Genomic DNA, 72,089 nt, shown 5'->3' with positions numbered 1-72,089 from the left:
TCTCTGACAAGGCCGTTGATAGCACGAGGCTGACTTCTTATGCCGGAAATCTTCGACCGCCAATGCTGATTATTAATGAAAATTTAAGCGGTGGTAGGTTTCGAACCCGGGATCGATGACGGTTTGATAACAATCAAAGACGCTACCCCTGGACTCTCTTTCTAGAGCGTTTTAAAACTGAATCTTTAACTATGGATACTCTGTAGATGACAGCACATACTTGTCGGTATACTTTTTATTTGCATTTATTTACATGTAGGACGAGGTATCTATTATGGACCTTATATGTATATACACACATGAATAATTGGAACAACATGCCCTCAAAGAATTATTAAACAAGACCAACTTATAAAGCTCTCCCCCCTCCCCCCCCCCCCCCCCGCACACAGACATATTCACACACACACACACACACACACACACACACACACACACACTCACACACATACACACACGCAAAGCAAAACAATAATAATAACAAACCCTAAAACCTACTGTCACTGAATAATTGGAACAACATGCCCTCAAAGAATTATTAGACAAGACCAACTCATAAAGCTCTCCCCCCTCCCCCCCCCCCTCACACACACACAGACATATTCACACACACACACACACACACACACACACACTCACACACATACACACACGCAAAGCAAAACAATAATAATAACAAACCCTAAAACCTACTGTCACACATTCTCTCTCTCTGTCTCCCTTTTCACGCGTACATACACACACACACACACACACACACACACACACACAAAATCAAAGACGCCTCTGAAATATTCAGAACAACCGTCAGGAACACTTTCAACTATTTCACTGTCAGCCATCTTGTTTTTACACCTTTAACTGTTCCACTGCCCGCCATGTTTGTTTTTACAGCTGCTAAACAGTGAAACAGCGACAGTGACAGTGGCAAATCAATATATAGTGTTTGAGAGTGATGAAGATGAAGAAAAAGAAAATGTAAGTGAAACATTACGTAAATAGACACACACACACACACACACACACACATAGAATTAAATAATTTCAGGCATAGAAATAACAATTTTCAAATCGTAATTTCTGGCTTCAACAATTTATGTACTTTAAGGTATAAGTTCTTGCAGATGACAAACTGTGGAGCAAAACAGTCACTGTAGAAACACAACACCTCAGAAAAGCCACACCATGTGGTAAAAAGGTATGAATTCATAATTTGTGTGTTTTTCAAATATCTGTAATTACGATTTAAAAACTAACAGCTACATTCATACAAACAGTATAGAACAATGTTTATCTTTAACAGATACTGTAACTGCTATGAAACACGTTTGGGTTAAAAAACAAAATTGTGCTTTGCTAAAGGCGGACCCTAACCAAAAAAATTACGCAATATATATTATGTCCAGGGCGCATCAGTTTCGTGTCGGCTCTCGACGACATAGAACTCTCGTGTGTTCCGATTTAGCAGTTTGCCTTGTGAAACACAAGCAAGAAAGTAGTCTGAAAAGCTTGCAGCGAGCACTTTAATGCTGCCTTGGCTCAGGCACTGTTGCATTGATTCGTAAACCACCACACCAACTAATTAGAAATTAAACTAGTGAACTGTGTAATTTATCGTGTACATCTGCTGCTTTCTTTGCATTTCTCTACTACAGCAACTGTTGCAATTGAAATTAAAAAAATATATACTGATTACTAATTGAAAGCTTACATGATGCTATGCCTGTGCTGTGACAGCCGTTAAAAGAAAAATAATCATGTATGCCTGCAGGACTGCCGACCCAATCTCAGTCAATTCCGAAAACTGGCGCAAATAAAATAAACGTTTCTACTTACTGCCATGATAACATAATCTTCAGTTTCCTCTGCTATGGCGGACAACGAGATATCTGAAGTTTCCGGACCAATCAGGAATTTCATTTTGCTTACCATATGCATCGTCCAGTCCACTTCCTGATTTTTCGTTATTTATTTTTTTTCCAGTTCTATGCGGAAATTCGTTCGGAGCGACCTGAATTTCTCTCGGTCTTTGCAGGAACTGCCGTTCATTGCGCAATACCAGCCTTAAAGGCTACGAAATATTGAACAACGTTCTGGGTAAAAAAAAGACCAGTTTTCTTCAGCATATTGCGTAAACCGCCAATAACGTTATCAGAAGGTCAATATCATTACATAATGCTCAGAACAGCTCACTGAATATTGAGCCTGCAAGAGCTCCAATAGTCTGGGCACTGGATCCGCAAATGTGTAGTGGTTGTCACATGGAGAGAGAGAGAGAGAGAGACAGAGAGAGAGAGAGAGAGAGAGAGAGAGAAAAGAAACTTCGTTTTTAAGAAGATTTGTGGAGAAAACTGTGAGCGTTGATGACACAATTTATTCAGCATAGAAAAATTAATTAAATATAAGTTTTGTTACAGATTCCCGGAAAATATGTTCGCTTCATTGGGAACATCTATTATACTGCGTATAATGGGTTTAATTGCAAATAGTTCTATTGGTGACTTGACGGTGGTGTATTGAATAACATTGCATCAGTATTTACGTTAATACCTGACTAATAATTATAGCTATTACAAGTTCTATGCTGTCAGATTGGTTAGTACCTCCAAGTACACTACTGGCCATTAAAATTGCTACACCAAAAAGAAATGCAGATGATCAACGGGTATTCATTGCACAAATATATTATACTAGAACTGAAATGTGATTACATTTTCACGCAATTTGGGTGCATAGATCCTGAGAAATCAGTACCCAGAACAACCACCTCCGGCCGTAATAACGGCCTTGATACGCCTGGGCATTGAGTCAAACAGAGCTTGGATGGCGTGCACAGGTACAGCTGCCCATGCAGCTTCAACACGAGACCATAGTTCATCAAGAGTAGTGACTGGCGTATTGTGACGAGCCAGTTGCTCGGCCACCGTTGACCAGACTTTTTCAGTAGGTGAGACATCTGAAGAATGTGCAGGCTAGGGCAGCAGTCGAACATTTTCTGTATCCAGAAAGGCCCGTACAGGACCTGGAATATGCGGTCGTGCATTATCCTGCTGAAATGTAGGGTTTCATAGGGATCGAATGCAGGGGAGAGCCACGGGTCTTAACACATCTGAAATGTAACGTCCACTGTTCAAAGTGCCGACAATGCGAACAAGAGGAGACCGAGACGTGTAACCAATGACACCCCATACCATCACGCCAGGTGATACGCCCGTATGGCGATGACGAATACACGCTTCCAATGAGCGTTCATCGCGATGACGCCAAACACGGATGCGGCCATCATGATGCTGTAAACAGAACCTGGATTTATCCGAAAAAATGACATTTTGCCATTCGTGCACCCAGGTTCGTCGTTGAGTACAGCATCGCAGGCGCTCCTGTCTGTGATGCAGCGTCAAGGGTAATCGCAGCCATGGTCTCCGAGCTGATAGTCCGTGCTGCTGCAAACGTCGTCGAACGGTTCGTGCAGATGGTTGTTGTCTTGCAAACGTCCCCATCGGTTGACTCAGGGATCGAGACGTGGCTGCACGATTCGTTACAGCCATGCGGATAAGAAGCCTGTCATCTCGACTGCTAGTGATAGGAGGCCGTTGTGATCCAGCACGGCGTTCCGTGTTACCCTCCTGAACCCACCGATTCCATAGTCTGCTAACAGTCATTTGATCTCGACCAACGCGAGCAGCAATGTCGCGATACGATAAACCGCAATCGCTACAATCCGGACTTTATCAAAGTCGGTAACGTGATGGTACACATTTATCCTCATTACACGAGGCATCACAACAACGTTTCACCAGGCAACGCCGGTCAACTGCTGTTTGTGTATGAGTAATCGGTTGGAAACTTTCCTCATGTCAGCACGTTGTAGGTGTCGCCACCGGTGCCAACCTTGTGTGAATGCTCTGAAAAGCTAATCATTTGCATATCACAGCATCTTCTTCCTGTCGGTCAAATTTCGCGTCTGTAGCACGTCATCTGCGTGGCTTAACAATTTCAATGGCCAGTGGTGTATATGTGGCAAGAGCAAGCCATTGATACTTACTTTACCTTGGACAGCTGGTTAGAAGTTGGAAGTGTGCCTGCCTGGACACGGTAAGTCTGTACTGACAGGCATAGTCCACTTAGTGATGCAGTTAACGATCGTGCAGAAAACATCTGGCCGTAAAGATTGTGACGTCGTTGTGGGTGGACTGTTCGACGCAGAGAAAGAACAACCAACACATTGATGTGTGTACATATTAAGCTACCACATGTATATATCTGTCCTAGCACACATTACACCCTGTATATACAGTACAGAACAGCCTGTATATGGGGCAGGTCATCTCAAACTAATTCTAATATATACCATCGTTGTTGTCGGTGACTTTGACTGAGGTAGCGTTTCCTGTTAATTTTTAGTAAAAAGTTTCCTGATTTTTGTAATGTAATTTAACAATATATATATATATATATATATATATATATATATATATATATATATTAGTAATTAATAAAAATAATCAAAATAATATGGTAATAATTATTATTTGAATATTAATAGTAGTAATTCTTTCTTTGCTTGGCTACTAAATGTACGAATTATCAATTAATTATGTGTTGTCTTTGAAATTAGTTTTGTGAACATGCTTTGATAGTTTTTAATAAAGTGACGTCAAAATAAAAGAGTAATAACTCTAATAATATTATGATTACAGTTCTGTTAGATAATTGTGTACTCTGTCTCTCAATGATTAATAACGCAACGCTACTATTAGCCCGACGCTGATCAGCAGTCAGCAAACTAGCTCAGTACTCAGTGTGGTTACGGGATTATAAATAATTAATTGTCTCTCTCTTGCCACATCACAGATATTCCTCGGTGTATACCAAAAGTATAGTTAAAACTCATGTGTTTATAGCACCAAATAATGTTACGTAGGTCAGTTCAACGAGAAGTAATAATTCCCGTAACCCCAGATCGTGGTTTCATCTCGAATGCCAATATTAGATAACAAGCATAATCTTATGCAGGTGAAATCTTATACTAGAACTAGAATCCTGTGACCAGGCCTATCTGCCTGGGACGTTACCCCGCAACTGTGAGAAAATCTGGAAGTGCAATATATTGAATTATTCCTAGCCGCCGCGTAGCTCCTGGAACCTGAAAGAAAGTTTAGTGTCCTAAATGGCGGCACGTCTCGAAGATGAGCTGAAAGAAAATTACTAATTATTTTCTAGTATGGCACCTAACAATGGCCAATGTTCCGTTAAGGCCACGTCTACTCAAGACAAAAATAAAAAATAAAAAAATAAAAATGACTCTGAGCGCTATGGGACTTAACATCTGAAGTCATCAGTCCCCTAGAACTTAGAACTACTTAAACCTAACTAACCTAAGGACAACACACACATCCATGCCCGAGGCAGGATTCGAACCTGCGACCCTAGCAGTCGTGCAGTTCCGGACTGAAGCGCCTACAACAGCTCAGCCACCGTGGCCGGCTAACTGACGATGAAATGATAATCAAATCAATATCCTAAGCTGTCAACAAGAGTTGATATACATCAGCGGAGAGAGTTGAAAATGTGTGCCCCCGACCGGGACTCGAACCCGGGATCTCCTGCTATCATGGCACACGCTCTATCCATCTTTTTTTTAATCTCATTTTTGTTCGCTTTCGTTCGTTGCATCTGCTCGGTGCGGACGTCGTAAGACACCCGTTTAAGTTCGTTGTTGATCGATTAACTCAGATTTTTTTATTACACAGGCCAGCTAACCCTCTGGCCGAACACACTGAGCTACCGTGCTGGCTTCCATCTGAGCCACCGAGGGCACAGAAGATAGTGCGACTGCAGGGATTTATCCCTTGCACGCTCCCCGTGAGACCCACAGCCCCAACTTAATGTCCACACACTACATTCGTAGTGCCCCTGCTCATTACACTCATTACTCGCGGCAGACAATCTTACCGAGTCCCGTAAGAGTTCGGGCAATGCGTGTGCACCCAGCACAGAAGAAGAAGGTCAATGGCCGGATAGCCTTAACTATATGAAGATGATATCTGTTCTTTCGGACATGTCCGAAAGAACAGATACCATCTTCATACAACTGACGATATCGTTGGGTCAAGATGTGAACACGTAGCGGTGGTGTGCTGCGGAGCTCCATTTTCAACGATGTACGGTGAATAGTGTGATTCGAAACACTTGTATGTGCACCAGCTTTGTGCCTTTTCGCAGAGATGCCACAGATAACCATGTGTCATACTTTAGAGAGGAGACAAGCCTGCGAACCCCACGTTCAATGGAAAGTCGTGGGCAGCCAGCTATTTAGTGGCCATCGGTTTAGTTCTACCTCTTTCCGCAGATGCTGAAGACAGTAGCACGTAACATTCAACCAGCTTCGCCGTTTTCGAGACATTCGCTCACAGGCTCTGCGCAATAATAATCTGTCAGAGTCGCTTATATCAACAGATTTCTTCGCTAGGCTGATCCCTCTCCCGTGTCTGCTCCGCTTAGGTACATACTTGTTACTGCGTCACGCGACTGCAACGCCACCAGGCGGCATCCAAATTTGCGGTTGGCGGCGGTCATAATGTTTTGGTTTATTAGTGTATAATACATTCAGTATCAAACATATCTGTAAGATATTTACCCTATCCAAAAACGTTGATGTTTCCTTGCCGCAGTGGTGACACCGGTTCCCGTGAGATCACCGAAGTTAAGCGCTGTCGGGCGTGGTCGGCACTTGGCCGGGTGACCATCCAGGCCGCCATGCGCTGTTGCCATTTTTCGGGGTGCACTCAGCCTCGTGATGCCAATTGAGGAGCTACTCGACCGAATAGTAGCGGCTTCGGTCAAGAACACCATCATAACGACTGGGAGAGCGGGGTTCTGACCCCACGCAACTCCTATCCGCATGCTCCTCTGAGGATGACACGGCGGTCGCATGGTCCCGATGGGCCACTTGTGGCCTGTAGACGGAGTGTTTTTTTAATTTATATACACACTGTATTGGAGAAGTTAAGCGGTATCCTCAATCGATATTTAACCGGCTGATACATAGATAACATGTATATTTTTTGACGATAATATTATATTATGTACATCATCTAATTCATACCAGATAAAACTCACTTTAGTTTGTTTTTAATATTGTTTTTCTGTACTTCTACGTTGCGAAGCTCGTAGAGGAATTTTGATTGTTGTCAAGTGCGTATTTTCGGAATCTCTTCTCACTCGAAAGTAGTGCTGACAAATGTTTGAAATGTAATTCGTTCCAACAAATTAATTTTTGCAAGTTATTGAAAAATCGTTTTGGGGCGGATGATATTTTTCATTTGAATAATCTGCATTTTAAATTATTTCGGTTATATACAGTATTTCATACCGGCACCTGTAGTACGGTTCTTTTTTACAATTTTTTCTAAAATTTGTCGGTTGAATGTAGTATAATGTACAATTAAATTCGGTTTTCCTTACTTTTTTATTAATTTATAAAACCCACATCTCAAAATTTTAAATAACATGGTTCAAATGGCTCTGAGCACTATGGGACTTAACATCTGAGGTCATCAGTCCCCTAGAACTTAGAACTGATTAAACCTAACTAACCTAAGGACATCACACACATCCATGCCCGAGGCAGGATTCGAACCTGCGACTGTAGCGGTCGCGCGGTCCAGACTGAAGTGCCTAGAACCGCTCGGCCACTCCGGCCGGCTAAATAACATGTGCAATCTTAAGTTATTTTGTAATTATTTAACACCAATACATCGAAGTATCGACATTCTATTTTCCGTTAATCATTGGTATCAACATCTCGCAAAGCAATATTCGATTATATTGACTACTTATACTTGTCTTTCGATGTCCTATCTATAGTTCCCTGGAAACACAGGACCTTTACAGCGGCCACTTTATCCCACCATCTCGTACTCTTATTTCAACTTTTCACTGATTCCACCTCGACCAATCTGTCATTTCCAGCAGGAAGTTTCAATCTCACATTTATTTGAAACTCTCATTCATTCGAATATTTTGTAAGGCCCCTTGAAGTTGGAATTGTTGAATGCCGACTGTAATTTAAAAGTCGACTGACGCGCCGTGGTTGCCGGCTACGGCTACACTCTCAACTGGTCGGCGCGGCGAACGACAGCTGAGAAGCGACTGGCGGCCGTGCCGGCTGCAGCGGCGGCGACGGCAGCGCCTCGCAGCGGCCAGGGCCCGGGACAAGTTCAAGGCCGCGACCGAAGTGGGGCAGCGGCCAGCGTGTGCGTGTCGCCGCCTGTGCCCTCGGCGTCGACACGCCAGGCGGTCGTGTTCCGCAGTCGCTGCGCCACGTCACGGGCCGGGCCGCGTGACAGTATCGATCCTTGTCGACTCTAAACATATCGCTGCTGAATCTGGAACAAGCGCACCTGTCCTCGGCTCATCAGCCTCAATAACAGCACTCAGATATCGATGCTGAACGAGGGCCAGGGCCGTATTTAGTATCTGTAGAACTACACAGTTCGATGAATTCGAAAGTAAAGTTCTATGTACTGACTTGGCAGAAAATCCTAAGAAATTTTAGTCTTAGGCCGGTAGTACACTATCAAATTTCTTTGTCAAAGATTTGAACAAAGATGTGATCAAATATTCCGTCAAATATATTTGACAAAGATCTTTGACGTAGCGCTAGAGGGGGTATTACACTGTCATTATATTTTTCGTCAAACTTCAAGATGGCTGACAACAACAACAACTTGATATTATCTGCAGCAGTTGCATGTACCACAATAGCACTGTGTGCATATGCGGATGAGAAGCGGGGGGAAAAAAAGGAAACATACCTGGGTGAAGCTGTGGGTTTTACGACCACACGGTAAAAGCATACAACAAGACTTGTTACGTGAGATTATAGTGGCGGATGTCAAGTCGTACATCAATTATGCAAGGATGGATGAGCATACATTTGTGTATGTGCTCAGTGAAGTGTGTCCTCATATCACAAAGCACAATATTCATTTAAGAACTACTACATTTGCAGAAGACAGGCTCACTGTAAAACTCCGAATCCTTGCTACAGGAGAGGGTTAGGTTAGGTCAGGTTAGGTTAGGTCAGGTCAGGTCTCCAGTCTTCTTAATCTATTTTTGTATTCAGGGTGCCTCACGTCGTTAAGCGCCTCATCAGCTTCATACATCTCTATTAATTTTGTAGTTGTTGGCACACACCAATTATATTCACCAGCAATGTATATAAAAACACTACAGACGACAGAACGCTGCAGCGATGCTAGCGCTCCATGTGGTAACATGTCACATTGCAGTGAACACAAGACAAGCGACTTCTTTGATCAAATCTACAGCGAGGCCCTGGATTTGATGAAATATTGGACGACATTTGACAAAGTTCCCTATTACACCATCAAATATATTTGACAAAGATTTTTGACAAAGATATTTGACACAGAAATTTGATAGTGTAATACCGGCCTTTATAAAGGCACATTTGCATGCCGAGCGTGAGTTTCCGTGGAAACGCGAAATACTAGTTAAATAAATAATCAGTGACAAATAAATAAAGCCTATGGCACACAACTGCAGCGCTGTGTCGCTGATAAAACAAAAGCACAATTACGTTACTCTTATGTTTGATTAAGAAAGAGAGAGCTCTGGTTGAAGTGGTGCGAGAAGCACGTATTTTTATTTTATTGTCTGGCACACCGCCATATTTCATGTTATAGAAGAATACTGCGAGTTGCAACCACACTAGGCACCCGATTCTGTAAAGAATTTATATTTATAAAAGTAAGTAGGATTATGAACTGTAGGCTTATTCATTGAATATATCTGATTTAACTAACTGTGTAACTTTTTTATGTTTAGTAGACAATCACCTCTGTACGACGTATTGGCATGGCTGGCAAATTATTGTAATATTGAGATTTAGATTATGAGTCCGCACCTACCGCAGCAGTCTTTGGAAACGATTTAATTACGAAGTCCGATTATTTCAGTTTTATTTCACGGTCAACTACGAGTAACATTGCCTTTACAAAAAAGCCATTGTCAAGCGTCTGATACTGAATAATTAAACGTCCAAGATCCAGATAAGCAAATACAATTGCAATCACAATCACCATCATACAGATAGAATAATCAATATCAAAATAACAATATATTTTTTATTTATTTATTTTATTTATTTTATATTGGCGACTGCGTGTCGGACTTGTTATTTTGTCATTTGTTACATTGTTCTCTTTGTTTCATGTAAAAAATCAACTTTCTGGACCTGGACGTCAATGTATGAGAGATAACAAAATCTGAAGATATTTTCCAATTCTAAAATTTTGCGGGAAGACGCAATGAAACTTCCAGCAAAATAAGGTAAGACGCAGCATCTTTGCATTAGCAGGCTTGACCAGACGTATAATTCAGTGTATTAGCTTTTCAGTAAATTCTGTAGTGTTTCTTTTCCGCATAACAGTTTCAGTGATAAATTTCATTCTCAGTATTTTTCCCTAAACAATAACGTATGCAACAATACCAATACACGAGTGTACAATATGGCCGACTTCTGTACGATATCATGTAACATGGCTAGCAGCCATTACCAATAATCTCAAATTCAGTTTATATTTTTAAATTAACAGACAGCCATTGTTGCTACGAGCGATTCATGCTCAACTACATTTTATTTTAAAATCAGTGTCAAAAATTTTCTTGAAACATATATCACGTGTGGCATGGTAATAACTAGAAAACAATACGCAAAAATGGAACAGCAAGGACGTACTATTCAGGCGCAATCCGACTCGGACGTGAGACAAGTGTTAGAAAATGACTTTACGACAGCAACCGGTAGTGACGATTCATCAAACATTGACGCAAGTGTTGACGAAAATTTTGACGATAGGCCGTCCACTACAAAAATTTCAAAATCTCAATCAGAGCCCATGTTAATGCATGACGTCACGTCTAATGACGCGGCGGGGGCAGAGACCTTGCAAACGGTAAACATAGCCGACATGTTACAAATACTAATGAAACAAAACGCCGAAAACATGGCAACCTTAAAGGCACAATTAGAGACACAAAATGAACAGTTAAAAACACAAAATGACGAAATCAAATCTGATCTCATAGCAATCAAGATAGGTAATGACACTTTGTGTAAGCGTGTGGAACTTATAGACGCCACACTGACCAAACAGATGACCGAACTCAGTACTAAATTTTCCCAGCTCAATACGAGACAAGAAAAGACTATAACTGACGTAGCACTTTTACAGACACAAGTAAAAAACCTTAATGTCACGTGTGAAGTTCTTACTGAACAAATTCAAACATATCCTTCAGTACATGACAATCTTGAAAAACAAATTACTGACGTACAGAATAAATTTGACAATGTTGAACAACACCTGACTGACATCTTACAATCAGATGCCACAGCTCATTTTCAAAATATTAATAAAGAATTTCATGATTGGGTTGAGAACAAAGACAAACATTTTGATAGATGCTTACGTGAAAATTTACCAACAATTGTGCACGACTCCGTAGCGCAATACATTACTAATAACAAACAGCTGATCAGTGACGCAGTACAATCCGTCACTGCACCCATGAGACAATTCACCGATCAACTACAGTCTGAATATAACGAAAATATCAGTCAAAATGTACAGTTCAGAAACCAATATACATTCGAGTATGATACACACATTCCGCACACGACAAATACACAAGAACAAAACACACCACGACTACAACACATACCACGATGTGGAAACACAAACACAAGCTATTATCATGGTAAACCACAGCAACATTATCGTAATTACTCGCCAGCTGAACATACCAGTAATTACAGTGGAATAAATCCATATCACAATGCGAAGGAAGATGAAAGCTTAATGAAACACAGGCAATTTCAGATTTTTATCCCAGAAAAACGAACCATTCATCCGGTGATTTTTCTTAAATCTTTTAGTAACGCATTTCCACGCACTTGGAGTGACCGGAAAAAGATTTTTCATATATTGTCGGTTACATCCAAGGCGTGTCTGGGCATACAGTCAAGCTGACGTATGTACCACGTACAGTGAGTTTGAGCGTGCTTTTCTGAACAAATTCTGGTCGCAATCCGTCCAGGAGCGACTCAGAAGACAAATTTTAGAACCTGAAACTTTTAACAGTAAAAATGGTAACTTACGCAGATATTTTGAAAAATACTTGAACATGGGACATTTTTTAGACGAACCAGTCGCAACGCGTGATATACTCCGAGCGTTGAAGGCCAAATTGCCTTTCAACATTAAGGAAAAACTTCTACATATCCCGGATGACGATTCAGATTATTTTTTAACAGCTTTAGATTCGGTTGACATGTTACTTGAAGATCAGCGCTTCGCGCGGCAAAACAGCAGCCACAATGTTTACACTAGTGGTATGCAAAACATGCAGGCTTGCCAACACAATTCTGGCGCGCCCACAGTTGGATACGCGGTACAACAAAAACAGCAAACTCACATGCCGTCTCAGTACGGAAATCAAAATCAACACACGTATTCCAATACAAACAATAGTTACAACAGTAATAACATTTCATGCGGCAATCCATACAAAAGGCACCGCGGTAATAACTACAACGGTAACAACGGATACAAAGGTAATAACAAAAACACAAACAGAAATAGAAATAATAATAACTACGAGCCAAGACAGCATCAAGGTTGGACTCGTAACGATCAGTACTTTCATTCAAACTCTGCTTTACCACAGAAGCCACCAGGACAAAATTGGAGCATACCTTACGACCGACAGGTAAGTTATAATGCGCAACAGCAACAACAACCGCAAAAGTTTGGAGATCATAATAGGCAATATCCGAATGTGAATATAATAGAAATGACACCTGATGCACAACCTCAATCTGTGTCAGTACCTAGTACAAATGATAATCCAACAAACTAGAAACAGTCACTACTTTGCCCCAGGTCGTGGCTGAAGAATTCTTGGGGGGCGACTTCAATGTTAATCAGTTATTTGACACCACACTTGAACAACAGAATAATGATATGCCGAGTAATTCTAAACAAAAACTACCTGTTTTATTTATAAGATACAACCACAATAACAATATATCAGATGAACTTTTACAAGACAGTACACAATGTCGTTTAAACACAAATGAAATTGTTTTAGCATCTACTACTGGTGTAGTAGGTGGGATTCCAACTACTATTATCCTAGATACAGGTGCAGCTGTGAGCGTTTTGTCTTTTAATTTCTATAAAAAGATGTGTGAATTGGAACCTGTGCCTGAGTTTCCTGCCCAAAACTGTAAAATAACTACTGCACTAGGTAATAAGTCATGTAGGGTTACGAAGCAAGTTTTTGTAAACGTTAAAATAGGTAATGGAACCGTACAATGGCCATTCCTGGTTGTACAAAACCTTGTGACAAATTGCATATTAGGAATAGATATTATGAGCGAGGAGGACTGCATTATAGACTTCTCCAAAGGTAAATGTATTTTAAATGATAAAGGCAGTGTAATTATTATTGATTTGGACAGGAGAACTCTAAAGCATGACAAACACTGTACAGGGTACAAGGTTCAGTTAGTACTTGACAAAGACATTCAAGACATGCAAACACACTCATCTGACACAGAGCTAATGGACTTGAAAACATTGCTTGATCATAAGATAAGTGAAGCTACAGCTCTCAGTGTACATGAACGTATAAAACTACAGGAAGTGTTATCCAAATATTTACAAGTTTTTACCAAACGATTAGGTGTTATCAACACGTATGTGTACAAGATTGAAGTTAAGCCTCACGAGATCTTCTACCATAAGACATATAACGTACCGTTATCTCAACGACCTGCTGTGTGGCAAGAATTAAAACAAATGTTAGACTGGAAGGTCATTGAACCATCCACCTCACCTTACTGTAGTCCTCTACTTGTTGTCAAAAAATCAAATGGAAGCATTAGGTTAGTGTTAGACGCACGAGCTATTAATGAAATAATTTTACCGGTTCACACAAAACCTGAAAATTTAGAAGAGCAATTACAGAAATTCCTAGATGCAAAATATTTTTCCACAATAGATCTCGCTAATTCGTTTTGGCAGGTGGGTATCACTCCTGATTCTCGGAAATATACTGCATTTATGTTCGGGGGGCGAACCTATCAGTTTTGTGTTCTACCCTTCGGACTGAATGTCAGCTCGGGGGTATTCATTACAGCCCTGGATACCGTGCTTGGCGACGATTTAGTTGAGACAGTCACACACTATGTAGATGATATACTGATAGCTACACAATCTTGGAATGAACACGTTGACACTCTTCAAAGAATTTTAGAAAAATTTGCACAAGCTGGAGTCACAGCCAACCTAAGAAAATCAAAATTTGGTTGCAGTGAGATAAAGTATTTAGGACATATCATTAATTCACAGGGCATACATCCGGATCCCAGTAAATTAGATGCTATCAGAAACTTTCCTAGCCCTCGAACTAAAAAGCAGTTAAAATCATTCCTTGGGCTATGTTCATTTTTCAGACGTTTTTTGCCACAACCACTTTTGAACAGTAAACATCTGCTAAATCTACTCAGAAAGAATCAAGTTTGGATCTGGTCGGAACAGTGCCAGAATGACTTTAATACAATTAAACATGCTTTAGTGAATGCTAACATATTGAGCCATCCAGATTTCAATTTAGATTTTTGTATGACTTGTGACGTTTCACGTACTGGCTTGCGCTGTTGCTTATTTCAAGTTGTAAAGAATAAAGAGGAGGAACAGATAAGAATTATTGGGTTTGCGAGTCGCACTCTAACTGAATGTGAGCGTACATACTCCACTACTGAGTTAGAAACACTTTCCATAGTATGGGCATTCAAGAAATTCAATTATTATTTATTTGGAAAACATACGGTAATTTACACCGATCACCAGGCCCTGACATTTTTGTTAACTTGTAAACTTGTACATCCTAGACTATCACGATGGGCAGTTGCACTTCAGAACTACTCTTTTGAAATTAAGTACATAAGAGGTAAGGACAACACCATTGCAGACACTTTGTCTAGCTTCCACAAGGTATGAATGATACCAACAGTGACTTAGAAAATATAAATGACTACAGGATTCTCTTAATGCAAGACAAGCAGTATCACCAATATTATATTGATATGTGCAGAAACATGGCTGAATTACAAAAATCTGATCCTCACTGGTATAAGATAATAACATTACTGGTAGAAAAACACAATCATCCTTTGACTAAGTATTACAAGTTACACAATGATGTGTTATTTTACCGCCGACATCCAAATGCTACTAACTGGTGTGTATGCATTCCCAAAGAGTCTGAATGTAATCTAATTTGGCACACACACTTAGTTTGGGGTCATTATGGGACGAAAAAGTGTTTGGCAAAGCTCAGCACATACTGTTATTTTAGCAATATGAGAAGAAAAATTTACAGGGAACTAAAACATGTGTCATATGTCAAAAATCAAAACCTCAGAATTTATCCACAAAAACAGATTTACATTCTATTTTACCCAGTAAACCCCTGGAAATTCTGTGTACTGACATCAGTGGACCGCATCCAGCAAGCTCTGGAGGCGTCAAATATATCTTAGCTTTTTACGATATATTTTCTAAACATGTAAAACTTTATGCTTTAAAATCCGCCACTGCAAATGCTATAATACGAAGATTCTCAAGTGATTACCTGACGCACGTGGGAAAACCTAAAGCAATTCTATCAGATAATGCAGCATACTACTCTGGGTACAAATGGAGAAATTTCTTGAAGGACAATAACATCAAAAGTATATTTATTTCGAGGTTTAGTTCACAATGTAACGCGACTGAGAGACTTTTCCGAGAATTAAATCGATTCATGAGGACCTATATTTCATCAAAACATACTAATTGGGTGTCCTACCTAAGTCTTTTCGAAGACGTACACAATAACTTAAATATTTACGATACGAATTACACACCTAACGAGATCATGTTCAATTGCAAACAGAACGATCAGTGGATAGAACCATTACCTAAGTTGTCAGACAAGGAAATCACACCTGAACAGAAAATAAAAGAAGTGTTGACTACATTGACACATCACGCACAAATACGAAACAAACATCACAGAAATATAATAAAAAGAAAACAAAAATTCGAGGTAGGAATGCTTGTACTACTTCGTACTCATCATAAATCTGTAGCACTCAAACGACGCAACGCTAAGTGGCGTCTGCTATATGAAGGACCTTATATAATTGTTAACATACCGCATCCTGGTGCGTATCTGTTACAACATCCTAGAACTAACAAAATTATTGGGCTATACGCACACCGAGATCTTAGAGCATTTCATGCTGAATAATGTCAAGGTCATACCCATCAAAATATTGCTAAGCAACTCGAAAAACTCTGTTGTTACAACACAGATAATAAGTAGTATAGAAATTTTCATTTCAGCGGTTCCAGTGACGCAGTTGAAGACAGAAGAACTCTTCTTTCAGCGCGCGCCTCCACCTGAAAGACGGAATATTAAAGTAAAATTTATGATTACGTAGCAGTGGATGACATATTAATTTTTCACGGAACATTTGTTACTGAAGGTACCACTGACTTGGTGTGACACCTGACGAACTGACAGACGTCATCTGTGAAGCGATCTTTTACTTTGAGAAATAGATTAGACGCACATCTCTCAACACGAAAAGCATCTATCAGTAGTCAAGGCCACACAGACACTCTACACACACGCACAAAACGCGAGGAATCGAACATTTTCTCTCTCTTACTATTTTGAATATTTATTGAGTAGTGAAAACGCCTGGTCTTGCCTACTGATGTAATGAATGTTGTGTCTAACCTATCTTAATTTCAGATGACATCACAAAAAACATCGATAATATCCCAGCAAAACCGCTAAAGAGGATGTAAATATCTGCAATTCATGTAATCAAATGTGACACAATGTAATAACCTATAGCGATGTAATGATGATGTAAACATGTTTATGTGCAACTATATTATGTTTATGCTAAGAAAATATGTGATGTGTGTATGTATAATTACTTATTTTTTTAACTGATGTATAGTGTAACTGTTACTATGTAAAAATTTGAACAAAACGAGTGCCAAAAAGACATTGCATAGTGAACCACTGTTCACGGGCATTAACGAACATTACTAACTCTGCAACTACGCGGAAACCTATGTGAAAGAAACTGTTAATGCCATTCATTATGCAGCGTATCTATGTGAATGTGATGAACGATTTCCTTGATTAATAACTACGAACATTTAGGTGAGCTATATTCACCAAAAAACTGAAAATGTGAAGTGCATAATTCGTGCATCGTCTAGTGACATTACTACAGTGCCCAACTTCAAGATGTTAACTGGATTAAATGGACACAAAGTGCCTGTCCAGGAAACAACACGACGGGTGGAAGAATTTTGGTTGGAACTTCAGGGAATGAAATGTTCTCGAAATGTGACGGACACTCTTACCTGGACTGTCCAAGGATCGACGCCAGCTATGTGCCGTCCGAGATTCTGCAGCCAAGCTTCCACGGAATGTAAAAAACGAACTGCACGTGGACCAATTACTCGACGGGTCACGTCTGATCTGTAATAAGCAATGCTTTTAGTCACAACGAACTGCATCACTACAACTATAATGGAAATGAGAAATGGACACGCTTATGTATTAATCACGTTGTTATACAACGATGTTACTGTGATCAAAAAACTTTACCACGACGATACTAACCTGTAAAAAATTATTGTGCAGCGGATGAATATGAACTGTAATAACGACACGATGTGTATAGGTCAACGCACCTGAAAAATACGGACATTTTTCTTTGAAGTATTTGAAAACAATACTATGTAACTAAGAACATTCAACAATCTAAGTTGTATTGTGTTATAACAAATATTGTAAATTTAAAACTAAGTTACCTGTCATAGAATGTAGTCTTCATATGTAATCTTGGTTGAATATTTTCTTTGTGCAACGACTGAAAAACGCGCGCACACGAACAATATGATCTGCATTACTGTGCCGCGTGATCTAACTGTACGATATAACGGCAGTGCCGCAGTTACACAGACGCTTCTGCGCATGCGCGCACTCTATCTGCCAACATTAGAACTTTTACGGCGCACCCGCGTCATTCAAATTTTGTATATAATGTGTATAATGTGTAATGTAAGTCATGTAAATAGTTGTAGATAACTTAGATTTTCTTGTGCCTTTAGGTGAATTGCTCGCCTGCAGGCGTGTCCTTTCGCCTCGCAATTCAGGGGGCAATATAAAGGCACATTTGCATGCCGAGCGTGAGTTTCCGCGGAAACGCGAAATACTAATTAAATAAATAATCAGTGACAAATAAATAAAGCCTATGGCACACAACTGCAGCGCTGTGTCGCTGATAAAACAAAAGCACAATTACGTTACTCTTATGTTTGATTAAGAAAGAGAGAGCTTTGGTTGAAGTGGTGCGAGAAGCACGTATTTTTATTTTATTGTCTGGCACACCGCCATATTTCATGTTATAGAAGAATACTGCGAGTTGCAACCACACTAGACACTCAATTCTGTAAAGAATTTATATTTATAAAAGTAAGTAGGATTATGAACTGTAGGCTTATTCATTGAATATATCTGATTTAACTAACTGTGTAACTTTTTTATGTTTAGTAGACAATCACCTCTGTACGACGTATTGGCATGGCTGGCAAATTATTGTAATATTGAGATTTAGATTATGAGTCCGCACCTACCGCAGCAGTCTTTGGAAACGATTTAATTACGAAGTCCGATTATTTCAGTTTTATTTCACGGTCAACTACGAGTAACATTGCCTTTACGAAAAAGCCATTGTCAAGCGTCTGATACCGAATAATTAAACGTCCAAGATCCAGATAAGCAAATACAATTGCAATCACAATCACCATCATACAGATAGAATAATCAATATCAAAATAACAATATATTTTTTATTTATTTATTTTATTTATTTTATACCTTATGTCAAAGCAGTAGGTGGATCAAAACAAAATGTCCAGACACTCTGTGACCAAAATGGTACTGAAACAGAGGATGACAGACTCAAGGCCGAAATACTGTCTTTTTCCAAAGCTGTTTCACGGAGGAAGACTGCAGTGTAGTTCCTTCTCTAGATCGTCGCATAGATGACAGAATGGTAGATATCGAAATAGACGACAGAGGGACAAAGAAACAATTAAAATCGCTCAAAAGAGGAAAGGCCGCTGGGCCTGATGGGATACCAGTTCGATTTTACACAGAGTACGCGAAGGAACTTGCCGCCCTTCTTGCAGCGGTGTACCGTAGGTCTCTAGAAGAGCGTAGCGTTCCAAAGAATTGGAAAAGGGCACAGGTCATCCCCGTTTTCAAGAAGGGACGTCGAACAGATGTGCAGAACTACAGACCTATATCTCTAAACGTCGATTAGTTGCAGAATTTTGGAACACGTATTATGTTCGAGTATAATGACTTTTCTGGAGACTAGAAATCTACTCTGTAGGAATCAGCATGGGTTTCGAAAAAGACGATCGTGTGAAACCCAGCTCGCGCTGTTCGTCCACGAGACTCAGAGGGCCATAGACACGGGTTCCCAGGTAGATACCGTGTTTCTTGACTTCCGCAAGGCGTTCGATACAGTTTCCCACAGTCGTTTAACGAACAAAGTAAGAGCATATGGACTATCAGACCAATTGTGTGTTTGGATTGAAGAGTTCCTAGATAACAGAACGCAGCATGTCATTCTCAATGGAGAGAAGTCTTACAAAGTAAGAGTGATTTCAGGTGTGCCGCAGGGGAGTGTCGTAGGACCGTTCCTGTTCACAATATACATTAATGAACTTGTGGATAACATCGGAAGTTCACTGAGGCTTTTTGCGGATGATGCTGTGGTATATCGAGAGGTTGTAACAATGGAAAATTGTACTGAAATGCAGGAGGATCTGCAGCGAATTAACGCATGGTGCAGAGAATGGCAATTGAATCTCAATGTAGATAAGGGTAATGTGCTGCAAACACATAGAAAGAAAGATCCCTTATCATTTAGCTACAATATAGCAGGTCAGCAACTGGAAGCAGTTAGTTCGATAAATTATCTGGGAGTACGCTTTAGGAGTGATTTAAAATGGAATGATCATATAAAGTTGATCGTCGGTAAAGCAGCTGCCAGACTGAGATTCATTGGAAGAATCCTAAGGAAATGCAATCCGAAAACAAAGGAAGTAGGTTACAGTACGCTTGTTCGCCCACTGCTTGAATACTGCTCAGCAGTGTGGGATCCGTACCAGATAGGGTTGATGGAAGAGATAGAAAAGATCCAACGGAGAGCAGCGCGCTTCGTTACAAAAAAAAACAAACAAAAATGGTTCAAAATTCTCGGAGCACTATGGGAGCAACTGCTGAGCTCATTAGTCCCCTAGAAGTTAGAACTAGTTAAACCTAACTAACCTAAGGACATCACAAACAGCCATGCCCGAGGCAGGATTCGAACCTGCGACCTAGCGGTCTTGCGGTTCCAGACTGCAGCGCCTTTAACCGCAAGGCCACTTCGGCCGGCGCTCGTTACAGGATCATTTAGTAATCGCGAAAGCGTTACGGAGATGACAGATAGTCATATATATATATATATATATATATATATATATATATATATATATATATATATATATATATATTAAATTCAATGTCAGACTTACTACCTTTGCTGACATATATTTTGTTGTACTACTGCATAAATAGTGTGTACAATGTCCAAATGTAGACAAATAGTGGCTAATTAGAAAATTGATTAAGTAAAGAAACGAATGAAACTGGAAATGTCCAAATGAAAGACGTGAAGACACCGCGGATAGTACAAATACAAAAAAAACATGCTCCTGTAGCAATGAAATGAAATTCGTGTCGGGGGCGACACCTGCTCACGACCCGACGTTCGATAGAGCAAGAGAGCCATCTATAGACTAGTTCTCCAGACGTTGGTGTAAGACTGGGTCGTCTTCTCGAAATTAACTAAGGGTCCGTAAGTGTTATCGATGTCTATCTCGGCTTCTTCGTCTATCTCATCTCTCACCCGTCACACTCCATCTGGCCGGCGGGTCGGTATATGTAAGTCGCAAGTAATTAGCGAAGTCTTGCCTGTATTTCTTATGCTGTGTCAGATTCGTGTGTCCATCCAGGAGAAAATGCCAAAAATCCATTTTATCCTTTTCCGATTCGTTACAGACGTAGCCCACAACCATTCCCCGTACCCATGTCACTGCATTGGTTTTTTGGACCGGAAAATAAGACTCTTGGGGGAAAAAAAGTGTGCTTGATGAAATTGTGTGATCACTCAGCTATCGGGGATGGACACGATAGAGTGAAGACACACCTCCACTAGCCCTTAACTCACGATGTGTGGTCTCTGACACCTTGCGAGAATTTTCATACACGCTCTCCAAGGTAATTTATAGCGGAGTAATCCCATACTTCATCTAACCTCGTTAAATCGCCAATTCTATGAGATTTTACAGTCGGTTGCCTTATGGCCTTCTCTGTTTGTTGCTAACACGTGTTGTCGATACATTCTGGGATCTCTTAGACCACGCCTCGTGAACTATACCTGTTTTCTTAGTAAGGCACGAAATGTATTCTCAGAAATTTGTCAGTTTTATCGATCCTAAGTTTGATGATGATAGAAGTCAGTGAATAGAGGAACATGTCAGTGATATACAGTATATCAAGAAATAGACGAAAATGACGACGACTTTTCAATAGCCAGTGCCGCAATTCTGCTAGCGAACGAGAGTATCATTGACAGGAAGAACTTCATGACAATGACGTTGGACACCTTCCCTTTTCTTCAATGAAATATTCAATGTACCAGTTAGTCAGACATATTCTGAGCGGTGCTAAAGGGAAATGTAGATCTCAGTAATGAATAACCGTTTTACAGACTTTCTTTTTGTCCAATATTTATGTGCGAATTTAAACCATGAAATTTAGTTTAGTGGCCGTGTGGTTCTAGGCGCTACAGTCTGGAGCCGTGTGACCGCTATGGTCGCAGGTTCGAATCCTGCCTCGGGCATGGATGTGTGTGATGTCCTTAGGTTAGTTAGGTTTAAGTAGTTCTAAGTTCTAGGAGACTGATGACCTTGAAAGGTCTCTGTTGGATTCCTTTCATGTTAATTTCTTAAATCTGTTGTCATTTACGGCATAAATTCCTCTTCTAAATTTACTGTGGCGTTTCTGACTATCTGGGAGGAGACTGAGTAGTGGAACGTGTTACTTTTACACATAAACAAGAACGATCTGTCACACTACAACACTTTAAAACACAGTTTATATGTAGTTCATGTCACACAGTCTCATACGGAACCTACATCCGCTTTCTTTTGTATGCTGCATACGATAAGATACTGTCATCCTCCTTCCCTTCTGTGTGAGAGGATAAATGAGCAAATGTATTTCTAGTTGCATGATGGATGGTAGCAGACAAGCCTGTCTGCTAGAGAACAGTAGGACCAACCTCGGAACAGGTAGCTACGCTTTCTAAAAGCAAAGAGGTTCTTATCCTTAGTATGGTCCTGTCCGTCCCTTGTCATGTTGGTATAGGAAGCTGCCTCTCTGGTCACTTCCGTTTGTATTTGTGAGGCACCCCTCAGGAAGGGACTAGGTCAGTCTGTCCGCGGCGAGCGTCTGAAGTGGTAAGATCTCCGGCTAAGTGCGTGTCTGCTAAGTCCGTAGGACAATGGAGTTCTTAAGTTCAGCGTAACTGAAAATTTAATCACCTTTATTTCAGGTTTAGCTATAAAATATCTAATGTTATCTTACATTTCAACGCAGTGTGATTCGAGTGTACAGTTCAGAATATCTTCCGGTAGTTGCTTTGTCACTACTTTGTGAGTAAAGTGGAACCACATGTTGATCAGTAACTCTAACTAAGATCATCAATCTTAAATGTGAATGTGCGTGAGATTATAACATCTGGTCTTGACAATATTTTTCAATATAGCAACTTTTCTTTATGTTCAACCCACGTGGGGTGTACTTTGTGAGACCAGTACCACGTGCTTATACAATTGTTTGACCCATCAGGTTAATAGTAAGACGATAGTAACCAGTTCGAGGTTTTTCGTTAGTAAATTGATTTTCGATCTAATTTATTTTAATTATAAAAGTTATTGTGGAGTTACACTATTTGTGTAAACGAAGTTGACCACGTGAAGCATGTGGTGTAAGCATCAAAGTAGCCCTCAGCTATTCTTTTCGGGAAGATTTCACAGAGAGTTAGTATGAATTTAGTATACCAGTGCGTGGTAATTACATGACGGACAGGATTGCGCTACGAACGTAACTTCTTTGAGTGAAAAGTGAATCGGTTGGTTGTGGTTAATTTCCTCTTGCATATGTTTCAGCGTTCTTCGTGTGTTATTTTATGAATGCAGTGTTGTATGCAGTCTCCCAATCTTGGCTCCACATTTGATGTGTTCCGTAAGATTACAAACTCACATTTTCACAGTCGTAAATAAGGCACCAGCTTAGTTATGACTCAAGTTTAATATGCTGAAATTTCAATGATCAATGTTAAAATAAATTTCCAAATATAAACTCATTTATTTCTTTTTATTTAAATTCTCTTTTATATATACATATATCACCGGTTGTCGTATGACTATTAAAAGATTATAATTAATGTTAGTCTGGTTGGGAATTTGGTAAGCTAGGCTGGATACCTGGTGAAACGGTTGCTCAGTAATGCAAGGTTAACTTCCCCAGACAACTCACAGCTTTTAACCCGCTTTTATTGTCTATCAGCACCCCTTTCAGAACAAATTAAAGAAACAACATTACAACCTCAGAAGTTAAGTCCCATAGTGCTCAGAGCCATTTGAACCATTTTGAATTTAGTTTTATGTGAAAATTTACTTGCTATGCAAAGGTACTATAATTTTTCAGAATGTAAAATTTAGTTCTCTAACAGTTTATTTATGTGTAATATTTTAAAAAATCGCATAAAAGTCTGTGATTTTGTGTGACAAATACTACAGGCTTTATTTAATGCAATACGGTCAACGTGGAGTATTTAAACAACACTGAAATTATTGTAAAATAAATGTTGTACAACGTAAATGAAAATTTTCAAATGATTTATCCACTGAATCTAAGTCTCAGTTTATCATTCGGGTTCCTGAGACCACGCCTCGTAGTGTACGTTACAGAACAGTCACCTCATGAGTTAAGGGCTAGTGAAGATGAACTATTACTTTACTCGGCTAGGGAAAGTGTGCAGCAGCACGGCCCAATTTTAAGATTGTCCAAGGTAAACCCAGACATACCCAGAGCCAAGGCAGCATACAGCGAGCAAATCAAGACATAGAAAACATGCTCACTACATGGATGCAGGAGCACAACACTTCGGAGTGGAGCCGAACGCTAAGTTTTGTGCAGCTAATGGTTCTAAGCACCATGGGACTTAACATCTGAGGCCATCACTTATAACTACTTGAACCTAATTAATCTAAGGACATCACACACACCCATGCCCGAGGCAGGATTCGAACCTGCGACCGTATCAGCAATGCGGTTTTCGGACTGAAGCGCCTCGGACCGCTCGGCCACAGCGGCCGGCTGTGCAGCTAATGAAGAACAGCGCTGTACATTGTGGAATTAAAAGATAGCCATACGAAGTGATGTTGGTTGCCCTCCTAAACATTGTTTGTCTTCAACAAGTCTACCACCTGAAGCATTGATAAACGTTCACTCTGAGGATGACCTTGAAAATATAATTAAACAAGTGAGTGTTAGCAGTGAGACAGGGACTGAAACGTTACAGGATAATGATCACAGTAAATCTACATTGCAAGAGGGTAACATACCAACAGGAACAGAGTTTGAGAACAGAGGGAAAGAAAGTATTCCTGACAATAATGACTTCTGCCTCACTGGTTTAGGCGAGTCAACTCGTGGTATTAACAAATACAGAACTGAAGCGTACAAGTGCTTAGAAGAACAAGCGCAATGAATGCAGCAGTGTTCAGATCGCTGGTTTCCAACATTGGAAATGGGCTGTACTATGAGAGTTCAAGTTCCCGACGTTGATAGAGGAAGAGGAGATGCTAGGTAGATCTTGGGTGTCGTCCTCGACACGACAGCCGATGGCTTCTACCGAATCGGGATGAGAGATGGTGTGTTGAGACAACTACACGCACGGTAATAAATTGTTTGTTTTTAAATAATTATGGAAGGGACGATATGATATGCCACTGCGGCTACAATAACAACATTTTGCCGGCCGGAGTGGCCGTGTGGTTCTAGACGCTATAGTCAGTAGCCGAGCGACCGCTACGGTCGCAGGTTCGAATCCTGCCTCGGGCATGGATGTGTGTGATGTCCTTAGGTTAATTAGGTTTAATTAGTTCTAGGTTCTAGGCGACAGATGACCTCAGAAGTTAAGTCGCATAGTGCTCAGAGCCATTTGAACCATAACAACATTTTGTTTCAGGTCCCAGTTCAGTACTTGCCCTCTAAGAATAATCTCAGAGGAGGAAGTTCCAGCAGACAAAACTGTTACCCTGACGACAGCTGCGACGTCTCAGTCGTTGGCAAGCGGCCAGGAATTCTTCAAATGCAACTGCCGGCAAAAATGTCAGACTCTGCGATGCTTTTGCTAAAACAGAAATGTGCTGTGTAACTCAAAGCGTCGTGGTGCACGTCCTTGCTGCAATAAATAAATATGACTATGCAATTTTGTCATATGATGACATGATGGAGACCGTGGCTGTTGTTTGAAGACAAATGTTGATGGTGTTAGGACAGCAACCAGCCACAAATTTACCTTTGAATAAAGGTACTGAAAGTAAATTTGTGGCTGGTTTCTGTCCTAACACCATCAAAATATGACTATGTTTTCAAACGACAGGTGATAAATGTAACTTTCGAAGTACGACTGTTTTGTTATTACAGCCATGGTTTACATTCCTTACCCCTTGGCAGTGAATATATACATTCACAAGTGATAGTGAATTATCCCTAGTCATCTGTATCGTTTGACAGAAATGGAATCAGTAGTTCACTTGCGCTATAACATATACATTACAAATATATAAAGTTGATGTCCGCCCCCGGTAGCTGAGTGGTGGCCAGCACGGTAGCTCAGCGTGTTCGGTCAGAGGGTTAGCTGCCCTCTGTAATAAAAAAAGTGAGTAAAAGAATCAACGATCAACTTGAACCTATGTCTTGTGACGCCCGGCCAGACCAAACTCCACGAACAATACCGAAAAAAAAGTGGTCAGCGCGACAGAATGTCAATTCTACGGACCCGGGTTTGATTCCCGGCTGGGTCGGAGATTTTCTCCGCTCAGGGACTGGGTGTTGTGTTGTCCTAATCATCATCCTTTCATCCCCACCGACGCACAAGTCGCCGAAGTGGCGTCAAATGGAAAGGCTTGCACCCGGCGAACGGTTTACCCGACGGGAGGCCCTAGTCACACGACATTTACATTTATTTTATATCAAGTTGATGCCAAGACACTGTTATACTTATTTAAACATACAATAGGACATAAGGTTCTTCTAGCATAACGGTTTCTCACACCAAACATACTAGTTCACAAAAAGAAATCAGATGCTCTGCATATCGAAAATTTTTCGGCGCGTCTAAACAAAAAGGAAGTTAACCCTGTATTTGGCAATGTTGCTCTCAAGCAACATCAAAACTGGACTGTTTTCTGCATAATGTTTGAAGTTCCGCCCTTCTATGGGCTATGGTCTTGCAAGCAACGTTTAAGGTCTCACATACAGCGATGTTCTGTTCTCTGGTGAAAAGGTTCTGAATAGTGCGCACGGATTTCTTAGCATCGGTTACCGGTCTAGCAGTTTCTTTCGATTTTGAGGTGCTGTTATTTATTGTGTAACGAAAAGTGCTTATACGAGGAAAGTGTAACTTGACGAAATAAGTAACTTGTTTCTCGGAGAACTGTCATGAATATCAACTGCGTTCAAAACATTTACCAATAGTTGGAGCACCGAACTGTTTTTGTTGGACGTTAACTGGATGCCTAATGCAAACGACCCTGTACTTTAAAAGCGTTCTTCTTGTACAAGATGAACTACCCTTCGACGCTCCCTAAAGGTAACAACTCTTGGGCGTTCGGAGCTTTTCCATAATTAAATTATATTATATCAAACAACAAAACAAGGACTGTCTACTGTCTCTTGTGACTGATGCTATATGATCCTCCAACAGTATAGGTGATGAAACTTTACACTTGGTTTGTGCAAATGCCTTTGATCACTGGTCACCTACTGTATATTTAATAGGACCACCAGATATGTTTGGTACCAGCACACAGATAGTATTTGTTTCGTGATACATTGGAAGAGGGAGAAACGGTAAAAATATTATTGAGTTCTCCATAGGATGACCTTTGTAGATCTTTTAGAGCTCGTAATTTATCTCCGTTGGCTGGTACAAAATAATGACGATAGAGGCACGCAGATCACCTTCAGACTGCAGTACCTGTATGAAGCTTGGCGATGTATGGCAATGCAGTAGCAAAATCCTCATCCTTCTTCCAGTTCCTGTAACTGTTTGTACTTTCTTTTCTACTACCCAGTGTTGTAGGAGAAAGCTTTGTTTGGCATTGGCCTTGTACACCATTCACAGTTGGTGGAGTTATGGCAAGATGATCCCATGGACAAAGCTGCAAGGAGGGCGGGGCAGAGAATGAGGAACAGCCACAAGGTGCAGAGGGGCAGTCTAAAACCACGTTGGAGATAGGCTCGAAAAAGGTGGCTTGCTTCGAGACTGAGACGGCCATAAATATGATTCACTGCTGGCTGTAATCATTGGAAGACATCTCCATCGGATCCAACACTGGTATGTGGTTGAATGCAAAGAGTTGATTCCAAATCCGAGGCAGCATTTCTACTAGAAAGTGTAACACTATAGATCTGAAAAGCCTGTGTATTGGTCTTGGATTTTGTGCATCTCTTACGACCTCAATCTATGTTCCATTTTTTAAAGTGATTCGTCACATAGCACACTATCTACTGTATGTGATCATTCTCAGCCAACCATCATCCTCTGTCACTTGTAACCCAGTGGATATATCACAGAACTTCTGACATGGCATGGGATTAGATTGTTAGTGTGAGAAATATCTAGAGGCGGCAGGAGGGAGTTGCAAATACTGGCTTGATACCACGTTCCTTAGCCGAATCACTTTCTAAATTCGGCGATTTTATTACGAGTTTACACCGCCAGAGATGTGCGCCCATGCTTTCAGTCTGTTAATACTCACCTCTGAGATTGCTGACTATATTCATTGTTGTGGTATTTGTGTGGGAAACCACTTAGTTTGGAGGCAGAACCATACTCGATTTGTAAAGGTTGTGTATTTTTAAATGTGTATATCATTAGCAATACTTGTGTGCATCAGTAGAACCAAGACAGCTTTTCATGCAGAGTGACAATAACATAGTCGTTGCAATCGTGTTCTTTTTAATAGCCTGTCACTTCTAAGACGGTCATATCTCTCTTCCTAAGACACAGTGGTACTTCTCACAAGAGAAACAAATGAGGCATGTCTATCCATCGCGGATTTTCGCTCAGTTATTGATGAAGTGCTATGCTTAGTATGGGATGTGTGATAGATTCACTGTAATCAGCAGGCTTTAAACTATGTGTTCTATGGTCAGTGTTCTGACATGTACAAAGGAACTAACTACGTCCTAAGTGGAGGGATGGATTTGACGTGGAAAATTGCGATAGCCGTAAGGGGGTGAAATATTTTGTGAGGAAAATCATGTACAATCATAAGGAGGATATAGATATGTATATTTCCAGATCCACAACCATCAGGAGGGGGTATTTCCGATATACTGCTGACTGTCAAAACTCATCAGATTGAGGCTGCAGTCGTAATATTTAATTGTAGTTACAGTGATAAGCATTTCGTCGGTTTCCTAGGACGATTCTGCCTCGGTGCGGGAGTACATGATGGCTGTAGCGTATGGCGGAATGATTGACATTTCCGGTTTATGGCAGCAGTAATCTGAACTGGACAGGGTGGGGTACAACACGCAGCTGACCGAACCGTGTTGTTCTCTAGGCGTCTGAATAGTGAACTAATAGTATGTGTTGGGCAGCCTTCGTTACTGTATGCGTTCGGAGTATTCCCCATTGAAATCTGAGAAGTGTTTTCACTGGACAATTATTCTCTCCCATGTAAATTGTCCGGTTGACTGCTTGTGCAACCATTCTACACGTTTCCCGTCATTATTTGGTTGAAAGAATATCAATTGTGATGTGTGTTGTGTCCATCTAGATGGTGATAAACAGATGGAAGAGACGTTCTGCTGGTTATCTAACCATGGGAAACACATCAGTTGACTTTGTAAAGTAGAAGGATGATTTGGTACCTGTTATATCATTGACATAGATATTTGTTAAAAATACGAGTGGAAATATCAGTTTCCTCTATTTTTTCAAGTTTTAAGGTAAAGATCTTCACAGATGAGGTAAGTTTCTAGTTACTCAGCGGTTTGCAGCACTTCCCGTTCCCACCTTGCTGCACAACGCTAAAGTTTTGGGTTTCTAGAGATATAATTTCCACTCCTTATCGTCGGGATTATACTGAGCAAGCGATCGGTAGCATACTGCTATGTGGCTGATATCGAGTACTATCACGTAAATGGTGTGATATTCCGGCAAACCATGTGAAAACACATACGTTCTTGTAATCACAGAGTCTGGAGATGGTTGTAGAAAGCATGGCAGCAAGTAAGTAAGCAGGTCAGGACTGGAAACAGTAACGCCTTTGTGCTGGGCGACCAGCCCAGCCTTTGTACACCAGTTTGGAGAGTGACTGCTATCTATGGAGAGCGCTCTGATCGCCCATCAAGCCAATACGTGCGGTGGGCAGTTGACTCTTGACCATTGACCATGGTGGATGAGCGACCGATCTTGTGGGAAATATCTAGTGCTGGGATCTGCCTGTCTTCGTGGTATACACGGTTGATAACTATATGCCTGATGCAGAAGTGATTATTTTGTATGGTGCAGAATACGAATTGTTTTTACTACATTTATATGGTAGGGTGGTACAATCGTTTGTGGTGACATAGCCTGGTTGGAGATCGGTTTCACACCAAAAAATTCAAGCTTTCCTCGGCAGTAGCAGAGCAGTGTAATTGAGGATATGTCGTTGGCGATAGGTTCTGTATTTCACGATATCTATACCACTTTTGCAGGGTTTAACTGTCGGTGCAATATGACTGCTCTATGTCTTTTTTTCGATCTGTACAAAATAGATTTACCGCTGAAAGTATCGCAGTTTGTCCATCTGCAGAAAATGGTAGACAGTGATCCCACGCTGGCAGCAGCAGCAGCGGTTTGGCGGATAAATTCAGTAAGAATCAATGAAAATGTTCCACTCACAGTAAGTTCCATGACGTCAGAGAGTCACAAGAGATGCTTGTGTGGGGCGTAGGGGCCTCTACAGACTGGTTTCAACAAGACAGGGGCAAGGTAGCTATGGAAAGTTTTGTGATGTCTGAGAGTCACGTGGTGTGTTCTTTGTTCGAGTGTTCAGAGACAAGTGCAAGCAGACTATCCTCCTCTGGTTCGGCCTGGCGGAGTGCTGTCCTTCATCCGCCACTGTGGCTTTAGAGCATCTCCAGACCAGCAACTGTAGGAAATCGAAAATTCACCAATATTCGTCTATAGGACAGTGGTTCGAATTCTGTTTATGTGATTTTTCTGATTTTGCCGTCTGTGATTAGAAACCAGTGTGTGCTTCGAGAAGTGAGAAAAGTAACGTCCCTGGCTAAATAACCTGAGCCCATTCAGCGTTTTAGAAAGGTGATGAACACCACAGCAGCTATAGGTCTCAGAAATTTCTCTGTCTCTCTCTCTTTGGCAGTGCCTTTAAACAAACAGATAAAACTCGAAAAGTGGTGAGTGTCCTGTTTAGAGTTGCAGAGTTATTTATTTCGACTTCTAAATGTCGTCATTTTGACGTGTGAAATCAGACATTGCATTTGATATCGGTTTTGGGATCTATTTCTCACAAAAGCTTGTGAAGTGTCCCAAGAAGATATCACAAGTGTGCAGCAATTTTTTTAGACTCTGTGTTAAACTGTGACAGTATACATCGCAAAACTGAAGGAAACTACTGTGCCACAATCTTTTTGAAAGTCCACTTAGAAACATATTCAATTGAATTTAGTAACTCCTGAAGCAGCCCATGCTCAAAGATAGGGAAGGCTGTGGTATTTCCCACAAAAGCGCGCTAACTACACTATGTGATCAAAAGTATCCGGACACATGGCTGAAAATGACTCACAAGTTCGTGGTGCCCTCCACCGGTAATGCAGGAATTCAATAGGGTGTTCGCCCACCCTTAGCCTTGATGACAGCTCCACTCTCGCAGCCATACGTTCAATGATGTACTGGAAGGTTTCTTGGGGAATGGCAGCCCATTCTTCACGGAGTGCTGCACTGAGGAGAGGTCTCGACGTCGATCGGTGAGACCTGGAACGAAGTCGGCGTTCCAAAACATCCCAAAGGTGGTCTGTAGCATTCAGGTCAGGACTCTGTGTAGGCCAGTCCATTACAGGGATGTTATTGTCGTGTAACCATTCCACCACAGGCTGTGTATTATGAACAGGTGCTCGATAGTGTTGAAAGATGCAATCGCCATCCCCGAATTGCTCTTCAACAGGCCTACGCTGTGATAGTGCCATGCAGAACAACAAGGCGTGCAAGCCCCCTCCATGAAAAACACGACCACACCATAACACCACCGCCTCCGAATTTTACTGTTGGCACTACACACACTGGCAGATGACGCACACCGCATTCGCCACACCCACACCCTGCCATTGGATCGCCATATTGTGTACCGTGATTCGTCACTCCACACAACGTTTTTCCACTGATCAATCGTCCAATGTTTAGGCTTGTTACACCAAGCGAGGCATCGTTTGGCATTTACTGGCGTGATGTGTCGCTTGTGAGCAGCTGCTCGGCCATGAAATCCAATTTTTCTCACCTCCCGCGTCACTGTCATAGCACTTGCAGTGGATCCTGACGCAGTTTGAAATTTCCGTGTAATGGTCTGGATAGATGTCTGCCTATTACACCCTAATACCCTCTTCAACCATCGGCAGTCTTTGTCAGTCAACGGACGAGGTCGGCCTGGACCCTTTTGTCCTGTACGTGTTCCTTCACGTTTCCACTTCACTATCACAGTGGACCTAGGAATGTTTATGAATGTGCAAATGTCGCATACAGACGTACGACACAAGTGACACCAAATTGTCTGACCATATTCAAAGTCTCTGAGTTCCGCAGAGCGCTCCACTCTGCTCTCTCACGATGTCTAATGACTATTTTGAGAGTCGCTGATATGGAGTACCTGGCCATAGGTGACAGTACAAAGCAAATAATATGAAAATTGTATGTTTCTGGTGGTGTCCGGATACTTTTGATCACATAGTGTATCTCTGGGATGATTTCACAAGTAAGCCGCCCACTTTTCTTTAGAGACCATGTTTGAGTGTGGTGGAGGTATTCCTTGGAATGAAATATGTAATTACCTTGCAAATTTTGCAAATATTCTTGCATCATCTGCGAAGTTCCCTCTCTCTCTCTCTCTTTGTGCAGTAATGGTACATTTGGTTCCTATGATATCTTTAAGTTATTGATTAGACAATATTCTGCGCATTGCTGAAACACCAGTTGTAATAACTCCCAAGGGAGTTCGTGTTCAACAACACGGGGTATCCATGCAGCGAGGATGGGAAGGAGGAAGACTGTGGGTATTTCCAACAGGGAGGCTTAGCGCAGCCGCCGTGCGGTGACCATGTGGTGGGACTATGACCCTGACATCTGGCCTCTTCTAGCACTTGTGAATTCTCTGGGGCAGGGAGCACGTGCACTGGAGTGGGTGAATGTCTTGCCTCTTGAGCTTCGGAAAGCTGACTGGACTTTTATTGAATGATCTACAGTTACAGAATGGTTCAAATGGCTCTGAGCACTATGGGACTTAACATCTGAGGCCATCAATCCCATAGAACTTACAACAACTTAAGCCTAACTAACCTAAGGACATCACACACATCCATACCCGAGGCAGGATTCGAACCTGCGACCATAACGGTCATGCGGTTCCAGACTGAAGCGCCTAGAACCGCTCGGCCACGCTGGCTGGCCTACAGTTACAGCACATGCATTTATCAGCATAAGCTATAAAGTGTAACTTAGTCTCATCTTGCTGCAGCTTCATTATTTGATGAAGCATATTCGTCTTCTTCATACAGTCACCAAATTCCATTGCTTTCCAAGCATTGCGCAGGTGACTAAGGACACAGTGCTCAGCTGCATCATTACAGCTATATATATATTAAACTCCTCCTTCTCCAGCATAAACATCTCAGCCATTGAAAACAGTATGCAATAATGAGTTATGTCAGTCCTTTTAGGAAACTCAGCACAGACTGAACGAATATCCTGCCATTCTTCCCTGGGTCGCCATCTTGCATCATATTAGAGGTAGGGAGGACGGAAGGTCAACAGTGCCCTCTGGTGGCGGCATTGTGAACCAGGTCACTTGGACTCTGGAACCCAAGGTGAACACAGTGGATGGAGCTGCTGTGTATGGCAACTCAAATTGTTTAAATAAAAAATATACTGCAAAACCAAAAGTGACAAGGACTACCTGGAGTTCTAACAGCAAAGATCTTCTACAGCAAAACTCATTAGATCACTAAAAAGACTATTTGAAAAGAGCCAACTTACACAAATGGATAAAGATTTTAAGAGAAACAATAACAGATCCTTTTACATCACATTCAGACAGAAACTACAAAAATATGTAGCACCAAATCTGTGTTTTAAAGATACCAGTGGAAAACTGGCAATGAATAATGAAGAAAATTGTGAAATATTAGCAAAATATTTTGAACAACTCCTCAACTGTCAGGAACCTATTGAAAAATTACCAGCCAACACCCCAAACACAGTAAACAATAATTCTGAACCCCCATGCCTCATAGAAATAAGAGAAATCATTAAAAACCTTAAGAACAATAAAGCACCAGGGGAAGACATGATAGTCGGCCGAAGTGGCCGTGCGGTTAAAGGCGCTGCAGTCTGGAACCGCAAGACCATTACGGTCGCAGGTTCGAATCCTGCCTCGGGCATGGATGTTTGTGATGTCCTTAGGTTAGTTAGATTTAACTAGTTCTAAGTTCTAGGGGACTAAAGACCTCAGCAGTTGAGTCCCATAGTGCTCAGAGCCATTTGATTTGGAAGACATGATAATTGCAGAAATGTGGAAAAGTGTGGATAATACAACTCAAGAAAAACTACTGGGAATAATCAATGAGATTTGGAGAACGGAACGTATACTGGAAGAACGGAAAACTGCATTAATCCACCCCATCTTCAAGAAAGGGGATAAAACCGATGCAAATAACTACAGAGGGATATCTTTACTTCCGGTAACGTATAAAATTCTATCTAAGGCCCTACAAAACAGATTGGAGAAACAACTTGATCAAGAAATTGGTGAATACCAAGCAGGCTTTAGGAAGGGAAGATCTTGTGTGGAGCAAATTTTAAACTTGAAGTTAATTATTAAATATAGACGATTAAGAGGAAAAGACATCTTTATCACGTTTGTTGACTTCAAGAAGGCATACGACTCCGTTGACAGAACAACCTTGGTTAACATCCTTAGTGAGTTTGGAGCAGACAAGAGAACAGTCGCAATCGTCAAAGAAACACTTACGGATACCTATGCAAAAGTAAAGTTCCGTGGTGAGGTATCCAGACCATTCAAAATCAGAACAGGATTAAGACAAGGAGATGGGTTGTCGCCTACCCTATTCAACTGTGTGTTAGAAAAAGTTATTAGAGAGTGGAGGAAGAAAACGACTGAAGAAGGAATACAAAAAATCAGATTAGGAAGAATAAAGGATGGATTAGAAGTAGATTGCCTCGCTTTTGCTGATGACTTAGCGATTCTGGCAGGAAGTTTGGAAGAAGCAGTCAAACAGATCAATATTCTGAATGAAACAGCAGAAAAAGCAGGACTGAAAATCTCCTTTGAAAAGACAGAGTACCTAACCAATGTAAAAGAGGCACCGAACAATATGATTACAAAGTATGGCCAGATAAAGAAGGTTTCTAATTTCAAATATTTAGGGGAAATCATCCAGCCCAATGCTTCAGATAAAGAAGGAAATAAAACAAGAACAAGAAAAATGGAAATGGCATTCCAGCTAACAAAGAATGTGTACAACAAGAAGTCAGTATCAATTAACGCAAAAATAAGGCACTACAACACTGTGATTAAGCCAGAGTGTCTGTATGCATCTGAATGTTTAGCAATGAACACTAACAAGGAAATGGAAGCTATAGCAAAAAAGGAGCGAAAAATCATTAGAAGAGTACTTGGGCCGAGGTTTGAGAATGGGACTTGGAAGCTTAGAAGTAATAGAGAAGTGTATGACAAAATTGAGAAAGTGGGAGATACTATGAGGAAAAGAAGAGTAAGCTTTTACGCCCATTTGAAAAGAATGAATGATGAAAGGCTGACAAAGAAAATATTCATGTTTTTTGACAAGAACCCCAGAACCCAAATTACCTGGTTCAAAGAAGTCAAAGCAGACTTAGAGGAGATGGGTATAGGAGAAGATGATATAACCAACAGAGACTTAATGAGAGACAAAATTCAACATTTTGAAGGATTTGAAGTGAAGAAGAGAAGAACTGGAGGAACAGTGTGGACAGAAGACCGAAGGGAGCAGCACAGAGAGAGGATGAAGACATATTGGCAGAACAGAAAAGAGGAGGAGCGCAATAGGAGAAATGTACATTGAAAAATAGTTGTTTAACGCGGTCCCTAGACGGCCAAAATCGGAAATAAAAAAAAAAAATGCTGCAATGCATACAAAACAAAAACTCATGTCCATCCTATACAGCAGTCCAGCACAGACTAAGTCCTTTTCCCACCAGTTCCCATGTGGGTGAAGGGAGGAGAAAGGGGGTACACGGATTTATGTTAGTGGAGGTAGCCTAATTGACCTATTTTCTCGCCAACGTTTGAATTTCCCACCATTATGTCAGTGCGACATTGCCTCATTTATGGCCACCATCTTGGATCCTCCATCTTGAATAAATTTGGCAACAAGGCAGAGTGGGGCGGCGCCACCTTTGTCCCACTACTACTGTCCAAAATTATGTTGTAGTACAGAAAGCGACGCAGGAGAGAACGAGTAAAACGATTCTTCAATCTGTTTTGTAACAACTGAAATACCCATTTGAGTTTGCTGAAATGTCTGATTTATTAATGAAAGTACTGTCTTTGAACAAGTTTTACTTGGCATTTAGTGACGTTCCGTACGATGAAACTGAGAAAAAAGCTCATGGTCAAAATTGAACAACTACATCGATTTTCTCGGAAATAGGTGCCGTCGCGGCTAACCAGTTATCAGGACATGCCACTCTACAACATACATAAGACTCATAAGAATTAGCGATTAACAGGTCTGAAGGTCCTCTTGTTTGTTCTTTCAAAACTCCTCTTTCTATACTGAGTGCAGCCAAAATGTTGAGTCTGTCTTCTAAGTTAGCAGGGCCGGCCGCGGTGGCCGTGCGGTTCTAGGCGCTGCAGTCCGCAACCGCGGGACTGCTGCGGTCGCAGGTTCGAATCTTGCCTCCGGCATGGATGTGTGTGATGTCCTTAGGTTAGTTAGGTTTAAGTAGTTCTAAGTTCTAGGGGACTGATGACCTACGATGTTAAGTCCCATAGTGCTCAGAGCCATTTAACTTAGCAGGTTCCAAGACTGTTTTCGTCAAATTTAATTTTGGATATGACCTTTATCGCTGCTGCTTGTGACATCTACATCTGTATCTGCATACATACTCAGCAAGCCATGATGTATGTCGGAGCGTACTTTGAATCACTACTTGTGATTTTGTTTTCTGTTCCATTCGTAAATACAGCGAGGGAAAAACGACTATCTACATGCCACCGACCGAGCTCTAGTTTCTCTTATCGTCTCTTCTTGGTCCTTGCCCGAAATTTACGTTGGTGCAGGTAGAATCGATCTGCTGTTGACTGCAAATGCCTGTTCCCTAAAATTTTTTTTAATAGCATTTCGCGAAAAGGACGTCGTCTTCCCTCCAGGGCTTTCCGTTTGTGTTCACGAAGCACCTACGTAACAGTGGCTTGTTGATCGAACCTACCGCTAACAAATCTACGTAGTAGCACGATTCTGAATTGCTTCGATGTCCTGCCTGATCCGATGTAATGGGGGTCCCAAAAACTCGAGCAGTATTCAAGCATTGCTCCCACTATTGTTTTATAGGTGGTCTCCTATTCAGATGAAGCTCACTTTTCTAAAATTCTCCCAGTAAACCAAAGTGGACCATCCTACTACAGTCCGTACGTTCTCTTTCCGTTTCATAACGTTTTTCAACTTTAAGCGGTTTTTTAGAGCAGCACACATTCTAAGAGCTATAACAGAGAACTAACTTTGATATGTTTGTTGTTTTCTCTTCGAGGAGTAGTTTATGGTCGCATGACGTTGCTGTGATGTTATACTGTAGATTCCAGATAAAACTCTTTAACGAATGTTGTTGTTGTTGTGGTCTTCAGTCCTGAGACTGGTTTGATACAGCCCTCCATGCTACTCTATCCTGTGCAAGCTTCTTCATCCCCCAGTACCTACTGCAACCTACATCCTTCTGAATCTGTTTAGTGTATTCATCTCTTGGTCTCCCTCTACGATTTTTACCCTCTACGCTGCACTCCAATGCTAAATTTGTGATCCCTTGATGCCTCAGAACGTGTCCTACCAACCGATCCCTTCTTCTAGTCAAGTTGTGCCACAAACTTCTCTTCTCCCTAATCCTATTCAATACTTCCTCATTAGTTATGTGATCTACCCATCTAATCTTCAGCATTCTTCTGTAACACCACATTTCAAAAGCTTCTATTCTCTTCTTGTCCAAACTATTTATCGTCCATGTTTCACTTCCATACATGGCTACACTCCATACAAATACTTTCAGAAACGACTTCCGGACACTTAAATCTATACTCGATGTAAACAAATTTCTCTTCTTCAGAAACGCTTTCCTTGCCATTGCCAGTCTACATTTTGTATCCTCTCTACTTCGACCATCATCAGTTATTTTGCTCCCCAAATAGCAAAAGTCCTTTACTACTTTAACTGTCTCATTTCCTACTCTAATTCCCTCGGCATCACCCGACTTAATTCGACTACATTCCATTATCCTCGTTTTGCTTTTGTTGATGTTCTTCTTATATCCTCCTTTCAAGACACTGTCCATTCCATTCAACTGCTCTTCCAAGTCCTCTGCTGTCTCTGACAGAATTACAATGTCATCGGCGAACCTCAAAGTTTTTATTTCTTCTCCATGGATTTTAATACCTACTCCGAATTTTTCTTTTGTTTCTTTAACGAATAATGTTATCTAAAAATAGGCTTACCTAACTTCAAGAGCTCGAGTATCAGCGTCTGATGATAGAAAGCAAAAATTTCGACAGATTTTGGTTTGGATTAAATGAGGTATGGAAAAATCAGCTTGTCGCGAAATCGAACTAAGTTCAAACTGCCAAAATTCCGCTCACCGTTCTTTCAAAACTCTTAGCGATTTTGCCAACTAAAGGGCCACGCGTTTGACGTGGTACCACTGATAATTTAATGCGAGAGAGCGCGGGGTTTGAGATGTAAATGCTGAATTAATTAATGCCATCTGTCCACTAATAAACTCAGCCGAATAAGCCAATATAGAACAGTCGCTTCTACATGTCTTACGATTGGAAGGAAGACCGCAGAGCAGTACTGGAACCAAGGCTTCTTAACTTCAAATTTATGTAGCGTGGGGTGCAGAGCATTAACTGGAGTGCTGCTCAGGATGTTTTGTCCACGCTGCATCTTGTTCAGCTCCATGACAGACTAAGTTTAAAGTCGTCCTGATTTACAGCGGGGATCAGGTACTCATATTTTATATTTTAAAAACATTATTTTACTTCGATATAAAATGTGAAGGAAATGTCTAATAAATTTTTGTCTCACTAATTTAAGCGCTAGCTTGCCTTATACGAAAAATAAAGCTTTCCATGGTGAATTAACCTCAGAAATACCTACGCATTTTCCATAATGCTCATTACCAAGGAGGTAATTTATGCCCACCATAAAAAAGTAAAAAAAAATCATTAATTGTTGTTCACTTATACAGTATTAACAACATACTCTTTAAAGAGATACTGATGTGTAAATAGGATCCAGAACCCGAAAACACGTTTTAGGGTATTCTTAGCTAAATCGGTGCATTTTCAGTATCGTGTACTACCTAGCTGGAGTTAAGTTACGACCACAAAAAAAAAAAAAAAAAAAAAAAAAAAAAAAAAAAAAAAAAAAAAAATTGAAGTGCTGATTTCATTAATTGTTGTTGACTTTTACTCACAACATACATTTTAAACTTCCTGGCAGATTAAAACTGTGTGCCCGACCGAGACTCGAAGTCGGAACCTTCGCCTTTTCGCGGGCAAGGGCTCTACCAACTGAGCTACCGAAGCACGACTCAAGCCCGGTACTCACAGCTTTACTTCTACCAGTACCTCGTCTCCTACCTTCCAAACTTTACAGACTACAGCACCGACTGATAAACTAAATGAGCAGGCAGGCAAATACAATCTATAAAGTTGTCACAGTTAACATAAATAGAATGAGCACATCTTTAAAAATTCGAGCCCTCGCAGACTTCCTACGCCATAGAAGAACAGACGTTGCACTATTGCAAGAAGTGGTTACGACTAAAATAAACCAGATACCAGTATATGCGGCAATCACAAATATAGACCCAGAATCCCAATGCGGTACGGCAATAATGGTACGGAAAGGGATCGACTTTGGCGGGACTAAAATGTTGTCAAGCGGCCGGGGATAGCGCTAAGCATAGAAAAGACGCTCTTTATCAACATATACGCACCTTCTGGCACAGACAACAAGCGAGCAAGAAGCACCTTCTATAATGAAGAAGTAGCCGAACTGCTGATGCAGAACAATAACAACATCATCATTGGAGGAGATTTTAACTGTTTCGCCGCAGCTGAAGACCAAATACCTGTAGCAAACATGTGCCCAGAACTGCAAGAACTGATCCGACGACTGAAAATAGAAGATTCGTGGCGCCTTCTCCATCCAACACACACTGAATTTACATACCACCACAAAAATGGTAAAAGCAGACTGGACCGTATATATGTCAGCAGAGCAGCAACTAAAAATGTAGCGCACGTTGAAGTCTATCCTGTCATCTTTTCGGACCACTGCAGCTACGAATGCAGCCTGCATCTCCAAAAAGGAAAGAACGTCAGCAAAAGAAGCACGTGGAAGCTAAATACGGAACACCTGCAGGACGCGGAACTGCGCAAGCAAATAGTGGAAATGTGGCAAGAATGCCTGGCACAGCGCGCACGCTACAGCAGCACGACCGAGTGGTGGCTGGCACGAGCGAAGCCGACAATGCGCAGCCTGTTGATAAGATATAGCGCGGAAAAGTCATTCTGGAGGCGAACCACGGCCGAATTCTACCAGCAGTGCCTGAAAGACGCACTCGACGCACCAGCAGACGACCAGCAATACCTGCCGCGAGTGAGGAGAATCAAGGCAAAACTCCTTCAAATAAAGAAACAGCAAGTAAGAGGCGTCCTCACAAGAAGTAAAACATATGGCGATGTGGATGAAGAGCCACTCACCATGCACCACCTAAATAGGGAAAGGGAGAGAGGCGCAGGAAAGTGCGTAAATGAGCTTCAGGACAAGCAAGGGAAGACGCTCACGACGAAAACGGAGTTAACAAAACACACCGAGGACTATTTCCGAGACATGTTCCGTCGAGAAGCGACAGACGACGCGGCAACTGCTGAAATCCTCCAGCAGACGAGGAGCGTGTTCACAGACGCAGACAGGGCGTTGCTGACAGAACATGTCGACGTGGATGACATCAAAGAAACGATGAGGACCAGCGCAAGAGGAAGAGCACCCGGCGCCGACGGCATCCCGCTCGAGTTCTACCTCGCATATTGGGACGTGCTAGGAGAGCAATTCACGGAAATGGTGAACGAGATACTCGATGGGGCGGAAATTCCACCTGGGCTGACCGAAGGGACCATAACACTCATCCCTAAGAAGAGAGCCGCCCGCCGCATTGAAGAGTTTCGTCCGATTACGCTCCTCAACGCCGACTATAAAATAATAGCGAAATGCATCGCAAACAACCTGAAATCGGCGATGAGGAAAGTCATCAGTCCGTGGCAATCATGTGCGGTACCAGGGAAAAATATATTTGACGCCACATGCACCTACAGGGACATAATAGCACAGGCAGCCACCACCAGAAGCGCAGGTGCCATAATTTCGGTGGACTTCAACAAAGCCTTCGACAGGATCGACCACAAATATCTCGTAGAGACACTAAATAGACTCGGGTTTGGGCAAAAATTCATCGCAATCATCCATAAGATACTAAGTACTGCAAGATCGACAGTAATAATCAATAGTTGGGAAACAAAACTGATAAAACTGGACAGATCCGTGAGGCAAGGCTGTCCATTGTCAATGGCTCTATTCGCTATAGCACTGGACCCACTCCTGCGGAAACTCACAAACGACATCAGAGGCTTCTCCGTAGGAGGCAAAGCAGTACCATGTATAGCCTACGCTGACGACCTAGGCATCTTTATTGAAGACCAGGAAGATATTGGGAGAGTAGAAACCATCATGAATACATTCCAAAAAGCGTCAGGCGCCCAAACCAACCCCAGAAAAACAGTGCTACTGCCGATAGGGAATCAACGACTCAAACCAGACAGCCAATGGTATAAAATAGCAGAAAGCCATAAAGTTCTTGGAATATACATACAGTCTTGTCCACTTAGAATGGCCGCATACAACTGGAGGGACGTGCTACACACCGTAAGAGGTCTCTCCAGACAGCACGCGAACCGGAAGCTAACAATCCACCAGAAAACAGAACTGATAAACACGACGATCCTGTCGAAAGCTTGGTACCTGGCGCAAATCTTAAGCATCCCGACAGAAATTGCGCGAGCACTAACGAGCGCAGTGTACTACCTGTTGTGGCGTCGAAATATATTCAAAGTGGCGCAAGCAACGTGCTCGCTGCCAACAAAAGAAGGGGGACTAGATCTAGTTGATATAAAGACCAAATGTGCAGCCCTTCTACTGAAACGAACGCTCGCCATCCAGGACAAAAACCCTGACAGCGTCACAGCCAAGATAATTGGAAGATACAAGCCCGCATCACAAGAAGCGCCGGTCGACACGAGACACATTCCCTGCAGAATGCGACATGTCAGGCTGCACTACGCCAACAAAAGTTACGTTCTGGACACCGTGGCGAACCCCAGCCACAGAACAGCCAAGAGAATATACTGGGCCCTCAGGGGGAAGCCGAAAAAAAACAAAATTGAACAAAAACTCCTGCAATACAATTGGAAACAAATATGGGGGAACGTCTCAGAAAACGTGTTACCTAAACATACGAAGGAGACATGGTACAAAATAATTAACAGAACGGTACCAACCAACCAAAGACTGGCGAAGATAAAACTCGTCGCAAGTGACAAGTGTGACGTATGTGGCATGACCGACACCCTCGAGCACCGATTCACGTGCGGGAATGCCATCAACATCTGGGAAGCGTGCCAGCAGATGGTGGCCCACATCAACAGAACGGCGCCGGGAAACATCACAGTGGAAGCAATCACCGCCCCAGACTGCAACCCATTTCCACGACCAAAGCGACTGGCGACTCTCTGGATCCTCGCCATGACGGCACACGCCATCGTAGCGCGGAGGCAGACCGACCGGCTGGCCTTCCTGATGGACCTCTGGGAGGAGAACAAGACGGCCCAGCAGCACAGGCGATACCACGAGAACATCAAAAACTTCCTGCAGATTCCACTGCAGACAGCAATCGCCAGAGTCCTTCCCAGCCTGAGACCCGCAGCACCGCCACCAGCCACCTCACCACACTCACCACAAGAATAACGTGTGCAGTGATAGTGAACAAGTGCAACACAAAAGATAAAGAGCTTTCTCTTCTCGCATCAAATAGTGAAGCATAGTAGTATAAAGTGTTTCTTCCTAGTGGAATCAGTGACACAAAGTGCTCCCCAGTGGAAAGTGCCAACTACTCATTATTATTAGATATTTTGATTTCCTTTACTTTGTGCCTATAAAATTCTATTGATTACTCACACTATCCTTTCTGCTTCTCTTATGTAATATGACAAAATTTTCTCTCTTCTTCAATTAGGTAATTCTGTAGTATATGAAAAAAAAAAAAGTTTCTTCCACTTCTGCTCCACCTATCATGGTGACGTTCCTTCATACTGTCCCACTAAACAGTGTAACTAGAGGAAGAGATCAAACCAGAATACACAATGTGCCTGTGTCATCACAAGTGCATCACATACAGAAACATAAACTCAAATCAATGCAACGATGCCAAATATAAACTGTTATGCCTGTCCTGCAATGTCTACCCCCCTCAAAAAAAAAAGACGACAAATGGCCATGTAAAAGGGTTTAAGGAACAAACAATAAGAGAAAAACGAAAACGGAAAATATAAAAACGAAAACATATAAAATGACAATAAATATTAACCATCACTAGGATAATAGATTAATAGAATAAAATGTATTTTTTTTAAATGTATCGTTGTTAAAATATTTAAATAAATATATATGGTTAGAAAAAAAAAAAAGAGTCTCGGTCGGACACAAAGTTTTAATCTGCCAGGAAGTTTCATATCAGCGCACACTCTGCTGCAGAGTGAAAATCTCATTCTGGATACATTTTAAAGATAGAATATTGAATACGACATTCATTGTGGAAAGTGATCTCTGTTATTAAGAAATAAATTTTGAGTTAAGTTCATATGAAAAATTTAAATCAAGTATAGAATGTGGTAGAAGGAATCAGTAAGAACGATAAATATTTTTGTATTCAAAATTTTAAAATATCAAGTAATTGACTAGATTTTCAAAACGTGGGCATTAAGTACCGTCCTCTCCTCTCCCCACCTCTTTGCTGTTACGAAGTTTAAACAACTCTAATTACAAAGACGGTAGATTTTGACAGGTGTGAATATGACTCAGCCACTAGTTTGACAAAAATTATTGACAGTGGAACGAAAATAAAGCTGGTAGAAGCGAACGTCAATGAAGACTGCTTTTGGTTCCAGATAAATGTTGGGACACGCGAGGCAGCATTTGTAGACTTAGAGAAAGCTTTTAACAAGGTCGACTGGACTAGTCTCTTTCAAATTCCGGAAGTATAAGGGACAAAATACAGGGAGCCAAACTTTATTTACCGCTTATACAGAAACCAGACGATAGTAAGATTCGAAGAGCATGAAAGAGAAGCTGTGGTTGAAAAAGGAGTGAGACGAGATTGTAGTGTGTCCTCCATGTTATTCAATTTGTACACTGAACATGCAGTGAAGGAAGCCAAGGAGAAATTTGGGAAGGGAATTGATGTTCAGGGAGAAGAAATAAATATTTTAAGGTTCGCCGACGACATTGTAGAGGCGACAGATGACTTGGAAGGGCATTTGAAAGGAATGTATAGCGTCTTGAAGCGAGACTATAAGGTGAACACTAAGAATAATAAAACAAACGTGATGGGATATAGTCGAACTTAATAAGCCGATGCTGAGGTACTTACATTACATACTGAACCACTAACAGTAGTAGAGAGGTCTTGGTATTTAGGCAGAAAAGCAAGAGACGATGGGCGAAGAGAAGACGACATAAAACTGCAGATTGGTAATACCAAAGAAAGTAGTTCTGAGATAGAGGAAATTGTTTACATTCGATACACGATTAAACGTTAGGGAGTCTTTTCTGAAAATACACTGTCAGTTATCTTAACGTGACCATCGCCTATGTTCGACGTCAACGTGCAATACCCACTCACAGACGGCAGGTAACAGCACCAGCAGTGGACGGCAGGGGCGATTCTAGAAGTTGGTCAAGGGGGGAGGGAGGGTTTGGGGGGGGGGGGGGGTGAAGTCGGGGCTAGGGCAGGAGGAGGTTTCGGGGATGCGAATGTCGGTTAACAAAAGGAGAGTTGAGGTCCTCCACCGACAAACTGGTAAAATTTTGTGTTGAAGGAGGAGGAGGAGGAGATTAGTGTTTAACGTCCCGTCGACAACGAGGTCATTAGAGACGGAGCGCAAGCTCGGGTGAGGGAAGGATGGAGAAGGAAATCGGCAGTGCCCTTTCAAATTTTGTGTTGCTTAAAGCAGTTTTTGGTAACTGTTTTGGAGTTCAGGGTAAAAACGTCTCTACAAAACGTGTGTGCCCGGGAAAATAATATGCTTTGACCCAGATGTCCAGCGACTTCGACGTTTTTTTCTGGGTCAGCAATTTAAGTGTTGGTAGGCATATTTAGCATTCTTAGATTATTGTAAGTGGTACTCGTAAATAAATATACATCCAATGTAGATTAATAAATAATAAGACACCCATTTTAAGTTAAATGATACTTCTGGGTTTAGATAGTTAACTATTTGCCGCTCTTATTCTTTTGTTAAAATGTGTTTGAAATACATTGCCACCTATATTGCTACATAATTGTAAAAAAGTGATCGAATCTGTTGAACTAATATATTCGCTGATTTCTGAAGTCATTTTATCCAGTGTAATATGATACTCCATTAGGGGTGGGGTGGGGGGGACTATAGCCCCCATAGCCGCCCCCCCCCCTTGCCATCGCCCATGGTGGACGGTATATAAAGCCTGTGGTGGGCAGGGGGGGGGGGGGTGTTGATGCGGAAAACAGTGCAGTCGTTGTCGTAATGTGAAAACGGGGCGATTTATTTGAGGAACCATTTCCGAAACGGTTAAGTTTATAAATTGCTAGCGCCAATGCAACTATGGTGCACCACGGGCCGTAGATGACAGTTGTGAACAGTGGGTGCGGAGATGTGTACGGGAGAATAGACGACAACAGTTTAGCGACTGACCATCCAGATGAAGACGGCGACTACCAACAGTGTTTCCTCAACGACCGATCACCCAACGTTGCTGCGTATGGGCCTCTGCAGCAGACGCCTGGTTCTTGCACCCAGGCTGACTGCGACGAATGCTGGAGTTGGCACACCTATACTGCAACTGCACGTCCACTGAGGGGCGACAGGTGGACTTTTCAGATGAATCACGTTTTACTGTTAAATTGTCAGAAGCGATCAGTCCAGAGGAGGCAACGTCATGCTCTTGGGAATGTGCTCGTGGAATTCGTCGTTCTACAAGCCACACGGGATCAACAAAAGTATGCATCTATCTTTGTGGACCATGTCCACCCATACATTCAGTTTCTTATTCCTCAGCACGATTTTCATCTGCCAGCAGGACGAAGCAGTTTCTCACACAGATCGCAATATTGTAATGTTGTTGCATTAATTTGTTCTGAAAGCGGTGCTGATATTCAAGACAATAAAAGCGGGATACAAGCTGTGAGTTATCTGGGGAAGTTAACCTTGCATTACTGAGCAACTGTTTCACCAGGTATCCAGTCTAGTTTACCAAATTGCCAACCAGACTAACATTAATTATGATCTTTTAATAGTTACCTTACGACAACCAGTGATATATATATATATATATATATATATATATATATATATATAGAATTTAAATAAAAAGAAATAAATCAGTTTATATTTAGACATTTATTTTAACATTGATCATTGTTCCATTAAATTTTCAGCATATTAAACTTGATTCATAACTAAACTGGTGCCTTCTTTAGGATTGTGAAAATGTGAGTTTGTAATCTTACGGAACACATCAAATATGAAGCCATGATTGGGAGACTGCATACAACACTGCATTCATAAAATAACACACGAAGAACGTTGAAACATATGCAAGAGGAAATTAACCACAACCAACCAATTCAATTATCACCCAAAGAAGTTACGTTCGTAGCGCAATCCTGTCCATCATGGAATTACCACACACTGGTATACTAAATTCATATTAACTCTCTGTGAAATCTTCCCGAAAAGAAAAGCTGAGAGCTGCTTTGATGATTACACCACATGCTACACGTGGTCAACTTCGTTCACACAAAGAGCGTAACTCCACAATAATTTTGATAATTAAAATAAATTACATGGAAACGCAATTTGCAAAAGAAAAACCTCAAACTGGTTACTATTGTCTGACTATTAATCTGATGGGTCGAACAATTGTATAAGCACATGGTACTGGTCTCACAAAGTACACCTCACGTGGGTTGAACATGAAGAAAAGTTGCTGTATTGGAAAATATTGTCAAGACGAGGCATTATAATCTCACACACATTTACATTTAAGATAGATGATCTTAGTTAGTTATGGATCCTCAACAGGTGATTCCACTTTACTCTTAAAGTAGTGACAAAGCAACTACTGGAAGGGTGGTTCCACTTTACTCTTAAAGTAGTGACAAAGCAACTACTGGAAGATATTCTGAACTTCACACTCGAATTACACTGCGTTGCAATTTAAGATAACAAGATATTTTTGATCTAAACCTGAAATAAAGGTGATTAAATTTTCAGTTGGGCTGAACTTCAGAAATCCATTGTCCTACAGACTTAGCAGAGACACGCTTACCACTTCAGATGCTCGCCGTGAACCCACTGGCCTGGGCCCCTACCGAGTGTGCTTAACATATACAAACGGAAGTGACAAGAGAGGCAGCTTCCTATACCAAAATGACAAGGGACGGACAGGATCATACTAAGGATAGGAACCTCTTTGCTTTTAGAAAGCGTAGCTACCTGTTCCGACGTTGGTCCTACTGTTCTCTAGCAGACAGGCTTGTCTGCTACCATCAAGCATCCAACTAGAAATACATTTGCTCATTCATCCTTTCACACAGAAGGGAAGGGGGATGACGGTATCTTATCATATACAGTATATAAAAGAAAGCGGATGTAGGTTCCGTATGAGAGTGTGTGACATGAATTACATATAAACTGTGTTTTAAAGTGTGGTAGTGTGACAGATCGTTCTTGTTTATGTGTAAAAGTAACACTTTCCACTGCTCAGTCTCCTCCCAGATGGAGTCAGAAACACCACAGTAAATTCAGAAGTGGAATGTATGCCGCAAATGACAACAGATTTAAGAAATTAACATGAAAGGAATCCAACAGTGACCGTTCAATATACGTGCGTGGTTCGAAGAGCACAAGGATATGTTTGGCATACTCTGCTGGCTACCTAACTACCAGGATTTAAACCCAATCGCGACGATGTGGAACCACAAATATCGGGCTGCCCACGCCACTGATCCTCAAATAAGAAACCTAGCGCTGCTGGCCACTACACTGGAGTCTCCATGGCTCCAGCTCCATGACTGTACCTTCCAGATCCTCGCTGAATCTCTTCCTGGACGTCTCGCAGTGGGCCGTGCTGCAAAATGTGATTGTTCGTGCTTTTGACAGGTGGGCACAGTAATGTGCCTGGGTCTGGTATTTATCTGTAGTGTGGCCTTGTAAAGAAATGAAACGTGGACGACAAACAGTTTTGACAAGAAGAGAACAGAAGCTTTTGTAATGTGGTGCCACAGTATTTTGCTGAAGATTCGGTGGGTAGCTCGGGTGAGTAATGAGGAAGTACTCGATCGGTTTGGAGAGAAAGTAAGTTTACGCCACAACTTCATTAAGATGAGGGTTGATAGGCACATCCTCGCAGCATCAAGGAATCGTCAGGTTCATAATCAGCGGATTTAAATGGATGTAGATTGGAGTAGTTACGCATAGATAAAGACACTTATACGATATAGTCTATTGTGCAGAGCTGCATCAGACTCGTCTTCGGACTGAACTTCACAAGAACAACAAGAACAACAGCATTTATTTCCAAGTGACGGTTTACAGCGAGCACTTTCTACTTACGTTTTATAACTGTTTTATAAAGGCCTGTGGACACCCTGCTCTCCTGACTTGTCACCATGTGACTCTTATCTCCCGGGATTTCTAAAGTCTAGAGTCTACCGCAACAATCCCCGAACACTTGGCCTGCAAGAGTGGCCGAGTGGTCCTAGGCACTACGGTCCGGAACCGCGCGACCGCTACGTCGCAGGTCCGAATACTGCCTCGGGTATGGATGTGTGTGATGTCCTTAGGTTAGGTAGGTTTAAGTAGTTCTAAGTTCTAGGGGAGTGATGACCTCAGAGCCATTTTGAACCAGAACACTTGACACAATAAAAAACAACATATGTGAAGAAATTTCGAACATTCCTCAAAGAGTACTGAAAAGTGTTTTCCTTAACATACTTCGACGTGCACAACTTTCTTTGGATGTTGGTGGAGAACATTTTGAACACAGACTTTAAATTCCTTTCCAAAATATGCTTATTAAACTAATAAAAGTGAATCTGTTACTTAAGAAAGCGATGATGTACGTTCATTTTCTTCATTCATATTCCGGCAGGGGCCGGATTTAGGTGAGCCACTCTGTTTTACGCTAAGCAATTTCAAACGCAAATCTCAGGTACAGTATATGCGTCGAACAATGTTTCATGTGTATTTTTATAGGAAGCTGAGAATGTAAATATGTGACTTACACATTAGTTACACTGTAGACGAGACAAGTGTGTGCTGTTAGCAAAGTAAGGATATTGTGAATGTCTCATGCTTGGACGATACATCTGTGCAGTTCACTCCCTATCCATTATGCCTAAGTCATTTATTGTTATGCTGTTCTACCAAGAAATCACAGAAGATTCAGTTAGCATAAGTCGTTCATGTTAGGCACAATACTTCGCTTCAGCAAAAAATTCTGTAAAAAGTACAATACTGTTACTACACACACAGTACATTGCTGTGATTCTGTTGCGCCCCACATCGCCGGACGTTCGAGTCCTCCCTCTGGCATGGCTGTGTGTGTTGTTCTTAGCACAAGTTAGTTTATGTTAGTTTAAGCAGTGTGTAAATCTAGGGACCGATGATCTTATCAGTTCGGTCCCTTAGGAATTCACACACTTTTGAACATTTTTTGTGATCTGTCTCAGTAGCAAATCAGATCTTGCGAAAGCACCGTAATAAGCAACGATACAGGAGAAGCAAATTTAATCTGATCTTCTAAATGAACAATGCTGACAGAGGAGCATAATTCTTTACTAGTAAACGGTTTGTTTTAGCTAATTTCTTTGACTTAACCTGCTCCAAAATTCTGGTGCTTGTTCCGCAGCTTTGAGTTTCCGTCGTAAAAGCGATGATTTTCGACGTGATACTGGTTTGCTTTTTCTGCTGCTGTTGCTGAGGATACTAAATGAAATCCATAAATTTACTTGCGACAACGCTAGATGTCTGAACTTGCTGCCCTAACAGGAGGTGCGAAATCCATTGTTGTCGCTGTTAATAATAGATAGCAGCACAAAAGCTGGGATTTTTCCTAGTCACAAAAAAAAATTCAGTCTGAAGCTAGTTCTTTACCCAATCAATGAATGAGTTAGTTGAGCTAGCTACTTGAACAGAAACTCTTCACTTGTGTGGCCATAGCGTCAGTAGTTGCTTTACAATTCACAGAATACAGCGGTGTGCATAAAAGTGTGTTGTGAAAAACATAAGAAATGCATAATGCTGCACAGCAACTAAAAATTGGACCAAAATTATCAGTGTGTAACGCAGAAAAACGACGAAAGCAGACGGCACTTCCCGATGTAAGCGAGAAATCAATCGAAAATCACCATAAGTACAAATCAACATACTCTTAACGAATTGTTTTTCGATCTAAAAGCAAATCAAAATGTAGATAACTTAATTACAGACCACTGATGATCCTTTAAGTGAATAAGGCGAAAGGCTTCTGGTGAAAAAAATCACTCATTTTTGTAGTTGCAAGGACAGAACAAAAATACCCTCGACAATGTAACAGAAACGGCTAACAGTGGGCTCCGCGATGGGCACAAAACGGCGTCTGCTGGCCGTAATTTCCATATACAGAGCATTACGTGTGAGGTAGTGGATGTGCCTGTTCTCAGCGTTACAAAAAATGACCAGGTCTCCTCCTTGGTTTCTGACCTCGAGGTCACAGACGGCAGCTATAACTCTGTATATTGCCAACGGTCTCCCGTACTGGGCAGGTGCTGTGGAATGGATTGTGTAGAGGAATGTCTGCCACCCCCCTCCTCCCCACTGCACCTCTCCACATTGTGCAGAGTACAATAGCTCTCTGCAGCACTACAGTGGGCGGTATGCGGCAGAATGCAACCCGTAACTTCCCGCCTGTGGGCGTGAATTCTGTCATTACCGCGTCCTGTCCGTCGGTAAGTAATTGCTGTCCGCTGAATGTAGAGACCGTGGTTTCCATTAGTTTATTCCACACTTTGCTGTTCTGCTGTTGGTCCCTGAGGCGAAATATAACTGGAATTAATTGAGGTCTATTGACTACTTGATAGTGAGGGAAAAAATTAATCATGTAACAGTGATATTCAGGTTGGGTCTAAAAGATGCACACCCGTGTTGTTATTAGTTGTTCGATTAGATTTAACTTTAATTCTGATCTTTACCAATATTGTAATGTGGGATACACCTTTCGCTATATCAAATTAACTAGGAGGAACCATAGTGCTCCCTATCAAGAGCAGGCAATGCCTATTGGTAGTCCGCTTAGTCTGCGAGAGAACGTAGTGATATCTAACATTATGATTTATCTAAAAACTCGCAGCGGAATCTAACTAAACCGACATTTATCAAGCAAAGACAGCTGTTCTCATTAATCACAGGAAGTGGAATGGGGCGGTGGCACGCAAGTAAGCGAAAAGACTAGCGTATCATACTCCATCAAAAGAACATTCATTAAAGCGGGGTATTCTCTCCTTTAAGTTAAGCATTCATTCGACAAGCAAGAACTACCCAAACATTACGGTTCCTTCCAGGGTTTGATTAGTTAATAAATTCTACAGGCATTATTCTGTCATCAGGGTTCGTGTCATCGGAGAGGTGGGTCGCAGTTGCTCTTGTGAACACATTAAAAACTCAACCACTCGCTACAACAGTGGAAGGAACAAGATTACAAGATAAGCTCGCGAATAATTCCTACGAATTACGTGGTGGTTCGAAAATGAAACTTCCTGCCAGATTAAAACTGTGTGCCGGACCGAGACTCGAACTCGAAGTTTCATATCAGCGCACACTCCGCTGCAGAGTGAATTTCTCGTTCTACGTGTTGGTTCCATCAAACCCGACTCGTGATCATTCATTCTGTTCAAGAAAATGTGTAGAGCACAGCCGCGAAATTCTGACAGTGGTGGCCAACGAAAAAAACCAAGTTGTCCTTCCAAAACTAAGTTGAAAAAAGTTTACACACGCAAAATTTAGGTAGGTAACTCCCTTGATAGAATTTAACCACGTTACATTATTAAACGAAAACGACTAATCGTATTCCCAACCAAAATGTTTTAACTTGAGTGCACTCGGAAGCAGCACATGTTACACACTACAGCGTCACATCCCGGTTTACTCAACCACTTACTCGAACATCCTACACGCTGTGCTTCAGTGCAACCCTCTAGTGTCAGGGTGACCTCCACCCAAGCGTCACAAGAAATGGACCTGTGGCACCAATATTTCGTCCAGTCGGGTGGAAGCTAAAAATATCAGTGCCCGTAGCTCAGCCTCCCACCAGTTTAGCTAAGAAAAGAGAGAGAGAAAAAACTCGAATGAGAGTTCGGTGGAAAATTCCACAGCCTGTGCTTTGACGTGACTGACTAATCGCAAGGCGTAATTTTCTAAAAGAGCAGGACAATGTGTGTCTCTGATCTGGCTTTTAAAGTTAAAATTCAACAAACGATCCCACGTCTCTTTAATAAGAATAAAAAAAGCTATAGTGATTCAACAATTCCATATACACTCCCAGTTAACCATGTATTCATATGTAAGAGAGCTAATAATCATTGGATTATGGATAAAAGGTAAAATTAGGAGCTGATTTGAGATAAACGGAAATAAACTCAATAAATTCGAGATAAATTCGCTGAATGCCAATAACTTGGCCTCAGCTGTGTTAGGTATAGATGTACAATCTATTGGTGACATATGAAAATTTGTGGCGGGCCGGGACTCGAACCCGAAACAGCGAATTTATTTGGAATTACTTTCGGACGGCTGTATATCATCATCAGTGTCTGTTCATGCAGATATGCTATTAAATATTACCTGACAAGGCGGGCAGGAGACTACAACATCATGGGTCCCGTTTCCTCCCACACTCATTCTCACTGGTGCGGGAATACAGAGCAGAGTTGCGAGCATTTAGTGATGAATGTAGGAACTATGGTATAGGGATGTATACAGTGTGAGATATGGAAGTTTGTGTCGGTCGAGGAGGCGTGCACGGATAGCCTAAGTTGTCAAGGGTGCCGTTCGCGATAAGCAGGAAATCCGAGTTCAAGTCCCAATCCGACACAAACTTTCATATGACATAAGTAGGTAGTACATCTATACCCACCACAGCTGAGGCCATGTTGTTCGCATTCAGCGCTTTTATTTGAAACCAATTTCAGGGAACTATAAATCATCATAAATGTCTACCCAGAAGTACGCACAAAACAGCATCCGAAATTCTGCTAAACGCATTCTCTGAAAATTATTTCGAGCCGTTAGTTCATGAGCCCAGTCGTATAGTAAAGGGTGTCTATCAAAACGGATGCGGCGATTAGTGAATACAGGACTGTCGTAGCGAGACTGAATACCGTAACTATAAAAATTCGCCGCCAGTAAACGAAAAATGTAACTGTTCAGAAAAGCAGATAAAAATTCGCTTGACGCCTCCCTGAGAAACAATCTCTATTCCTTCCAAACTGACAATGTAAGTGTAGACTAGATGTGGCTTGAATTCAAAGAAATAGTTTCGTCATAAATTACCAAACGACGGAGTTGATCCTCCTTAGTACACAAAATGGGTCAGAACACTGTTGCAGAAAGAACAGAAAAAGCCTGCCAATTTCAAACGAACGCAAAATTCCCAAGATTGGAGGTCTTTTACACAAGCTCGAAATTTAGTGCGGACTTCAAAGCGAGATGCTTATAATAGTTTCTACAACGAAGCTTTGTCTCGAAACCTGGCAGAAAATCCAAACAGTTTCTTGTCGTATGTAAAGTATGCTAGCCACAGGACACAATCAATGCGTTGTCTGAACAATGGCAACGAAAATACAATCGTTGACAGTGATGCTAAAGAAGAGCTACTGAACACATCCTTCCAAAATTCCTTCGCCCAAGACGACGAAGTAAATATTGAAGAATTCGAATTAAAACAGCTGCAAGCATGAGTAACTTAGTAGTAGGAGTAGTGAAGCAATTTAAGCGACTTACTAAAAACAATTCCAGACCGTATATCAATTAGATTGCTTTCAGAGAATGCCGATGCAATAGCTCCATACTTAGCAATCATATACTACCGTTCGCTCGACAAAAACGTATCCAAAGATTGAAAAGTTGCACAGGTCACACCGATATTGAAGAAAGGTGGTAGGAGTAATCCACTAAATTAGAGATCCATATCATTAACGTTGATATGCAGCAGGATTTTGGAACATATATTGTGTTGAACATTATGAATCACCTCGAATAGAACGGTCTATAGACACAGAGTCAACACGGATTTAGAAAACATTGTTCTTCTGAAACACGACTAGCTCTTTACTTACACGAAGTTATGAGTGCTAGTGTCAAGAGATTTCAAATTGATTCCACATTTCTAGATTTCCAGAAGGCTTTTGTCGCTGTACCTCACAACCGGCTTGTAGTCAAATTGCTGGCTTCTGAAATATAGTCTCAGTTACATGACTGAATTCGTGATTTCTTCTCAGAGAAGTCTCTAGTAACTGACGGACTGTCATCGAGTAAAAGAGAAGTGGTTTCTGGCGTTCCCCAAGGTAGTGTTATAGGCCCTCTGCTGTTCATTATCTATGTAATCGATTTAGGAGACGATTTGAGCAGCCATCTTATGTTGTTTGCAGATGATGCTGTCGCTTATCATCTAATAACGGCATCAGAAGAACAAAACAAATTGCAAAACGATTTACAAAAGATATCTACATGGTGCGAAAATTGGCAATTGACCCTAAATAATGAATAGTGTGAGCTCATCTACAAGAGTGCTAAAAGGTTACACGATTACTTCGGTTACACGACAAATCAGTGAGAAGGCGAACCAAATACTACGATTTATTGGCAGAACACTTATTAGATGCAACAGATCTACTAAACAAAGTGGAATAATAAAGAATTATTGTGGAAGTGTTTCGATTAACCCTGTGCCAGGCACTTAAGTGTGCTTTGGAGAGTTTCGATGTAGATGCAAATGTATTCACTCAGAATGCAATTAAAAATCAATGTTTGTTTGTAAGGTGTCAGGCAAATCCAACACCTTCCATAAAAATCCTGACATGATAAGCAAATCCAGTAGTATGTCACATAGCTCCGAGTAAATCGTGACATTAAATTAATCAAAGTAATACGAGTAACGAGTGAGCAAATGGAATACCACAGACTAACACAAGAATGCCTAAATGCATGTCATACCCTCCCACCGTGAGACAGACGCCATTCCGAGGGGAGAAACGAGAACAGAAGCCGAGAGCAGAACCGTGTTAAGCTAGAAGGCCCTACGATAAGGGACGGACACCCACGTCGCCAGCTAACCGCTACGACCACACCACCCGCAAGTTTTTAGCGTGAGACTTTTTCGCGTCTCTGTTACGTTAGGACCACCCCCCCAGCCCATGTTAAAAGCTAGAGCCCTCCAGAAGAACAGTATAGATCTTCCGATAACACAAAAAGGGCTACACCACCCGCAAGTTTTAGCATGAGACTTTTTCGCGTCTCTGTTACGTTAGGACCACCCCCCAGCCCATGTTAAAAGATAGAGCCCTCCAGAAGAACAGTATAGATCTTACGATAACGCTAAAAGGACCACACCAGCTGCAAGTTTTAGCGTGAGACTTTTTCGCTTCTCTGTTACGTTGCAAACTTTAAAAACATTGCCCCACCACGAAAAGTATAACGTTTCTCATTGGATGGACAGAATTTTTGTAGGCGGAGCTTAAGGTTAACATTGAGACCCTGATTGGTCAGATGAAAACACAGCTAGATTGTTTTTTTTTTTAAACCAACTTCGGTAAATTGTAGTAAGGAGAAGTTAGGAGAGAGTTGCTTTGGAGACGGCGAGGTGAGTGGAGCTGTGCTGCCCGTCGCCCCCTGACGAACACCGACAAGGTAATGAACGCACGCGATACCGCATAACAGCGCATAAAGCTTCACTCAGAACTGCAGAAGTCTCATCTGTTACACCCCCTTCTTGCGTAATGCTAGTGTCGATCGTCAATTAAAGCTCATGGTGTTCACATTTGCCACTTGAAGTAAAAATCTGAAACGCGATGATTTTTCTGTTATATAGTTATTGAGAAGCCACATCAGCCACTGTAATTTACGACAAGTTAGATAAGTAATTAAAGATAATTGAGGGTCACTGTAGACCATTTTGATAGTTTTCTCTTTTGTGAAACTTAATTTAAACCTAGATTATAGATGTGATATGGCATAGGTCATCCTTCGATACATTGTAGAACTTGGAAACCCATTCAGGGAATATTCGTTCACATTTTTGTTGAACGCAGAAGGTTTTTACCATCCTGTATTAAAACATTTCCTTTTATCAATAGTGCAATCTATAAACAATATTTTGTGAGTAGAATAAAATTTCCAATGGTAAACTTAACTGCTTTTTCGACGTTATTTTACCAGCTAACTAAAAATAGGAAAGCCTTGAACCCCTTCCACTAAATTTAGTTAGTATTAAGATTCTGTTACAGGGAGTGCAGTGGAGCTGACGCTGAAATCATTAAGTATTTGGTTATATCATCGCTGGTCTCACTTAACTCTTCTGAATTCTACATGTCATGTGTGGTCTGGCGTCTCCTTACCGGCTACAGGTCCCAGGTTCAAACTAGTCAATTCCCTAAAAAACACGCTCAGAGCGTCGTTGCGCGAAAGTGGTAGGGAGGCACGATATAGAACAAACAGATACCACGCAGAATGTTTAGATGTTCCCCACGCAATCCTTCACTTTAGCATGGTTATATGATGAGCAAAAAATAGAAAGTCGTCTGCAGGACCGGCTAAAGCTAAGTTAATCGTTCCAAACCATGCGTTCGTGAAGGATGGATAAAGCAGGTGCCTTTTAAGTATAAATTCCAATACACTCTTTAAGAGTTTTCAGTGGCGACAGCATGCGAGTTGTGTGAGAAAGGTAATGAGACTGACAGCACTGAGAGCGATCTCGGTTGTACTACATGTGTAGACCGGTGTACTCACCCCTTCCAGATGCTCAGTCCGAGTTTCAATTCCGTACAGCCGTCACGTTATTTTTGAGAGCACCATCAGTGAAGTTACGTTTTTGTTGTGTGTTACGAAAATGGAAAAGGGAAGTTAGAACAACGTTATGCCATCCAGTTTTGTGTTAAACTTGAAGAGTCCTCCGCGAGTGTGACCTTTAAAGAAGTAGAAACAGGCCTGTGGGGGACATTCCTTATCCAGAGCTCAAGTTTCTCGTTGCCACAAATCATTTTTTAATGACCGGGAACGGTTTGAAGATGAATCTCGCTCAGGGGGCCTTGAACTTCAAAAACCGACGAAATCATGGAACGCGTGTGCGCTCTTGTGAGATCAGACCGACGATTAAACTGTCACCAAGTGTCTTACAAAGATGGCATTGAAAGGCTCAGGAGAAAGCGCGAATCGAGTGAGTCCGGACATTGCATACAAGTGGAAGCTCCATCTTGACTACGCCCCATGTCACGCAGCAACTGCCACGGTATTTTTGACGCCAAAGGGCATTCCTGTTGTTCCAGACCTCTATAGTTACCTGATCAGAGTTTTCTTTTCTCAGAATTGAAATATGTCTCAAAAAGACTTATTTTGGTACACTGGAGAATATGCAGAAGAAAGTAACCGACATGCTAAAAGCCCTATCAGTTGAAGCCCTTCAGCGCTGCTACCAAGACTGGGAAAACGACTCCGCCGGTGTGTAGCTGTCGAAGGGAACTACTGTGAAAGGGACAAAACTGTTGTCTGAAAAATATAAGAAGTTTGGAAGACAAAAACTCAGTCTCGCTACTTTCCTCGCACTCCGCAGAGGTACAATTATCAGCATACAGTATGTCTAAATACAGTTTCGACTCGCAAAACACGTCCCCAAGTACCCAAAGCACGTAACTGGAATTTTTAAACGTTCTATGTTACTGTTATGACTCGGCACTCATGGTGCTTGGATACACTCACGATAAACGGTACACCACGACAACTCAGGAATGACAACACAGTTTTCTTTTGCATTAAATAAACTCCGAGCAGCTGTGTATATTTGTTTTATTTGTATGGTACAGTTACTGTTAACTCCAATCGTAAATCTAGTAAAGTGTCCCGTCTTGGGGCACTTCCACAGTAAGTCAGCCATCACACTCACAAATCAATTTATTGACACAAACAGTGTATGTTCAAAAACGTAAGTTCTGTGAGCCATTAGCAGTTCAAAACGAATAAGGAAAGTCCTTCTTGAAAATAAGGGCATGACTTCTTTGACAACTTAAAGTTCTTGGGAAACAACATAAGCAAATCTTTGCATGAGTCTATTTTCTGAAAAGTTCTCTGGCAAACGAAAACGACTATCTCCTTAGATATCAACACTAGCGGAAGAATTAAAGTAAAATCTCAGGAGCACTCCAATTTTTAATGTCATCTAAACTAAACCATGATAGCTTGAAACGATGGGACTTGTATTTACAAGAGCTTAACTTCACTATTCTATTCATTCCCGGTACTCAAAACGTTATAGCGGATACTTTATCTCGTGCTCATATTTGTTTTGTTAAGAACGCTTCTCAAAATGATTTGGAGAAAAAATTCAGTTTGTTGTATATACGAGAAATAGCACAGGAACAGGATAAAGATCCTATCTCCAAAGACGTAAAATGTAAATGCTATGACAAAAGAAACCAAGCAATAAGACAATTTTATTTTGTATCTAACAACATTCTTTTCAACAGATGTATAGCAAGTGACTCACTTTGGGTTGCGTGCATGCCCGATGATTTTGTAAATAAGCTTATTTGGTATAAAGTTCTCAGCCTTGCTCATTTTGGTCCAATACAATGATTTCACAAATTCCGTACCACTTGTTACTTTAATAACATACAAAGAAGACTACAGAAAGTGTTAGCAAAATGCAGAATGTGTAATGCAGAATGTGTCAGTAAGCCAAGCCATTAATCATTACACATCGAGCACCATTATTTCCTATAATTCCTTCTAAAATAAAAGAGTTGGCTGCAGTAGATCTGTTAGGATCTCTTGTCAAATCACTCAGTGGATTCCCATATATTTTTGCTGCTGTTGAATTGATCTGAAAATTGTTTTTTTTTCACTCCTTTACGAAAAGCCACTGCAAAACCAGCATCCAAAGCCTTTGTCAATAATTTTCTACGAGAAATTGGTCACATTGATAAAGTCATTTCCGACAACAGCCCCCAATTTCGTTCAAATGTTTGCCTACGCACTTTACGACGTCACAAAAGTAAACCTGCTTTTATTTTACTATATGGGCCTCAGTAAAAACTTCAGAACGCAGTATGCGAGAAATTAAATGGATAATTTAGGTTAAGTAGTGTGTAAGCTCAGGGACTGATGACCTTAGCAGTTAAGTCCCATAAGATTTCAGATACATTTGAACATTTTTTTGTACGCCTGGCAGAATCGTCCTAGGAAACCAGTCACATATTTATCACTGTACTTACAGTTAAATGCAACATACTACAATTGCAGTCTCAATCTGATGACATCCGACAGTGAGTGAAATATCGGAAATACCATGTCCTGATGCTGTGGCTCTGGTAATATGAAAATCTATATCCTTCTTATGACTGGATTTAACCTTTGTTCCGTTTTTCTGTTCGTGTGCATTAGTTGTATGGTACAACCTGAGCTCGACTTACATACAACTGCATGTTCTACATGTGTGACTAAGAGATAAAACTGAGAAAACTGATTGCACTATCGATGCGTGTTGCGGTTCATTGGCAGTGTGTTTTCCATACCATCCATCCACTGGTACGCTGTTGCTTACCACACAATGACTGACTGACATCGCTTGTTTGAGATGGGGAAAGAGTCTTTGTGGAGGGGCAACACCTTCCCCCTCGAGCTAGCACCGAAACAGTGATCATGTACGTGACCTCAATATGAGGAATTAGTCAAAGCAGAACACAAAGCCATCTGCTATCCCGTCACTGTGAAAGATGAGTTTAAACGTATAGTTCATCAATTACCTTCGGACAGCTGTCTAGAAACACTCCACAATTCTGCAAAACTCTTCCAGTTTCCTTTTGTTGTTGGAGTTGCAGCATTTTACACCATGCAATGTCCAGTTTTCTGTGAGAGCCAATGAATCGAAATGTGTTAATGTCAGTTTAGAACCTGAGACAGACCTTGAAGTCGTGATCGAAAAAATAAAACGTGTGGTGGTGTACAAAGCTGCAGTCATATACTGTTTGGAAATGATACGGCAGGAAAAAACACTGTATCAAACAACAGAACAGGGACCCTCTCTTGCACCTGATAGTTTGTGGGATATGGTCCTCCCATAGCACAGGCGATGAAATTTATGCTCGATGCCAGCACACAGACTGTATTTGTTTTCGATATGCATATTGGAAGATAGGGATGTGCTAAAATATTATCGAGTTCTCTGTCACAAGGTGTTAGCGGAATTTTTATAGTTTTAGTTCTTTTCTCTATTGGATGCTATAAAATAACGAAGGTAGAGAGAATGTTTCTGTAACAGAGGTGAATCCACCTTGACATATGTACAGGGCTATTACAAATGATTGAAGCGATTTCATAAATTCACTGTAGCTCCATTCATTGACATATGGTCACGACACACTACAGATACGTATAAAAACTCATAAAGTTTTGTTCGGCTGAAGCCGCACTTCAGGTTTCTGCCCAGAGCGCTCGAGAGCGCAGTGAGACAAAATGGCGACAGGAGCCGAGAAAGCGTATGTCGTGCTTGAAATGCACTCGCATCAGTCAGTCATAACAGTGCAACGACACTTCAGGACGAAGTTCAGCAAAGATCCACAAACTGCTAACTCCATTCGGCGATTGTATGCGCAGTTTAAAGCTTCTGGATGCCTCTGTAAGGGGAAATCAACGGGTCGGCCTGCAGTGAGCGAAGAAACGGTTGAACGCGTGCGGGCAAGTTTCACGCGTAGCCCGCGGTAGTCGACGAATAAAGCAAGCAGGGAGCTAAACGTACCACAGCCGACGGTTTGGAAAATCTTACGGAAAAGGCTAAAGCAGAAGCCTTACCGTTTACAATTGCTACAAGCCCTGACGCCCGATGACAAAGTCAAACGCTTTGAATTTTCGGCGCGGTTGCAACAGCTCATGGAAGAGGATGCGTCCAGTGCGAAACTTGTTTTCAGTGATGAAGCAACATTTTTTCTTAATGGTGAAGTGAACGGACACAACGTGCGAATCTGGGCGGTAGAGAATCTTCACGCATTTGTGCAGGAAATTCGCAGTTCACCAAAAGTTAACGTGTTTTGTGCAATCTCACGGTTTAAAGTTTACGGCCCCTTTTTCTTCTGCAAAAAAAAAAAAAAAACGTTACAGGACACTTTTATCTGGGCATGCTGGAAAATTGGCTCATGCCACAACTGGAGACCGACAGCGCCGACTTCATCTTTCAACAGGATGGTGCTCCACCGCACTTCCGTCATGATGTTCGGCATTTCTTAAACAGGAGATTGGAAAACCGATGGATCGGTCGTGGTGGAGATCATGATCAGCAATTCATGTCATGGCCTCCACGCTCTCCCGACTTAACCCCATGCGATTTCTTTCTGTGGGGTTATGTGAAAGATTCAGTGTTCAAACCTCCTCTACCAAGAAATGTGCCAGAACTGCGAGCTCGCATCAACGATGCTTTCGAACTCATTGATGGGGACATGCTGCGCCGAGTGTGGGAGGAACTTGATTATCGGCTTGATGTCTGCCGAATCACTAAAGGGGCACATATCGAATATTTGTGAATGCCTAAAAAAACTTTTTGAGTTTTTGTATGTGTGTGCAAAGCATTGTGAAAATATCTCAAACAATAAAGTTATTGTAGAGCTGTGAAATCGCTTCAATCATTTGCAATAACCCTGTATATCTCCTTCAGAGTGCAGTACCTATATGTTAGTTTGGAGACACATCCTAATGCAGTAGTAAAATCCTTAATCTTCTCCCAGATCCCATAACTGCATGTACTGTCTTTTCCACAAACTCGTGTTGCAGGAGAAAGCTTTGTTTGGCCTTGGCCTTAGACATTGTATGGCAACATGGACAACAAGCTCCCATTTCCACCGAGTGCTAAAAAAAAAAAAAAACCGGTAATGTTGCAATAAATCAGCTCACCCTGTTTCTCCACAGGCTGCAGAGCGTCTTAGATACAGCGCTCTCTGATCTCCTCAGTTCCGATGTAAATTTGAATGATCACATGGAGCACACTGCTGGGAGGGCGGGACAGATACTGAGAAACAGTTACAAGATATGTAGGGGCTGTCTAAAACCACACTAGAGTTTTAACGCAGCAGTTGTGTCGGCAGGGTGTTTGGTTTCGAGACAGAAGAGTGCTACGAGTATGATTAACCAGTGGCTGTAATCACTAAAAGACATCTCCATAGGATCCAACGCAGGTATGTGGTTGAAAGGAAGGAGTTGGTTCCAAATCACAGCATTTCTGGCAGATTGCGTAACACTATAGATCTGAAAACCCAGTCTATTGGTCACAAGATTTTGCGCATTTCTTATGACCTCAATCTAGCGTTGTATTTTTAGCGCAATTCGACACATACCACACCATCTACTGTATGTGATCATTCACAATAAACTATAATCCTCCCTTTCCTATAACCCTCTGGATAAATCGCAGAACGTGTAACATAGCGCCGCGCGGGATTAGTCGATCGGTCTAGGGGCGCTGCAGTCATGGGCTGTGCGGCTAATTCCGGCGGAGGTTCGAGTCCTCCCTCGGGCATGGGTGTGTGTGTTTGTCCTTAGGATAATTTAGGTTAAGTAGGGTGTAAACTTAGGGACTGATGACCTTAGCAGTTAAGTCCCATAAGATTTCACACACATTTGAACATTTGTAACATGGCATCGGGATAGATTGCGTTACAAATACAGTTTGTTAATGTGAGAAATAACTAGTGGCGGCGTGATGGAGTTGTAAATATCGGCCTAATACCAAGTTCCTTAGCCAAATCACATTCTAAATTCGGTGATTTTTTACGAGCTTACACCACCTTTTTAGATATTGAGAAGGCGTATGACAGTATCTATAGGGACAAGCTCTGGGATGTGCTGAACGCAAAAGGGATAGATGAAGAGATAACACGAAAAGTCAGAAAAATGTATGAGGGAAGTGAGAGTTGTGTGAAAGTGGGGAGGGAACGTACAGCATGGTTCAAGCTGGAAAATGGGCTGCGACAGGGAAGTGCACTTTCGCCTTTATTGTTTATTATTGTTATGGATGAAATCCTACAGCAAGTATCAGATGCAATTGGAGATCATAAAATGAAAACAGTGCTTTTTGCCGATGACCTGATGTTATGGGGAAATTGCGAGAAGGAGGTGCAAGAGCAGTTAGATGCATGGGAGGCAACGGCAGCACAATATGGAATGCATTTCTCTGCAAAGAAAAGTGAAATAATTGTCACAACAAGGAAGAAGAATAGGCCAAATGTGGATATAACTTGTGGAGGAGAAAAACTACAAGTGGTAGAGAACTTCAAGTACCTGGGAAGCATGATTGAAAGTAAGGGGGGAAACGCAATGGAAATAAATGAAAGGTGCAGAAAAGCAGGGCAGTTCTTCAAATGCATTAGGGGGCTTATTTGGAGCAAGGAGGTGCCACAGAAATCCAAGGGAATTATATACCGAACCTACTTTGTCCCCATATTGGCATACGGAAGTGAGACATGGGTAATGCACAAAAGCGACAAAAGTAGAATACAAGCTAGTGAAATGAAGTTCCAGAGGAGCAGGTTGAGTGTAACAAGACGAGACAGATTGCGAAATGTGTATGTGAGGGAAAGACTAAAGGAGGAACCAGTACAGGACAGGATAGAAAAATCAAGACTGCAGTGGTATGGACACATGAAGAGAATGGATGAGGGAAGAATTCCAAAGAGGATGTTTGATCTGCAACTGGAGGGGAAGAGGCCCAGGGGAAGACCAAGAGATAGATGGGTGAAGGGAGTGAAGGAATGTGTGACGAGAAGAGGAGAGAACTGGACGAAGGTGGAAGAGGGGGAATGGTGGAAAGACAGAACACGATGGAGAGGCTTGTGTTCCCGACAGACCCAGCCAGTGGCTGGAAACTGTCCAAGATGATGATGATGATGATGATGACACCACTAGTGATGTGCACTCTCACTTTCAGTCTATTAGTGCACAGTCCATTACCACCGTCTACATTCAATGTCTCGGTATTTGTGTTGAAGACCACTTCATCCTGAAGCAATATCATACAACGTTTTTTAATGCTTGCATCGTTTTTAACATGGATATCGTTAGCGATACTTGTATGTGCCTATAGAACAAAGACCGCTTTTTGTGCAGGGCGACGGTAATAGAGCCGTTGCGATCATGTTTTTTACCTCAGGTGGCTTGTAAGACGATTACGTGCCTCTTCCTAAGACACAGTGGAACCACTTGCAAGAAAAACAATGGAGGAATATCCATCCATCGAGGATTTTCGCTCAGTATTGTTTGATATCGAAAGCATTCAGTTATTGGCGAAGTATTACACTCAGTGAGGGACGTGTGATAGATTCGCTGTGATCAGTGGGCTTACAAAGTATGTATACTGTCTTCAGTGTACCGACAAGTGCAAAGAGAATAACTATGTCCCGTCTTAAGGAGAGTTATGGACTTGATGTTTAAACTTGGGATAGCCGTAATAGGAATGAAACACTTTTTTACGTGGACAATTATGTTGAGACATAAGAAGGATATAGATTGTCATATTCCCAGAGTGACAGCAATGAGCGTGGCGTATATCACATGTCCATATGTATGTATTAAGCCGGGGAGCTAGAAACGGTGGAGGGGCTTCATCCCACCATAGTCCTCAGTGGTTCACAAACCCACAACAGGCCACAGCAGTCCACCCACAACACCGCCGCCGCCACCCCACACCGAACCAAGGGATTTTGTGCAGCTTGGTCTCCAGTGGACCCCCTACAGGAAAGTCTCATACCAGAAGAGTGTAACCCCAAATGTTTGCGTGGTAGAGTAATTATGGTGTATGCATACATGGAAACGGTGTTGGCACAGCAATTGCCGACATAGTGTAACTGAGGCGGAATAAGGGGAACAAGCCAGAATTCGCTGAGGTAGATGAAAAACTGCCTTAAAAACCATGCACAGGCTGGCCGGCACACCGGACGTCGACACTAATCCGTCGGGAGGATTCGTGCCGGGGACCGGCACGCATTCCTGCTTGGGAAGCTGCGCGTTAGATTGCGCGGCTAGCCAGGCAGGTGGGGGATTTCGGATACTTCGCTCTTTATCGAGTGGGTCAGACTGAGACTGCAATCCTAATATTTAATTGTAAGTACAGTAATAAATATGTGATTAGCTTCCTAGGACGATTCTGCCTAGCGTGTGGGGAATGTGTGGCGGCATTGCCTGTGGCCAGAAAGACTGACATTTCCGGCTTTCGGTCGGAGAGGCCCGAACTAGATGGGCTAAACTGCAAGAATGTAGCTGACCCAATCGTGTCGCCCTCTAGGTGGGTGAACAGTGAACTAATATTCAGTATGTATTGTGCAGCGTTTGTGATCACATGTGTTCACTGGGTCAGGGGCGGATCCAGGGGGGGGGGGGGGGGGGGTCAATGTGGGCAATTGCGGCCCCCCTGGTGCGTGACCGATCTTTTTTTCCGACTGCTTTAGGGGCTGATTACGTCGGCCTATCTAGTATGTTTTACTTGAAGTCGAAGATGTAAACAATGGCACGCAGTTTTATGTAACAATTCAAAAAGAGACCTTGAAGCCTCTTCCATTTAGTGAATAAACTACAGAAGAAACAACTATACTTACGAATAAAATGATAATATTCGCTGAGGCATGAGCGATCTGTGTCCCTTTTCTAGAACTTTCCCTACAGTGCGTACGTAAGATTTTGTTTCTAGTGGCAATTTGCAAAGAGATGGTGTTGACAATTAAGCGATGAACACCGAAGGAATACTTGAAAATATTCTCATTAGTTGCAAATAGTGAGAACCTTACGACAGTCCCTTTTATTCCGCAATTGCAAGTTTTCGATCTGGATGAACGCTTCTCCCCCATTTTGGCTTTCTTCTCACTTTGATGCGGAATGTGAACAAACATTAATTAGCGAAATGTAATAATGTACACGAAAATAACGTATGTGGATTCATTCACAATCCATTCTCTCATACAGTAAGAATATAAATGTTACGGTCAGCAGATTCAAACAGATACTGACGTAATTAACAATATAAGATGTTTTCCTGAACACAATCAAATATCCTATTATAACTTATCGCAGTCGTATCGTCATTGCTGCGTATAAACTCATGCGCGAATTCGATGGCAACATTCTGTCATATGAAAGCAGTTGGTGAACTAATTTCGAAGATTTAAGAATGGAAACGAACATTAGCATTTTTATAGATTATTTTACATTAGCAGACAAACACGGAGTTTTTCAAGTGCACGTGTCGTATTTGAAGAATATTTTTTAGGTAATGCAGTAAGTTATTTCATTAAAAACATTTAACACATAGCGATACACAATTAAACTAAAGCAGAATTATATATATATATATATACATATATATATATATATATATATATATATATATATATATATATGTGTGTGTGTGTGTGTGTGTGTGTGTGTGTGTGTGTAGAGTATTAATGCTTTTATTTGGAATTAATTTTTTGGAAGGCAGGTACCAAAAAATTTGCCCCCCCCCCCCTCTCACCGAGATCCTGGATCTGCCCCTGCTCTGGGTAAAGTTGAGAAGATGCGGTATGGACGTGTATTTGTGATGGACAATTGCTGCATCCCATGTAGGCTGACCGACTGACTGCCTATACATGTTTCTCGTCTTTATTTGGTGGAGAGATCATCGATTGTGATGTGTGTTACGTGCATCTAGATGGTGAAAAACGGGTGGAAGAGACGTTTGCTGGTTCTCTGGGCATGAGAAACACCTTAGTTACGTTTGCGAAGTACAAGGATGAGTTCCAGTTTCCTCTATTTTTTCGAGTTTTCGCATAAAGATCAACGCAGACAAGATAAGTTTTTAGTTACTCGGTGGTTTCCAGCATGTCCCACCTCGCTAAACTTCGCTAAGGTTTTGGGTTTTTAGAGATATAATTTTCACTCTTTACCTTTCGAAATTGTACTGTGCAAGTGATTGGTAGCATACTGCTATGTGGCTTATATGGAGAACTATCGCGCAAATGGATGATATTCGAGCAAACCATGAGAAAACACATATGTCTGTAGAAACCATGGCAGCAAGCAAGGAAGCAGGATGGCGCCAGAAACAGTTACGCCTTTCCGTCAGGAGCCAGGGTAGTGGGGGCGGGGTGTCGGGGAAGCAGCCTAGCTTTTGTACACCAGTTCGGAGAGTGACTGCAGACCACTGATGGCTCTCTGAGCGTGTGTCAGGCAAGCATGTGCGGGGTCACAGTGGATAACCGACTGACTTCATGGGAAATAATTAGTGCTGCAAAGACTATGTATGTGCATTTTTTTTTATCTGTCTATCTTCATCTTGTTTGTACGAATGTCTGGTGATCTATAACTATATGCAGGTTGCAGAAGTGATCATTTTATATGCTGCAGGATACGAATTGTGTTTACTACATTGGTATGGTATGTGGTGATATAGCCCGGTTATAGATCGGTTTCATACTGACAGTAGCAGAGCAGTGCAATTGAAGAAGTGTCTTTGGTTGTAGTTTCCATATTTCATCATCTGTAGACCTCTTTTGCAGGGTTTAACTACGAATACAATATTACTGAAGTAAGTTTTCTTTTGATCTGTACACAATAGTTTTGCCAAGAAAATTTCGTAATTTGTCTGTGTGCAGAAAATAGCGGACAGTGCTTCAGCTCGCAGCAGCAGCAGTTCGGTGGGTAAATTGTAAGAATGCTCCATTCACAAGAAATTCCATGACGCCAGAGAGTCACAACGCATCCTTTGTGTTGGGCATAGGAGCCTCTACAGACTGGTTCGAACAAGATGGAGGCAAGGTGTCTACAGAATGTGAAATCTGAGAGTCACGTGTTGTCTTCTTTGTTCAAGTGTTCAGAGAAGTCAAAGCAGACCATCCTCTTCTGGTTCGGGCAGGCTTTTTGATATTGTTTAGTGCAATATCTGCTACTTCCTTATGACGTAATATTTCGAAGCTGGATATCGTATTAACTCCCTGATACGATCTGGTGGTTCTTGATTTCTGAGTACAAGTAACGGAAATAACGATGTGGAATCATGTGGTAATTCACTGACAATCTCTTGGAATGTGTGAATGCGTTTGTCCAAAGCCTGGTGCTGATAATGACAATATATTCTGCACAGCTTGTTAATTTCTCGCATAACGCGTTCTGAAGTTTTGGACTCAGGCCGATAGAGTGAAATAAAAACAGGTCTAATTTTGTGACATCGTAAAGTGGGTAACCAAATATTTGGGCGAAATTGTGGACTGTTGTAGGAAATGACTTTATCAATGTGACCAATTTCTTGTAGAAAATTATTTACAAAGGCTTTGGATGCTGGTTTTACTGTAGCTTTTCGTAAAGGAATGAATGAAACCAATTTTCAAATCAGTTCAGCAGCAACAGAAATGTATCGGAATCCACTGAGTGATTTGACAAGAGGTCTTAACAGATCTACTGCAGCCAACTCTTTTATTTTAGAAGGAATTATAGGAAATAATGGTGCTCGATGTGTAATGATTAATGGCTTGGCTTACTGACACATTCTGCATTACACATTCTGCATTTTGCTAACACTTTATGTAGTCTTCTTTGTACACTCCTGGAAATGGAAAAAAGAACACATTGACACCGCTGTGTCAGACCCACCATACTTGCTCCTGACACTGCGAGAGGGCTGTACAAGCAATAATCACACGCACGGCACAGCGGACACACCAGGAACCGCGGTGTTGGCCGTCGAATGGCGCTAGCTGCGCAGCATTTGTGCACCGCCGCCGTCAGTGTCAGCCAGTTTGCCGTGGCATACGGAGCTCCATCGCAGTCTTTAACACTGGTAGCATGCCGCGACAGCGTGGACGTGAACCGTATGTGCAGTTGACGGACTTTGAGCGAGGGCGTGTAGTAGGCATGCGGGAGGCCGGGTGGACGTACCGCCGAATTGCTCAACACGTGGGGCGTGAGGTCTCCACAGTACATCGATGTTGTCGCCAGTGGTCGGCGGAAGGTGCACGTGCCCGTCGACCTGGGACCGGACCGCAGCGACGCACGGATGCACGCCAAGACCGTAGGATCCTACGCAGTGCCGTAGGGGACCGCACCGCCACTTCCCAGCAAATTAGGGACACTGTTGCTCCTGGGGTATCGGCGAGGACCATTCGCAACCGTCTCCATGAAGCTGGGCTACGGTCCCGCACACCGTTAGGCCGTCTTCCGCTCACGCCCCAACATCGTGCAGCCCGCCTCCAGTGGTGTCGCGACAGGCGTGAATGGAGGGACGAATGGAGACGTGTCGTCTTCAGCGATGAGAGTCGCTTCTGCCTTGGTGCCAATGATGGTCGTATGCGTGTTTGGCGCCGTGCAGGTGAGCGCCACAATCAGGACTGCATACGACCGAGGCACACAGGGCCAACACCCGGCATCATGGTGTGGGGAGCGATTTCCTACACTGGCCGTATACCACTGGTGATCGTCGAGGGGACACTGAATAGTGCACGGTACATCCAAACCGTCATCGAACCCATCGTTCTACCATTCCTAGACCGGCAAGGGAACTTGCTGTTCCAACAGGACAATGCACGTCCGCATGTATCCCGTGCCACCCAACGTGCTCTAGAAGGTGTAAGTCAACTACCCTGGCTAGCAAGATCTCCGGATCTGTCCCCCATTGAGCATGTTTTGGACTGGATGAAGCGTCGTCTCACGCGGTCTGCACGTCCAGCACGAACGCTGGTCCAACTGAGGCGCCAGGTGGAAATGGCATGGCAAGCCGTTCCACAGGACTACATCCAGCATCTCTACGATCGTCTCTATGGGATAATAGCAGCCTGCATTGCTGCGAAAGGTGGATATACACTGTACTAGTGCCGACATTGTGCATGCTCTGTTGCCTGTGTCTATGTGCCTGTGGTTCTGTCAGTGTGATCATGTGATGTATCTGACCCCAGGAATGTGTCAATAAAGTTTCCCCTTCCTGGGACAATGAATTCACGGTGTTCTTATTTCAATTTCCAGGAGTGTATGTTATTAAAGTAACAAGTGGTACGGAATTTGTGAAATCATTTTATTGGACCAAAATGAGCAAGGCTGAGAACTTTATACCAAATAAGCTTATTTACAAAATCGTCGGGCATGCACGCAACCCAAAGTGAGTCACTTGCTATACATCTGTTGAAAAGAATGTTGTTAGATACAAAATAAAATTGTCTTATTGCTTGGTTTCTTTCGTCATAGCATTTACATTTTACGTCTTTCCAGATAGGATCTTTATCCTGTTCCTGTGCTATTTCTCGTAAAGAAGAAAAGAGATAAAGTCTGGAAATGCTACCTTTCGTATATTCAACAAACTGAATTTTTTCTCCAAATCATTTTAAGAAGCGTTCTTAACAAAACAAATATAAGCACAGGATACAGAATCCGCTATAACATTTTGGGTACCAGGAATGAGTAGAATAGTGAAGTTAAACTCTTGTAAATACAAATCCCATCGTTTCAAACTATCATGGTTTAGTTTAGATGACATTAAAAATTAGAGTGGTCGACGATCCGCGCACATCTTAGTATGTTTCCCAAATAAGAACAACCGAAATACAGAAAATGTCCAAATAACTCTCGATGCTTTCAACTCAGTTACAAAATAGTTTCTTACAGATTTAGACCATAGACGACTGGCAAAGACTTCACTTCTCTGCACAGTACACCATTCTCTCCAAATTTTTGAAACAGATGAGAACAAGGCCAAATTTTTTACGAGTCCGTTGATAAGCTAAAGTGTCGAGGTAAATCAGGATGAACCAGTACTGGAACATCAAAAAGTGCATCTTTGAAACAGCTAAACTCTAACAGTGTTTGTTCATCCCAGTGCCACTGGTGTTTTTCCAGTAAGTGAGCATAATTTAGGAGTGGCAAGAATTTTCTTACTTAAAAAACGGCAATAAAAATTTGCCAAACCATGGAAACTTCGATTTTGATGTTTGTTGTAGGAGTGGGGAATGTCCTAATTGCTTCAAGTTCTCTGTGTCTGGTTCAGTACCTTCTGATGGAATTATATGACCAAGAAAGTTCACTCTTGTTTTTGCAAACTCTGATTTTTCTAAGTTGAGAGTGATTCCCGAATTCTCAAATATGCACAATAAGCTTCTCAAAATACATTATGCTGTGACCAAGATTTTTCTGCTGTCAGTATATTGTCAACGTATGATGTTATGTGTCTTTTGAAGAAGTCATAGTCAGGTAAAATAGTGTTCAAACCTCGAATGAAGACACCTGCGAGATGCTGAGGTCAAAAGATAACTTAAGAAGCTGGTAACACACACCGAAACATAATAAAGCAGTATATTTTCTACAATTTAGGTGTAACTCCATTTGCCAAAA

Source organism: Schistocerca piceifrons, chromosome 8 (genome assembly GCF_021461385.2).
Source record: "Schistocerca piceifrons isolate TAMUIC-IGC-003096 chromosome 8, iqSchPice1.1, whole genome shotgun sequence".
In the NCBI taxonomy this organism is placed as follows: Eukaryota; Metazoa; Arthropoda; class Insecta; order Orthoptera; family Acrididae; genus Schistocerca; species Schistocerca piceifrons.
Note: the sequence above shows the minus strand (reverse complement) of the source record.